This window comes from Diadema antillarum, unplaced genomic scaffold (assembly GCF_040938485.1).
Source record: "Diadema antillarum isolate AM-2024a unplaced genomic scaffold, OU_Dant_1.0 seq00000845_RagTag, whole genome shotgun sequence".
Lineage (NCBI taxonomy): Eukaryota > Metazoa > Echinodermata > Echinoidea > Diadematoida > Diadematidae > Diadema > Diadema antillarum.
The window spans coordinates 83,414-136,180 of NW_027271719.1; the positions used below are offsets into that span (position 1 = coordinate 83,414).

Below are 52,767 nucleotides of genomic sequence, written 5' to 3' on the forward strand. Positions count from 1 at the left end.
TCCTAGTTTAATGCTGTATTAACAAGTCTCCATTTTAGTAGAATGATATACATGTAGGTAAATAACTCAACAGAGCTGTGGTGGTCTACTTCCCTGACAGTTTTAAAGAGAGAAGACAAGCAGAAATGGGTGCTCTCCAACATAATGGGAGTCACCAAGTCTTATCTGACTGTACTTACAGATGTTACAAAATTAGGACCATCAAGTTAAAGGGTGTGTACAGTTCTGGTCGAGGTGAGGATTTAGCTTTTAACGTTTTGTGAGATATTCAGAAACCACTCTATGAGTATGAGATGTCAAAGAGCATAGTGTTCTATCGGGGGTATCAAAAGTTTATTCGATGAAAATCGGTTTTGAAATGGCTGAGATATCCAAAAACAAGGTGAAACAAAGAGATCCTAATAAAGTTGTGGCGTGTCGCCTTTTATTATAAGCACTTTTTTTGGATATCTCAGCCATTTGAAAACCAATTTTCATCAAATAAACAATGAATCCTTCTTAAAATTATATGCTCTTTCATATTTGATAAGAGGCTTTTCATTATCTCACTTAGGAATGTTCAAAACATGAATCCCCACCTCAACCAGAACTGTACAGTCCCTTTAACCCGTTGAGGGCGAGTCCCGAGTATACTCGGGCAGGCGTCTATGGGAAATGCATGTTGTAGCAAAATTAGTCCATCCTCAACGGGTTAAGTGACATTAAAGAGTTCTATAAACATTATAATCTAGTACTATAAGGGTAGATAATTATACAAGTTGAATGTGGCCGTACATCACGAAAGCAAAGGTCACACCATCTGATTTTGTGTGAGGACTGAAAATAGGTGAAATGGATCAACCCAGCCAATCTTGAGATTTTCTTATTTTCTTAAAAGGCAAATCTTCTTTGAACTACAGTATGTTATATGCTAAAGTTTGGGATCATAAAATGAACAGGAAATTGTGTTTTCAGCCATTTTTCCCAAATACTTTTTTGTAGAGTAGTGTGATTAGTGGCCCTTGCATCTTGACGAGTCCCCATTTCATTTCTTAAAAACCCTGTACATACTCTTCACTTTCAACTCTAATAACTGTAAAAAGGATGATGCTACTGCTTTGAAAGTTGGCATTAATCATGGACAGAATGTATTTATAAAGCATGCTCAATTTTAGCTTGATCTGAAAATCCCTTCATTGTTGTTGCTCTGGTGGTTTACATCCTGTTTTCTGTCCCATTCATTGCACAGCTAGCATGGCTTGGTAAAGATTGAGTGCTTGAATAGACCCTTTACTTCAGAGCCTCTTTTCTCAGATTATACTTTTCCGGAGTGTATGCTTTCTTTCCAATATAAGGATAGGTTGGAGAGTCCATTTGAATTGAGTTATACATGATTTTAAAGCTTAAAGTTTGCTCTTCCAGAATCTGCCCTTAACTACAAATCTATATTCTGTCTGGCAACTTTTTGTTGGTTTTGTGATGCAGGGTCGCATATATATAGACATAGACATAATATGCAGACAGATCAAGTTATAATGCCTACAGATCTACATTGTTACGGTGTATTCAATTCTATCAAATTATATTATTGGGGAGGGCATCCACAGCAAATTGAAGTTTTGGTCAAAATGGCAGTGAAGCATCTAGATAGGTTCAAGACTGACCATTTGAAGGGGATTAGGAAATAGAGTAGATAAGTGGGTAGACTGGTAATGGTACAGTATTTGCGAGCCTGATGTTTTATGGCTCGAGATCATAGATAGCAAAGCCATTAGGCATTTGCTTCATAGGCAATAAAGCAATTACATGTTGAATTTTGCAGATTTGTGGTAGGTATCGCAAATATGCCATTTCCGTCAAAAGCAAGATTTTGTTTTATATGTATGTGTTTGTGTTTGTGTGTATATGTGTGTGCATGGAGACAAAAAAGGTAAGATAAAAAAAGGTTGATGCAAAAAGAGAAAAATGAAGGAAGCTTGTTTTACTTTGTCATTTCAATTTTGCATTCTGTCTGTTTTATCTCCATGGTATTTGATATGTTGGTCCTGGAAAAGGGCTAAAAACATTCTCATGAGAGCTGCTATGGTGACCACAAACAAAAAGAAAATTGATCATGTTACATCACTGTTGGTATTTAGGGACTATTGCCATTATCAATATGCAGCTGATAGTCTGCTTGGAAGTGTGCTGAAAAAGCTTGCAAGTATCATTCCTTTTTGTTGTCATTGTTATGGTGATGAAAATTATAATATTTATCAATGTCATTACTGCCATCAATATGCCGGTTTTTGTTGAGCCCACCGGAGGTGAGGGGAGACTATTAGGGTTCGCCTGCGGCATCTGTCCGTCCGTCGTCCGTCCGTCTGTTGTGTGTCCGTATTTTAAACACTACAAAAACTTAAATAACTCATAACTCTGGGCTTCAATTGCAATCAAACTTCGAGGGAAGAGGGGTCATACAAAGTTTCACATTTTATCATATATGAAGGTCACCTCAAGGTCAAAGGTCACAGGCAGGGGTCAATGAACTTTATGGCCCAATTTGAAGTTTTTATGTCCCATTTCTATTATGGGTCATAACTTTGGATCCACAACTCCATTTGTGACCAAACTTGGATGGTAGATGTCCCTTGGGGAATGGATGGTCACCACAAGGTCAATGGTCACAAGCATGGGTCAACGAACTTTTAGAGCCCAATGTTAAGTTTTTATGGCACGTTTCTATGATGGGTCATAACTTTTGATCCATAGGTCCGTTTGTGACTAAACTTGGATGGTAGATGTCCCTTCGGGTGGGAATGATCACCACAAGGTCAAAGGTCACAAGCAGGGGTCAACAAACTTTTAGAACCCAATGTTAAGTTTTTATGGCACATTTCTATTATGGGTCATAACTTTTGATCCATAACTCCATTTGTAACTAAACTTGAATGGAACGTGGATGCCCCTTGGGGAGTGGATGGTCACCACAAGGTCAATGGTCACAAGCATGGGTCAACAAACTGTTAGAGCCCAATGTTAAGTTTTTATGGCGCATTTCTATTATGGGTCATAACTTTTGATTCATAGGTCCGTTTGTGACCAAACTTGGATGGCAGATGTCCCTTGGGGAGTGGATGGTCACCACAAGGTCAAAGGTCACAGGCAGGGGTCAATGAACTTTAAGGGCCAAATGATAAGTTTTTATGGCACTGTTCTTTTGCCATAGATTTTTACCCTTTTATATCTCTTTTTATCTGTTATATCTCTTTTTAAAAATCTGTTATAAATGTCCCATTCGCGTACGATTTCTTGTACGAGAATGGGCGAGACACATTATAGTACTTGCCTTGTGATATCTCTCTAGTAGGTAAAGTAAATAATTTTTGGGAGTGCTTGCAATTGTTATCAGGAGGTTGTCACACAGCAAACACTCTCTTTCAAAATCGAAATTTTAAATGTTCTAAAGTCTTTTATCTATTTTGAATTCTATGACTGCCTAAAATATCTGCAAGTCATCTTAAATTTAAATTGAAAATGTGTTGAAAAATTTGTTTTACTCTCTCTTTAAATGCTGACTGTAGAGATAGTTGCATAATCCCATGTAAGATATGCTTACTTTACCTTCCAATACACTTTGATATGATGGAATCTGCCTGAATAATCATTGATTCACAGTGATATCTGTCATTCATGAAGATTATCAGATTATATCTTATCATTTGCTACTTAAATAGCACTGAATTTATTTAGTAAATTACTTCACCAAGGCCTTGAAATGTTGTTGTGGTGCAGAAATGAAAGTGTTAGCATTGATTTTTATGTGACCATGCATCACAAAACCAACAAAAAGTCGCACCACTTGATTTACAGTGGTGACTCAAAGAAAAAAAAAGGTGAAATGGGTCAAGATTTACTGAAAAAGCTTTTCTTCATCTTCTTCTTCAGTATTTTTAATTTTGGGGTCATAAAATGGAAAGGGAAGTGTGTTTCCAGCAGTTTTTCCAGCCATTTGTTTGTTTGTTTGTAGAATAGTCTGTTTAGGTGTATCTTAGAGGCCCCTTTTCATTTCTTTAAAATCCTTTACACACTGTTAACCTTCAACTCTAACTTTTTGAAAGGATACAGCTCCTGCTTCGAAAGTAGGCATTAATCATGGACAGAAAGTGATTAAGGAGCATGCTCAACTTCAGCTTAATCTGATAATCCCTTTATTGTTGTTGCTATAGTGGTTTACATCCTTTTTTGTCCCATTCATTCCACTGCTAGCACAGCTTGGTAGAGATTAAATGCTTGAATAAACCCTATACTTCAGAGCCTCTTTTCTCAGTTGACACTTTTCAAGAGTCTGTGCTTTCTGTCCAATATTATGTAGTTGATAGGTTAGGGGAGTCCATTTGAATTGACTTATACATTATTTTAAAGCCTACAGTCTGCTCTTTCAGAATTTGTCTTTTCAGCTAAAAATCTATGTCTGGTGACTTTTTGTTGGTTTTGTTATGCAGGCTCACATATTTTGTCTTTTCATCTCTTGTAGGAACTTGTATGGTCCCATGGGCCAAGCCAGCTTCAACACTGGACATCCTCAGAAATCTGCACTCAGGTAAAGGCACTCCTTATTATAAATACAAGATTATTTCATGATTCTCTGTATAGTCAGGATTATCAAGGTCAGTGTACTCTTTAAATGTAGTTTAGGTATGTACCCGATATGGAATGTACATATCTTTGTACCAGACAAAATTGGGTAATAAAGTGCTGGTTAGCATGGCGCAAGAGAAGTTAAAACTCAAAGCGACAAATATAATTGCCACACTATTCAGATACAATTGAATTATGTATCTTGTGCTAAAGGGAAGAAATCTGCTTGAAATAATTATGTGATTGGTCTGTATCTTTCCATATATGTAATGTTGGTGCGTAGTTGGTATACGACAACTGCTTGGAGAGGTATACTTCTTCCAGTGATGTGGTATTAATATATAACAGGAATGTCCTGGTTCAATCCCAAGTAGACTACAGGATTTCCTCTGGAGAATATCCTAGTTGGCAAAGGTTGAGGCTACTTACCACTACTAACAATCCTCTCTTTTAACCTGTTTGAAGATAGAAGACATACATTTACACATAATTTTTTTCTCATGACAAAGTTGTTTCCATTTACATTTTAGTTTTAGTTGTTCCTTTAGATAATTACCAGAAAGAAATATCTTAACGGGGCAGCCCTCAGTCAGAGAACTTGTACTGTATTTTGTGGAATTCAGGTGTATGATCAGTGAAGTGGATTCTGTCCAGCGCTGGCTGCTAGATCTCCAGGGCGCGACGGAGGGCGAATGCATGACCCTCTTGGAAACGAAGCCCATCCACAACTCACCGCTCAATCTGGAGAACGTTGCCGCCACCATCAAAGGTGCAGCATACATGCAGACTCTCTCTTGTACTGATGTTGCCAAGGGTGATGATGGTGGTCATGGTAATGATGGTGATGGTGATGATGATGGTGATGATGATGGTGATGATGGTGATGATGGTAATGATGGTGATGGTGATGATGATGGTGATGATGATGATGATGATGGTGATGGTGATGGTGGTGATGATGGTAATGATGGTGATGGTGATGATAGTGATGATGGTGATGATGGTGGTGATGATGATGGTGGTGATGTTGGTGATGGTGGTGGTGGTGGTGGTGATGTTGGTGATGGTGGTGATGGTGGTGATGGTGGTGATGGTGGTGATGGTGGTGATGGTGGTGATGGTGGTGATGGTGATGATGGTGGTGATGGTGATGATGGTGGTGATGGTGGTGATGGTGATGATGGTGATGATGATGATGATATTGTTGTCGATGTTGTTGGGGCTGTTATGATGGCGGATTTATAGAGCGATGACGGCAGTGGTGATGATGATATCAGAATTGAGATGATGTTGACAATCATGGCAGAGTAGTAGTATATCATTGTGTGCCCAAGAGAAATACATTCTCTCGGGTACACTATGATACATAGGAATGATATATTTGGTGAAGAGTATGCTGGCAATAGTGATGTTGCCCCGAAATTGGTGATGGTAGTCATGGTAATTATGACACCAGTAATGATTGTTATGATAGTGGAGTGGTTTTCACAGTAAAGACACTTTTTAATTACAGGGGTGAAATTATGGCTGTAGTGATAATTATTGTTATGAAGATGAAATTGATTATTGTAATCATGTTCTTGTGAGAAAAAAGTGATAGTTATTGAAAACAGTGATTATGGTTTAAATGCAAAAATGTTGAAAATTAATCAATGTAAGATTAATGTTGTGGAAGTCATAGCTAGTAATAATGATATTAACAATAGAAACATTGGTGATGATACAAATCATAATTGTACAGTGATGGTGCCAGTGTGTTTGAGTACTAGAATAGGGGAAGAACACTAAAGTGAATATAAATATGCTTTATATGTCACATTAATAATTCTTCTCCTTTTTCTTACATACCTGGACAGAAAATATCTACAGGTTGCAGCAGAGGGCTGATTGCCTATCCACTGAAATAACCCAACTCTTCAGGTGAGTGTCAGTTTGAATAATTCGTGGCACAGAATTAAATCAGAACTATTCAGAATATTTTTGTATTAGATGGAATCTCCTCAATGTCTTTGTGAGTGCTGAGTATAGGTTTTAGTATGGAAACAGTTGTATCATCTGGAAGTTTTAATTAGTTTTTTGAATGTAAAGTAAGTAGGTAGTAATCAAAATGTTGATCTTGCCAAGAATTCTGTAAATTTGCTTCAAGACTTCATGGCATTTTGTCTACTTATTTGTAGAAAGTATTGAAGGTGCATATGCGTGCAATAAAAAACTAACTTCTATCTTTTCTTGTTATGCCCAGAAAATTAAAAGCAGGTTCTATGAAGCAGCTGCGGCCAGCCATTTTGTCTCTGTGTGTCCACATACGATCCTGCCTGAAGGAGTGCAATGAGTTCTGCCCAGATATGGACCACATTCAGAGGGTAAAGATTCAACCAACATAATATTTCATTTGCTCGAGAGTCATCTTCTTAGAGAACTAGAAATGATTAAAATGATGCTGATATGCCTGCAAGTGAAATGACAAATCTAGCATCTTCAAATACTTCTAACTTCTGTTGTAGGTCCAACTTCAGAGCACACATACGCTTGTAAGATTTCTGTTAGCATCAGCAAAAATCAGCAGTTGCCTATGAGAGAACTTTTACTGAGCCATGAAGAAGAAATATATTGTCTTTGTTTTATAGTGATATATTTTTATATTCACACATGAAGAAGAAATGTATTGCCGTGAAGGTATATATTTACACATTATATCTGTTTTAATTGGAAGCAAAATACTCAGTAATCTAATCTACAACAGTGAAATGTAGATGTAAAACCAGGGCCTCTATAAAGTTTGGAACTTCAGATATATGACATGAATATTACAGTATATTTCTGACTGTTTTGACATATGTTATTCATAGAGAATATTTTGTTGCTCTTCGAGAATACCCAAGAATTCTCTGCTACTGACAGCACACCTTACACTGCAATAACTTGTGCAAAGGAAATCCTGTTATGTAATTTGTCTGGTCATCCACCTCTGCAACTTTGTATTAGGTATCCATTAATAGCCTCCCTCAAATAGATTGAAATAGATATGCAAGGAGAATATGGTAGTGATAACATGACTATTACTTGGATGGGACTGAACTCTGGAATTTTTTGTTAAAATTTCAGAGCCAGCAGCATGTTACAGATGAGTTAGGAGGGCTCGTTAAGATATTTGAAAGGTGAGACAATTTTGAATTTGTGAAATCACTTTCAATAAGTTCTATATTGTTTCACTATTACATGTAACTTCCAGGAATTTTGACTAATTTCAGTAAATCAATGCATTGCAAGTGCTGTTTGTAATGTAATATTGTGAATGCATGTAGAATATTAGCACCCCTTAAAGTTTTGTTTATCAAACCTTGCATAAATGATATAAATATGTGCCAGCATCTGTCAATGGGCTTGGTTTGTACCCTTTTTGGTGTATGTCTGGATGAAAGTGTTTCAGTTTCAAAGAATGAAGCCTGAGGCAGACAGGCAGACTACCTGTGGTCTAAGACTACTCTTGACAGTACTTGTGGATCAGGTCAGTTTCAATATACTTTGGCTTTTTCAAGTGTTTCCAGTGAATTTCCAAGTAGGCTAGCATTGAGGTTTTAGTTAGTAATAGAAGTGTTGAGACTGATCATACAAAGTCCACTAATGCTATATTGTAAAACCGGATGTACTTGCATGAGCTCTACGAGACAACTTTATTTACAGTATCAGTGGTTATCCTGTAAAACTTGACACCAGATTGTGTAAAAGCACATCAGAAATGTTCACCTTTTAGTTTGCCATTTTGTTACCGGTGTAAAACAAATTACTCTTTTTTTTTTTGCAAATGCGCAGCAATGATATCTATCTATCTATCTATCTATCTATCTATCTATCTATCTATCTATCTATCTATCTATCTATCCGTCAGTCTGTCTGTATATCTGTCTAAGTATTAGAAATCCTAAAGTGTTTTATTATCTTTTGCCTGTTATAGGAGTGAAGGTCTGAATGGTAACACACAGATGCTGGTTATAAAGCCCCTGGCATCCCTGAGCAAGGCATTAAACTCATTGCTTGATGCTGTTCAGACAGAACTGGTGATGGTAAGCAGCAGTGCCATAATATATACTTTGTATTTGTGTCCTTTGGGAAAACATTTTCTTGTGTGATCAAGTGGCAGACATGGGAAGCAGCAAATAGTAAAATCTGGGCACACAAATTTGATATGCTGTGCACATATGAGGGTGCAAAGATGCTTAAGCTGCATAGAGATGTGGATTATAATTATATACACCTTGCTGATTGCAGGCTTGTTGTTTGATAATGATGTGAAAAAAGTGACAGTGGTTTGACACAAAAAAATTGAAGGTATGTAATTCTCATTCATGCACGTTTCCTAACCTTTTTAATGTAACGCATGATGATGTTTGTCATAGGGAATCTACCGAATGTTGTCTCCTCAGGGTCAGAAATGCTACGTTAGCAAGGTTATTAATCCTGAGATGCAGTGTTGTAAATCCTTTCAATGGATCATTCTGTATATCCCCTCCTACATTAGTCATCATCCATATGATGTTCTGTATTATCCAGGATATGTGACTGTGCATCACAAAACTAACAAGTGGTAACGAGCCCCCATTCTATTTGAGGGCCAAAAACAGGTGAATAGGTCCCCCTAGTTAATCTTTACTTTTTAAAATCATCTGAAAGAGCAATCCTTTGTCTACATGATTCTAAAATTTGGGATCATAAGACAAAATTGCAAATTATACTTAAAGCAGTTTTTCTAGAACATGTTTTAGCCGAATAGTGTAATTAGGTAGGCCTATGTCTTAGGGCCCATTATTTCTTTATAAAACCCTTTGCACACTCTCCACTCTCAACTTAAATAACTTCTAAAAAGATAATGCCACGTCTTTGATAGTTGGCAGTAGTCCTGAATAGAATGTACTAAATCACGGTCAAAGATATGTAGCATAATCGGATAATCCCTTAATTGTGGTTGCCCTGGAGGTTTACATCCTGTTTTTGTCCCATTCATTGTGCAAAGCACAAATCACTTGAATAGACCCTAAATTTCAAGGCCTCTTTTTCTCAGTGAACATTTTACCAGAGTGTGGTCTTTCTGTCCATTATTCAAATAGCTTAGGAAAGTCCATTTTCATTGAGTAATACGTCATCTTAAAGCTTAGAGTCTGCTCTTTCAGAATCTGCACTTATGTAAAAGTCCATATTTGGCAACCTTTTGTTGGTTTTGTGATGCAGGGTCACAATTTGATTTGAGATTTATGCTTATGATATATAATGGACATATCTGGTAAACTTGTGCTCTTCAAAATGAGATCAGGCTTGTTATTCAGTGGTGCATCATTCTAATTCAGTGAAATACAACCCCAGTCATTCTGCATTTGGAAGAATTTTGATGTATAGTGGGATGTAGAAGCCATATATATTTACGTAAAGTTTCATGAAATGAGTTCCTCATAAAATTCTACTTTTCAGAGGAAACTCCTAAATCACTATTCACTTTGCGTTGCTCCCCTTCCCTCCACCTTCCAAATTTGCACACTGGACAGAAACTGGTCATGATGGTGCAGGACTCGGCCAGTGAGCTCAACGTAAAATTCGCAGTGCTCACGGTGTACGGCTTGAGCCAGGAGAGCCTCTGGCTGCGCAGGCTGCTGGTCAAGGGGAAAGCTCTGGGGGCGCTCTTGGCTGTCTGCCGCATTGCCACCCTCTCCATACGCAGCATTGTGACGACTGCGCTGCAGGCCATCTCCACCCTGTGCTCGGAGCCAGAAGGCAGGGAGGAGTTCTACAAGGTGGGAGATCTTCCTCTCTCTCTGTGTTCATCAGTCTCCCTATCCTTCTATTCATCCTTCTGTCCATCTTTTCTCTCTTTTTTTCCCCTGTTATTCCATATCCACTTTTTCAAAGTCCTATAATTTGAGACTAAGGGAATATCAATTCAAATAATTCTCTTCTCATTTCCATTTTGATGAGGCCACGAGGTCACTCATAAACAGAAAACCAAGACCTCCTTACACCCAATCTTTTTAATGTGAATCTTCATTGATTGATCTTTGTTGTATATGTATGTTAGAGAGTGCCAAAATTGTAAGAGAAAAATATGGTTAGTCATGTATAGAAATTTACATGCTCTTCATGTCCTACATGGATTGATACTGAGCTTCTTCCTCATCAGTTGTACATCCAGTCAGCCAGACTTCCTTTTAATTTACATGATTGCAACTATTTGTATGACTGTCTTGGTGATGAAAAGCTGTATAGGATGTGATGCAAGTACTTGCATCATAATGAAGTACTGCAGTGAAGGTGTTTTGTTGAGGCCTACTCATGGATGTTTTATTCATAATGATTTTTTTTTTGTGGTCAGATTGGTGGTCTTGGAACCCTGAGTGAAATCTTGGCCTCGCCGACAGCCAGCGAGAGGGTCAAGCAGGAGGCGGCCTCAGTCCTTGCAGAGATCACCTCCCCGGATGTGGACAGCTACCACCGCATGCTCTGCTTCATCGAACACATGGAGGACCTCTTACAAAACCTGACAGGTCTGTGGCACGGCCGGTGCCACGTTTTCAAAAGTGGGGGTCCAGTAACAAGCAAAAAAAGAAAAAGGCCATCAGCGCAACTTTCTGATCTCAACTTTAAGCATTGCCCACAGATATGAGTCATGATCAGTAACTGATCGATATGACCCTTCTGCACTTGCAAAAACCAAGTGGACAAAGTCAGTGTATATTTCAAAACTGTGGTTTGCCTTCTAACAGCCCCATATGAATGCAATGTTGCATCCACAGTGTCATATACACTGTATATATATTATTATTAGACATCATATACACAATGCTTTGTAGCTCATTGTGTTGTCTCTGGGTGAATCTCTCCCCTTTTTGCAGTCCCAAGCAAAACATGATGTTCATCTGAAAATCCAGCATACTGTAAAACCAGATATTTTTGTGTGCACAAAACTTTTTCGAATTTTGCACGGAGCAGACAATCATGAGAGTAGAATGCATGTTGAAAGTTTTGAGTACACAATGCATTGAATACCAGTGGCAATTTGCGAAAGTTGCATCATGCTGTGTATGCTTCGTGTTTGACAGTATCCTCACCATGTGCATATTATGTGGATGAGTGTTATTGTGTTTCATTTCAGCCCTTTGTGAGCAGACCTGCAGCACAGTAGTTTTCCTGGTGGCCACGTCCGCCATCGCCAACATCACCTTCATGGATACCATGTCATCGGACTTCCTGGCAGCATTTAACACCGGCAAAGTCTTGATCGAAGGCTACATGAAGGGAAAGGTTCCCAGCATGTACAGCAAACACCAGGTTGACATTTCCTTCCTCAGTGATGGTCATATTTCTTTCATTCTCTCTGTGCTAGTCTGTCTGTCTGTCTTTCTCTCTACATAGTACGTTGACCCTAGATCATCTCTCTCTCTACCTCTTTTTTCTCCAAAATTCCTTCATCAACCGTTCTTCTTGCAGGCTCTAACTGTACAGTGGTCTTAGAATTATAATCATGAGTCAGAAAATCAAATATATGAAACATATGTCACCGAATACTTGGTTCTGATTACCTGACTTATATTTGATTTTCTGATGTATATTTGATTGCATCGTTTTATGCAACATGGCCCAGGTCTCATATTCTGGCACTGGGTGTGCACGTTTGCTTGATTGTTGTTTTTTTATCTGTGTTTTGTGTTTTCAATTCTCTCTCCTCACCCATCACCAAGTTTGAAGTGCCAGTCTGAGTATACTTCCCAAATATCAGTGGAGTCTTTTTTTGTGATGGGTTCACCATGCACAGCTGCCATCTAGGATATAATCTTTGCCATTTTGAGAACATATTTATACATATATATTTTCAAAATTTGCTAAACTGTTTGCTAGACTGGAGCAACAATATAATTAGGTTTATAGTGTAACATACAAACCAAGCTTTACAAAAGAAATTAACCCGATGAGTGTGGACTAACCTGTCTGAGTATTCTTGGGACTTGTCTTCAATGGGTTACAAATGACATGTATGTAAATGAGGTTTTGGAAAAGACAGGAAAATGTCACTTAATACTTCAACAACAACAACAAAAATTGTATGGTTCAAAAACTGCCCCATGACTGTCATGACTGCAGGATTAAAAAGAATACAGCAATTTTTTTTATTTTTTTTTAAATTTTTGCTCAAATTGTCTGCTAGGTCATGACAATCATCGCCAACATGTCGGGGGCAGAGACCTGTAAACGGCAAATCCTCGAGGCCGGTGGGATGAAACTCCTCGTGGAACTACTCCATCTCGGCTCCGCATCATCCAGGAGAAAGACCTCATCCTCGTCGGTCAAGACCAGCGTATGCGATGGCCCGTTACCCTGTGAGTTGGACGACGATAGTGGGGTAACAGAAACAGTCGATGCGAGTCGGGGTGCTGGAGCAGTGACCGGGACCTCCACTTTCGACCAGGTGTACCACAAGGCTGCTGTTGCACTCGGTAGGCTGTGTCGAGATTATGAGACGGCCATGTTGGCGGTAGAACTTAATGGTGAGTCATGAAAATATCCTATTTTGAATGATTTTATGTAAAAACAAAATGAATTTTATTGACTTTGAGCATGTTGGCTGTGGCTAAAATCACTGATATGTGAAAATGTAGCTGACTTTTAAAGATTGATAACCATCTTTATTGTTAGGTCTGATTTTGGTGAAACCTGTTCCATTGTGTTTATCTCATTTTACATTTCACAAAGTTGCTTTGAACATATTGTGGAATGTTGGATTTTGTGAAGTTGGGCACTGAGGGATTGATATGAGATTCTGTAAAATCAAAACTTAACTAATGGTAAACCTAAAAAGCACAAATATTCAGTTGCTTTTGACTTCGTACCACTTTGTGGTCATGCAAAATGCACCAAAATTTCCAGTTTTACAGTAAGTTGGAGGGGTTATTGTATTGAGTTGATAGAACTGTAATGGAACAGTAGGGGCAGAGAATGTAGCAAATCCATTTTCCTTTCTTTCTTGCTTTTAACTTGCAGTGATTCCAAGGCTTGTGGAGCTGTGTAGACATCGCAGGGAGAGAAATGATAATGAATCGGTCCTTGTTGCCTGCCTAGTAAGTGTGTGTACGCCTGCCACAGATAACAAATGACATACTGGTATATTTTTTATCAAAACATTCAGATTATTATTTTTTTTTTTTGCTTAATCTATATAGCACATAAACTTTTGTGTGTAAAAGTGAATTCAGATGATACCTTGGTATAAATTGAAGTCTTCTCCCCCTCTCAAGTGATACACGTTGGCTGAAAACTTGAGTTTAATTCTTAAGAAAAGTATGATATACAATGTTGATGTTGTGTCATAAGAGTGAGAAATTCTTCATTATTTTTTCTCTGTTTTGATGAGATGGAATGTCTATTCCAATTATAGCTTTCAAAATTGAAAAAAAGAACATGATCATCATTGCGTGTTTACATGTTCAGTTAAACAAGGAATTAATGACAGATAATTTCCATGCAGTTTCGCAGAATAATTATTTGTTCATAACTATGATAATCACTTGATAACGAGTGCACAAATATAATTTGTCTTTGTGTGTCAAGTGTACACTGAAACCATGCCTGCAATGTATACCAATTGTCTCTGTTTTGGCACATGATCATGAAGAGTTTCTGGCTCATTGACTTCTCTGTTTCAGGCGGCGCTCCGCAGACTTCACAGCAATGTGGGCGGGTCACCTTTCAGGGAAGAGGACCTGCAGTCTCTCGTCCAGCCCTGCCTCATGGAGTCATTCCAGGCCTGCTCCTCCTCTGACGAGGGCAGGGAGAGCTTCGTGTAACTTGGGGCCCTGACCTTTGACCTTTGACATTTTCTTTTGGCATGCACACCACTCAATTCACACTCACTGTGTTCCTATTAGCTGGAGATGGCTGCATGGGAAGAAATGTAGAATGACTTTAAAATGACCTATGAATATGATATTCCCTTCTGAATCGAGCCTGACAGTTGTCAATAACCAAGAAATTATGAAAGAATGAAGAGAGCATACAATATATCTATAGTTTATGTGCTTTCAAATGAGAAGGAAGAGCATGAGATTCAAGATTGCTATCTGTATGTTTACATTTGTATGTGTGTGTGTCTGTGTGTTTGTGTATGTGCTTGTTTGTGGTGTGTGTATACACACATGCTCCATTTGTTTTGTTCAAGCAACCTGTGAGGATGCTTGGAGCTCAGACTACCAGTAAATGGACATGTAGTAAAAGTTGTCAAAAGTTGGAGAAATTCAAAATATTATTTAAGTGCCTGTGGTGTGATGAATTGACAGTACTTGCCACTTATTTGTTACAGATACCAGTTGTAATAGTTGTATGCATCTATATCTGGAGGTATGAATATTACTGATAAGTTTCAAAGCCAGAAGTGTGTGAATTTAAGGGCTAAGGGTATCACAACTTTTAACTGTTATTCCATTTGTGTGCATCAGTGATATAATGCACAGTGTACCAAAGATGTCTTATTTTGATGGATCGATCATGAGGAAATGGTGATATATTTTTTTGATAAGAGGCTACAGTATTATACCATAATCTCTACAGTCATGCTCATTTTGTGTGCATTTTTTATGTGTGTTGTTGTATCGTAAACTGACTGGAAGACACACAAGCAGTCTAGGAATTCCAAGGAAAATTGAGTGAATGCTTTTTAGGATGTTGATGGAATGCATAATCAAAGCACACCCCAGAAATATGAGGACAATTTGAGTTGACAATCATCTCTAGTACTTAGTTCCAACAGCACATGCCATCTTGAAAAGATTTAATAGTTTAATTTTTGAGTGCTTGAATATGTGAGTAACAATCTAGTATAGAGTGTATTTGTCACATTCGGTAACTTTAGTAGTTTTAAAAAAATGCTATGACAACTTTCTGATGGCAATCATTTTGCACAGAACTTATATTTAGACTGTTGTACTCCACAAACACATTTGATATGAGCTGATAGTGAAGTTAGCAAACTAGTCTTCCATCAAGGCATCTTGAGCTACACTCCACAACAAAAACTTTACTCCCCCTACTCTTCCATTAAAAAAAAATCTTTACTGAACTTGCAATATACTTAATAAACTCTCCAGCTGACAAGTAGGGTGTGTGTTTGGTGTGCCTGTTTTGGCTTAAGGCTACATTTCACAAGTGTCGTAGCCTCCCAAAAACTTGTAGGAGTGTGTTGTCAACGAGATGCTCTCATAACCCACTCGACCAGTAATCAACGCATGCGCACAAAATAATGTGCTTTAAAGGGATAGTACAGTATTGGTGGAGATGAGAATTGGGCTTTAAAATTTTTGCGAGATACCAAGAAAACACTTATGATATAGCACAGAGCATACCATTTTAAAAGGAATTCAAAGTTTATTTGATGAAAATCAGGTTTGGAATAACTGAAACATCCAAAAACAAAGTAAAACAAAGCGATCGTTACAAAGTGTGAGTCCCACACTTTATCAAAATTGCTCTTTTTTGGATATCTCAGCCATTTCAAAACTAATTTTTATCAAATAAACGTTGAATTCCTCATAGAATTACATGCTCTTTCATATTTCATGAGATTTTTCATTATCTCATCTAAAAATGTTAGAAACCTGAAATAAGGTCTCAACCAGAACTGTACGATCCCTTTAAATGGACATTGTGTTCCTTTGAACTGCATATTTGAGCTTCGATGAAAATACTCTCAAATATATCTCATTCCAGTGCAGGAGGTAGAATGTTTGGTGTGATGTTTGTTTGTTTTGTTGCTTGTAGGTCCAAGTCTGTGTTGTAGTCTGTTGAGCATTTTGTGACACCATTGTTTGCAATATCTCAGGGATTTACTATGAAAAATATTTATTCACATGTACAAAAAATATACAAAAAAAAAAGGAAAAGAAAAAAGTATATGATTTGCCAGATATTTGTGTTGAAAGATTATATGTATAGGTGAAGATGTTTTATTTTGTAGAATTTAATGGGTGAACTTGAGATATCTGAAGGTTAACCAATGTGATCTGATCTGCATTTCTGGTTGCCAGTGACAACTCGGATTGCTCTATTTCATCATGTCGTGCCCCTGTTCAATGGAATGACAACTCTGTGCACTTCTTGCTTAAAAACAAAGCTGGTAATGGTCTACTATTAGTTTTGCACCGATATGTCTGTAAAGAAATTCATTTGTAGACTGCACCCTGTATGAATGCTTTCCAACATCTCTGTTAATTTGAAGCAATTTTGTTTTTAATGTATTTGATGATATCAAAGAACAATAATTTTACAACAACTCTGTCATTTTTGGGGTCAAGGGACCAGAAAATGTCACATTCCCACAGAGAAAGAATACACAAGGAAATAAAAGCGAATCCTGTGATCACTGTTCATGTAGTTTATGTATAACCAATGCATACTTTGTCTGTGTAATCTCACCATGGTCAAATACGGAAATTATACTTTGACACGGTTGCACCGTCAGGTAAAATTAGCATATGAATGAACTGTTTTATCGCAGATATCTCCGAGCACAAAATCAAAATGTAGAGCAGAGAATCAGCTTTAAGTTTGCCAGTTGCTGAATGTCACTTTGATATACTACATTATATATGTTTCAGGTTATCTGTGGTACAATAGTAGTATGTGTTGTTTTGGATACTATAATGCTTTATGTTGGGAAGTAATTACTACCATGAGCAATATATCTGTGAGATACACATGTTTGTGAGTTAAATGTAGATAATCCCCAGAACAACTTAATTTATATCGAATGTGTCAGAGCTGTATTTTGTGCATTTTGTATATTGGTTCACCAGAGAGAAATAAAACGAGTATGCATCAGATAATAGATTTCATGTGTCCTGGAAGCCTTCCGAATTATTCAAAGGACAAGTCCACCGTCATCGACATGTGGATTGAGTGAATGCAGCAATATAAGTAGAACACATCAGTGAAAGTTTGACGGAAATTGGACAATCTGTTCAAAAGTTATGAATTTCTAAAGTTTCTGCGTAGTCACAGCTGGATGAGAAGACTACTACAGTGTATGATGTCACATGCGTAGAACAGTATAATGAAAATATAAAGAGAATTCCACAAAATTTCATATTTTGAAAAAAGTACACATTCCCTTGACTCATTACTGATGTATATACATTGTAATGGGTAATATTATTCCCCCTGCCTTTAGAAAGAGGCAAGTCAAGAGCTATTTTACTATGTGAGAAGACATCACAAGCTGGTAGTCTTCTAATATCCATCAATGGCAGCACAGAAACTTCAAAAATTCATAACTTTTGAACGGACTACCCGATTTTGCACAAACTTTCACTGATGTGTTCTACTGATATTGCTGCATTCACTCAATCCACATGTATATGATGGTGGACTTGTCCTTTACATTTGAATTAAACTAAACAGCAGTCTGCCTTAGGTAGCTTCAGGGGAACCTGATCTACATTATGTTGACTTTGTGTGTGAGTAATCAAATGCTTTCTAGTCTAGATTGACTTGTGCATGTGTGTTCGATTTAAATGAAAACCTTTATATCTCTCTCCATGAAATCAAGAGCTGCAAGTCTCTTTTCTTTTCTTTAGCATTTGCAGGTCAAGCATAACATGGTCTTGAATGTTTGCACATGAAAAACATATCCACTTTGAACTGTGGTTTTGAGGCATGTTTGAATATCGGAAGAACAGCTACTTGAGGATCTGGAGATATACTCAAAAGTGCAGTTCCACGTGATATTCAAAACGAATTGATTCAGTAAAATCAAAACTTACGGCATGGTAGAAGTTTCATAGAAATAGAACAAAAATTAAGAAAGGTACATGTATAGGATTTTGAAGTTTCACATGCCTGTACTGAATAGTGATATTGACCACAAAGACATACCGGTATCCAAATCGGGAGGGGTGATATGTCATTACTTCACAACTATCCCACTGGTTTATACAGTACACAAATATACAATCATGTTCATTGGTCATTAAATTGAGCAATGAACCATTCCTTTACACCAAAAGTTATTTTAGGCATGTCAACATTAGACCTGAATATTCATGCACAATATTTCATAAAGGGATGGTATCGTTTTGGTTGAGATGGGGATCCAATTGTTTCTTTGTGAGAAAATTAGAAACCAATTATGAAATAATACAGAGCATACAATTCAAAGAGGAATTCATACATGTAGTTTATTCGATGAAAATCTGTTTTGAAATGGCTTGGATATCTAAAACAAAGCAAAACAATTGGTCCTTAGTATTAGGACTGAGTTTAATGAAATAAACTTTGAACTCCTCTTAGAAGTGTATGCTCTTTAATATTACATTTTATAAGTAGTTTCTCAATTTCTCGCAAAAAGTTAAAATCTGAATCCCCATCTCAACCAAAACTATACCATCCCGTTAAACTAATTCTTCTGATTTTTTTTTTTAATGTAAAAAAAGAATAAATAAAAAAATTAGTGAACATTTGCCTGTGGGTCAAAATCACATTAGAGAGACATACCTAATTGGCAAATGTGATTAAATCACTCTCCATTTTGTTCAAATTGTGACCCTTAAAATTACATTCTTTTCACAAGTCTTGGACGAAATTTCCACAATTCTATTCAATTTTACTCTCATCAAATGTGAGTAATTGCACTTTGAGAACACTTGCCATGCAGACACAACATTGAGACAATATTACATCTAGGGAAATCAGAAAGCTGTAGGCAATTTCTCTCCTTTTACTGATACACGTTTTTATTACTACTGAATATTTTACAAGTGTACATTGCATGTCGCATCAAATGAGAATCGCAAATGTCTGCCTTGTAAACAACACCCTATACAAACTTAAAGGTACGTTTATTTCATTGATTGTTGAAAATCAGATGAGTTTGTGAACATAATACATCTGTCAAAATGAAACATAAGTTATGGCTAAAGTCTCGAGGTATGAATCCCCTTCCTAGACAATATAAATTAAATTGGAAAAGAAATTTGTTAGTACCAATCTGGTAAAGGGGGGGGGGGAAGGGGAGGGCATAAATCTAGAGTAGAAAATTCTGTTTAAGAATATAAAAAAACAAAATGGTAACGAGTTTATTTCAATATGATATTCATTCAACAAGTCTCAACAATTTGGCTGTTCAAAACTCTTTGACAATCATTCCCCCACCCACTGATGATGTGGGCACATGAAAATTACATTTTAGTACAAGGCATTCCTGTTCCTGTGTGGTTGGTTTTTCTTTCTGGTTGGGGTGTGGGTGGGGGATCCTTTCTTCTTCTTTTTTTTCCTAAAACAATAACAAACAACACTGTCTAGATCTATGTTAAGTTCTAGAAATTTTCTGTTTGTGTCCACAACACTGGCTCCATAAAAGTGTGGCTTCACAATGTACCTGCCAATACGATTTTTGAAAGGAAAAAAAAACCCACCCTATACTTTTGCTATATGTGAAAATGGGGAGGTAATTTTGTTTAATCACTATGTAAATACAGTACATGAATCTATCATTTATCCTGCTCAAAAGACAGCCTTTCTCAGACAAACGTGCATACAAGAATATCTACAACGTACCACACCAAAGAGAGCCTTTTCATATCACTGAGCTTCAAAGTGTGACCTTGTTGAGCACTAAAGCCCATCAGCGTGCAACAATAACACACAGTTATTTGAGCATAGAAGTTGATGCATCATCTGCATATTTGCTCACTGCAACAACCTCTGTACCCAGTCTCTCCCACACAAATTAGAGAACACTTCGTCTCTGCCAATGTCCACATCCTGAAGTTATTCAGAGCATCTGTGTTTTATCTTCATATGGCTGCAAACAGTGATTCACCAACATTGGATAGATTACACAGAGCAATCAAGGAGATCCTACAATTCTTGTAGTGGGTACACTGTTATGTATCTCAGTTGATACAAATAATAATTCCCAAAGCAGAAAGGCTTTCACTTTCTCTTGTCTGGACATGAAACATAGCTCACACTTTTAGGGAGTGTCTGCCAAAATCAGGGAAACTTGGCAGTCTGTCTTCATTTTGGGCACTAAACATTGAAAAACTCAACCAGAACAGTTCTCCTTTATCATAGAAGCATTTGAATTTGAGGGGGCATGAGTCAAAGTGATATGAATGGCTCAATTTGCTATGGCTAGGGTCAAACATGTAACTGATATTAATGTTCCATGGGTTGTTCACTGCCATCACCAGTAGAGGGCGCTTGCTCTCCTTCTGGCTTTGGTTCTGCACCGTCGGTTTCCATGGTAGCTTGCTCTGGTGCCCGTCGCCCCCTTGTTCGCCCCTCTGTTTCGATACCAGAGAGCTGGTGATGGCAGGAGGATCAGTGGTCAAGGAAAATTCTCATGCCATCAATTTAAATGTTAAAGCTTATCTGTATACCTTTCAACTTACCTATAACAATAGGAACCAACAAAACACCATTCACAGGAAGTTCCTATCAAACTTAATGCAATAAGTCAGTAGTTATCAATACGCGTTTTCACATCAGCCCGATAAAAATCCAAGCTCGAGATATTTTTCGCGATCGCAAATTAGCGCGCTATTTCACTTCCTATTCACATCAGCCCGAGCATTATCAAATAGCGCGCTAGTTCGCATTCATTATCCTGCTATTTCAGAAATTTCCCGAGTTGGACTGGAAAAAATTTCTTGATCAATTAGCGCGCTAATTTGTATTCACATTAATCAAATAGCGCGCTATTTTATGATTGGTTTAATTTCTCAAGTCAGAAAATAGCACGCTATTTCGAAACATCGGGCTGACGTGAAAACGCCTAATGGTACCAAGTTAACAACTAAAACTCAATGTAACTTATAATGTAATCAATACAATACTAAAGTGATCTACATGTATAAAACAATAGACATCAAGAACCTCTTCACACTTTACAATCTGATCACAGCCATACAGCTATCATTTTTCTGCATCTCTCTGTCATTCGGACATGGACTGGCAATGATTGTGTGTTAGTAAAGTGTGAAACTTAGTAAGGTGTGAAACTTTACTAAGCATTGAAACAAGGATTCTCTTGCAAATACGAGGAAATAAAAGTCTATTGTGACGATCAATATGATACGATGTATATTTCATACAAATCCGACTACAATCCTTACTGATGCTAGAAGGAACAATGACTAAGGAGGTAAATTTGAATTATGACACATGCAAATATCATCTACAGTATATTGAAGTGAATAGCAAATTAGCAATGCCTTATTAATATGTAAACCCTCAACACAACATGTTCAAATGTGTCACTTTAGAGCATATCTCACTTATTCAGCAATTTCGCATACCCAGTGGCTGTTGGTCCGACAAATAACTGAGGTTAAATGGACAATTTCACCTTCATATACATGTGGATTGAGTGAAGGCAACAATGTTAGTAGAACACATCAGTGAAAGTTTGGAGAAAATCCAACAATCTGTTCAAAAGTTATGAATTTTTAAAATATCTGTGCAATCACTGCTGGGGGAGAAGACTACTACAGTGTATGATGTCACATGCGTACAACGATATAAGGAAAATAAAAATAGAATTTTACAAAACTTGACTTTTTGAGTAAAGTTCACATTTCCTCGACTTGTTACTGACTTATGTTAGGGGTAATATTATTCCCCTGACTTCTGAAAGAGAGAAGTCAAGTGTTCTTTTATTATGTGAGAAAAGTGAGAATATCTTGAATTTTCTTTATGCTTTCTTTCTATAGTTGTACTCATTATACATCACAAGCTATAGTAGTCTTCTCATCCAGCCATGACTGAGCAGAAACTTCAAAAATTCATAACTTTTGAACGGATTGTTCGATTTTCCTCAAACTTTCACTGATGTGTTCTACTAATATTGCTGCATTCACTCAACCCACATGTCTATGACGGTGAACTTGTCCTTTAAATGTTTCTGCTTTTTTTTCCTCTTCCTCTCTTCTATGTGCTTCTAACACAAAACGGCATATAAACTAGAATTTTTTTTTTCCAGAAACGCTTGGAAGTGCACTCTGGCCGTAAAAGACAAGAGGATATTGTATTTGCCAACACCTATGACTACTTCTAAATATATTCTGAGACAATTAAAATCAATATACTGTAGTGCTTTGCCTGCTATGTCTAGTATCACTGCTACTGATATGGAGTGCAACCAAGAAGTTGAGATCTAAATCTGGTCGAGTGTAAAGGATACAAATTTGGCCACCTCCTCATCTTCGTACACGGTGAACTTCTGGTCTTTTCCAACGATGGCAACTGAACAATTCTAGTTGGATACATGGAAAATGAAATGAGTTTATCAATTGCACGCATAAATGGCAGTTTCAACTTTAAAATACTAAATTCCATATCCATGCATTACCATCCCTTCCCTTTGCTAAACTGTTCTCTTTGCAAGACATATGATGTACGTGTGATTGACACAATAACAATGACTATTTACAAGAGATGACTTCTGGGGGCATTTCATGAAGCGTTTTGTCAGATTTTTTTTTCCCCGACATACTGTTAGAAATACTGAAATCCTTGCATCTGATAGGCTGTAAACAAATTTTTTAGAAAAAAAAAATCAGACAAAATGCTTCATGAAACGCCCCTCTGGTGATTACCTGCAAATATATATACAGTATCAGGGTCAGGGTTGAGTCATAAGTGAGAGGAAAACCCTAGCCAAAGAGCTGTTGGAGACTTGTCTAAATTTCAGAGCATACACCTTAGAATTACAAAAATTGACTACCAGTTTGTGGTAGTGACAATCACAATCAATAGCAGTGCTGTATCCAATGATTTATGTGTGTGAAATATATGTGTACTAGATTGTGCAGTAACGGCAGATAGACAAATCTAACAATTTAATTGATCGAAGTGACAAAATGTTTTTTTTTTTTCAATGATTAATCTATCAAGGGAGATGAACCTGTTGAGCCTTCTCCCGGCTCATGAAAACTATCAGCAATCACATTTGCACCTTTCAAAATGCCTTCACACTGACAAGCAAAGTTTCAGCCCTCATCACTTGCGACTGTTCATGCCAACAACAGTGCGAAGGGCCTTGTAAAAAGGCTAGAACCCATGTGAATCACTCATCACAGAATTGTATCAGTGTCAGGTATTAAAGATCATTCTGAGCACATCTACCATTTCTTTTCATCCCAAGCAGGTAGACAATCCTGTGACACACATAGGCAAATTAGAAGTGGGATGTCAAATATGTAGACTGGGACATCTGTGGTCTTTTGTATAGGATATGTCAAGAAAAAGCCTACAAGGCTAGGAAAATGAATCCTCTGTGATATAATCTGTTGGATTTTGTTGTCTTGACTATAAATACACAAACAATCAAAATGCTGCCCCTGTAAAATACATTGTAATAACCATCTTGTACTAATCAGAATTGAATAAAACTTCCTTATCATTTTTATGGACTTTGACACTTCCATGCTACAAACATATTTACGACAACATCACTGAATGTGATGACATTGAGCCTGCATATTCTTACCTTGGTGTTCAGTTCACTCTCATTGGGTAGGGTATCTCGTAGAGCCCTAAGTCCATGTTTCACAAGCTCTTCTAGGGTGGCTGTGCACCGAACAATACACATAAGGACAGCATAATAACAACACACATTCTTTGTGTATTAGGCTGTTTTGTTCAGAGTATTTTTACAGTCATTTCTCTGTTTTCTCTACCTTGTGATCCCACTCTGTCTGCTTGTTCTCTTCTTCTCAAATTTGCATTTTCTTTTTATTGACTGATTAAAGCGATTGATTTAATTTAGGAGGCCAGGGAATAATTTTCCAACTATTTGATTAGCAATTTTAGCTGATGAACAATATTTCAAATGGTATCCTGTACACTTCTATGGAAGAAAACTGCTACACAAGAGTTAGTTTGTGTAGCAGTGTTGTAAAAATGCATAGCAAATTGCGATGCGATACCAGGAATATTATTCCCTGGAGGCCATACAAACCACAACAATTTGGCTTGCACTGTAAACTGTGTCAAACTGAACATATGGCATGACAATTATTTCCACCTCTTACATAAAAGTACATTTGAGTTTGCACAAATGTAAACATTAAATAATTCACTATAAGTGCTCACTGCTGTGCAACACAAATGTATCCTCTGCACCCAAATGAAATCTTTTCTTTACAGTATATTATTCTATTGGAGAGATGGAACATACATATGGGCCATTATTTGTCTAGATTCACAACAATGAGGGTGCTGTCATAAAAAATGCTTGATTTCTCATGATATACTTTCATGACATACTTGAATGAATTCTGGAGAGATATGGGGAGGTACAGTGCACACAAGAAATGTGACTTGGTCTTGGGTGTGGGAGAAGAATACAATAAAGATATATAAAGATATAAATTAACAATTGATGGCAAAACCAGGGGGAAAAAAATACAACAAAGAAACTTACAATTCTGGAAGTCATCAAGTTTCTTCTCCAGGTAGGTACGTGCTGACTGCGAGCGAGCCCCAATGGCCATGCACTTGCAGTCAAAGTAGTTAGCAGACGGACAGGTTTGGAATATGTGTGGGCCCATCTCCTGTAGATTAAATCGAGTAAAATTCATTAAGAATGGTGTATTCCAATACTTTTCAATGACTGCTTGCCACAGTAAGTGCGATTCAAAAGCACATAGCAATTTTTCAACTGCAATCAAATCATTGTTCCAACGTACAAAGAATATTTCATGATAGTTCATGCCATCAAGACTCCAAAACTGTCTTTCATACAGTCTTGTGAATGTAACAACCTATTGCAACTTGTCAGGTTCTTTGGCAATATGCCATTTTTAGAGAGTTAGAGACAGCGAGCATCAAATGTAACTCGAATACATTGTACAACTGACATCTTAAAGTATCAAAAAAGTGGATGCAAAAGCCACACTGAGCTTGTTACCATACATTGTAAATTACAGGGGATAATTCTTGCATGTTTTGATGAAGTTTCCATTCACTCTGTACGTCTTCAAATAAATTCATTCAAAGAGGAGAGACAGTCACTTACATCGTAACCAGCCACCAGCAAGCCAACTCCAAATGGCCTTCGCCCATATCGCTGTGTGTTGATTTGAGATTCTGTGATTTTGCAAGTCAAGGACATTGTAATCTAAATTTGAACTTGAACACTAATAAAAAGTCAGTAACCATCACTATCCCCATGCAATCTGTCCCTCAAAACAAACGAACAAACAAACAAGAACAAAAACTTCTATCACAGACACGACTTTACAGGTCCAATGCATTATGCAACTGATCTGCACATATGTTGTATGTAGTGGCTAACATTCTCCCCTCCCCCTCCAAAAAAGAAAAGAAAAAGAAAAAGAAATCCCCTAGTTTGGTAGAAGTACGAAAAAAAAAATACATAAGATTAACATGTAGACTGATGACAAACACAAACAGGTGAACAACATATGCTTGCCTCTGTTGAGGACAACAAATCAGACTATAAGAAATTGAAAGAATTTTCAAATAGCATTATTTCAGAAATTGCAACAGAGACACACATTATATATTTTTGTATCGGGAAAGAAGTCTCCTCCCATAGTCCTTCAAAAAATGAAAAGAAAACTGCATGTCATCTTATCAACCCCCCCCCCCCAAAAAAAAAGATGAAAACGATTTTGCAGCCTATTAAAAATACAAAAGCTGGCTGAGCACACTCCAAATGATGAAACCATCTGTTTCCAAAGAAAGGATACTGTTTCCAATCTGTGCAACCAATCTTGACACAGGCAGTGGTGTGTCATAGGCGTAGCGGGAATTAAGACATTCTGTCCTCATGAACTTGCTGCATGAAAGGAGTCAAGAAAAGAGGGATCACAAAACAGTGTATGTATGTAGCATCACTTTTTCCCCTTTGCTAAAAAACACAAAAGATAATGTCATATCTTATGAAAAGATGTACCAATCAAAGAACCAGAATGTATTTGCAATTGCAGCACACAGAAGATGTAATTCTGACAAGTTTCTATGCATGATTTTATAAAGTAAAAATTTTACACTAATACATGTACAATATTCTAGATATTGTGACTTTGTGATAATGCTGGACAAAAAGGAAACCTCTTTCTGAATTCACAACCAGTGCTGTGTGAGCTTCCGTGGTGATTTATCACAGTCTGGTAAATGGTTTGTATATTTTGTTTAAAATCAGGCACTGAATGAATTCTGATATAATCATCACATGATCTGTTGTAGTTACTTATTCTTTTTTTCAACCAACATAGATACTATTCCAGAGCCTTTGGCCATATGTTTCCAATGAAAAAGCAAAACTTATACCTATGAAATCTTGGTCAACTCTGATATACCATGACATGTATTTTTAAAGCAAGTCACAAGTCACATACATGTATCTTTAAAACAAGACACAGGTACACGTATCTCTTCACTATTATGTAAAATATGAACCTGTGAAGTATTCACAGTGATGTGCTGCACTCTCTACTCCAAGTAGACAATTAATGTAATTGTCTGCTACAGCTTCACCTCAAAGACACTTGGGTTTCACCTTCAGGGAAAAACCATAGATGTCTACAATGTGAATGGAAACAGCATCTTACAATCAATCACTAGGATTGGAAAAGGATGTTTTTTCAATCACTTTTTTTTTTCTGGAAATGGTAAAATATACTTACTTATTTCATTAAAAAGTAATGATCATAAATTTAGATTTAGATTTTTTCTTTAAAGAAGAAAAAAGAGACAGATAATTCAAAATTACCTGAGAAGCCTGGCATCAGATGTCAAACCTGCAATGGCAATCCCAACGTGATCATCAATTGGGATGATCTTTTTCTGATGTGAAGACAGCTCCGATGATGCTCTCTGCATTGGTAGATCCATGCAAATTTGAAAAACAAATATAAAGTGATTCATGCCATGTGAAGTACTGAATGCAGATTATCAGCTTACGTTTATTTGTTAAAATGACAAAGGTTCTTCAAATGCCTTAGAAGGTAACTCTCTCTATTGCAAAAACTTTTCATGTTATGTGCTTAAGGATGATGTTCACTAAAGTCCTATCCTTGTTATATTTCAATTTGCTGTCATTCTTAATAATTAGCATGGTCTTCAATAGATCAACTCAGTGTTGTGAGTAGCCTTCAACCACATTCAAGGCCCAGAGCCATGTGGTGCACATGACACAGTAGATTTGAAGAGAGAGAGAGAGAAAAAAAAATTACGAGATAATTCTCAAAACTTTTTGCTGAGGCAAATGGACAATGCTTTGTTTCACACTGTCAGGCCAGAGCCAAGAATGGTGTTGTCTAAAGGTTGATTATTCCATGTTGAGATGACATGATTTTAAGAGTGTTCTGCTCAGACTACTTTTTGGGAACTCATCCCAGAAAAATATTCAATATTCTCTGAACTTGAACTACCACATATGACATCCCAAACTTTATGTGCACACTGACACTAGAATCTGAAAGCAAAGTGAAAGGTTCTTTTGGAAAAAGAGATTCATTGCTTGCAGTTAAGTAATTTATTGATGAGTTGTATAAATTTGGCTCCAGAAGATTAAAAGGAATCTGTAAACTAACTGAAAAATTCTACTGCAAGTCATCTCTAGATGAAATACTTTAAAATAAGGATGGCTGCAAAACAGGACTTTCCACTGTTAGTGCCATAAAAATGAACCAGTTCCACCAAAAAAAAAAAATAATAATAAAAAATAATAACTAGAGAAGCACTCTGAGAGCGCAGACCTCCGCCAAGCATGCAGCTCATTTCCACCACTGATCTTATTCTTCCATAGAGATATCAGTGATTTCCATCCGTACGTACTTATAGCATGCTGAAAGTGTTTATAGTGTACTGAAAGTTGCCCGATTTCCCAATATAGAACCCTTTGTTACGTCATAGACCCTCAGCTGCACGGCGCGCCTCGCCCTATACTTAGCAGAAACTACATTGGAGAGCACGCACTTTAGTGCGTGCATGCAAACCTCAAATACGCGCAGCCTGAACTCCCAAGTTCATTGACCCTACCTGCCAAAATATCAAAAATCCTTCATAAATTCCCCCAAAATTCTCAGATCACTACCAAAAGTTATTCGTTTGGTACTTGTGTCATTCTCAACCTTTCCTGCAAGTTTCATCCCAATCCGTTAACTACTTTTTGAGTTATTTGGCACACGGACAAACTAACTAACTAACGAACGAACGAACGAACAAACACACAAACCAACGGTAACAAAAACATAACCTCCTCCCTTGGCAGAGGTAAAAAACATAACCTCCTCCCTTGGCTGAGGTAATAATAAAAATAACTATACCATAGTAACCAGAGTGTCATTTCTGGCATGCGAGGCTTACCTTGAGTGCTACAAGAACAGCATGAGTCTTGGACTTGAGGCCAACAGTTGCTGATCCCTGCTTGACAGCCTCCATGGCATACTCAATCTGGTGGATCCTCCCCTGAGGGCTCCATACGGTCACATCGTTGTCATACTGGTTACGAAACTATTGGTGACATCAAAACAAAACCAAAAGTTTTGTTGTAAATAGTAGAAGCATAGGCATAGCCAAGATCAAGACTCACCAGGGCCCCGTTTTATCAAAAGATACAGTATAATTGATTATAAATTTCCTTACCACACAGGCTGCCATAGACTTATGATAGAAATAAACTATATAATCAATCATAACTCTTCATAAAACAGGGCCCAGAGCATACAAAAGCAGCTCAAGGTGGCACCATTTTGATTTCTGTCTTGCAACGTTTGTGCACATCCATAGCATTGGTGCAAGCTATTAGCCTTCTCGTCAGAGCATGAGCAGAGCGTCTCTCTTTATCAATTAGCCTACAAACCTTTAATTTATTGCCATCTGATTCAATTCAATGTGCCCAAGCCCAAACTTTCAAGATCTTCCCACACCCCAGGCACACTCTCTCGTTCTAGGCACCAGTGACCCCTACTCATGTACTAAGTCGTCCACTCAGTTACCACCTATTTTTAGATCAACCACCCTCATTAATTTAATACATATCGCTTTATGACTATAAAATCAAAAGTATGTGTGGGACGGGGCGCAATATGCTGGAACATTCAAATATGAATACAAATCAAGAGAAATGAGGGGGTTACAGGTAAATAACCTGAGGAAACAGGAGGAAAAAGAATTAAAGAAGATCCTCATTAGTCACTACACATAATTGATGTTTACATGTCTTTGCCATTCACTAGATTTACGCACTTTATCAATGGAGAACAGGTGGTCGGTCAAAATGATGAGCTTGCACTGGCGCACAGTATAAAAAGTCACATGCATTTGTTGCAGAGAATTCCATGTGTACGATACTAGTCAACAATCTCAGCCTGTAGTATTAATCTGCAGTATTTCCTGCCTTGAGTGAAATGAAAATTAAGGTGAAACTGAGGAATATTTTCTAAGATACAAGCTATTTAATCAAAAAGCGGTCGATGAGTAGGCCTAGTAGCAGGTCCAACCATACGTGTCAGGTTACTAGTTACAGTGCCCGTCCGGGGTTAATATTCTCGCTTTTATTATCAAACTAGATTTCTAGGTGTTGAAATCTTTACTGAAGACGTGAAGTACAACCTATGCACCAGTCTGCACCATCTAAAATGCAAAACTGTCAAAGCTCCCTACAGTGGAAAGGGGGGGGGGGGGGTGGGAGAGACACTCGCCCTCAACAACACCATCCCCAACCAAGCCCCACCACCACAGCACAGCATCCCTTTGAGTTTGATCCTTCGGCCAATTTCGGGTTTGGTTGCTTGCTCCCTCACAGTCACATTAGGGACTTGACTTTTCAAATGTGTGGATGTGGACGCCTTTCTCGTACAAGAGCAGTTTCATATTGCTGCAGTCCACTCGTTATGTTCGCGTCCATGGTGTTTATCAGCTCTCCTCTGTATGTAGGAGGGGATTCCGTGAAGGCAGACAGTCTCCACAGAACATAGATCTACAACCTATCCCCGACTACCAGATACAGACTGATCTGATCTTTTGGTCAACGCCAAGCGATGACGTCACTCACATCCTGAATCTATACTAGGGGGAATCGAAATCTTTGGAAGATGCTTTCACTATTCTGGCATTGTTGGACATGCTGGAAAACCTGGAGCATGCCCAGCGCAGACCGCAGTTCCTAAAAATGACGTCATTCGCATTTAGGCCCTACTAATAATTTACTGAGTTAGTGTCAGGTTTATGTTCCTACACGTGTGTGTAATCACTGAATTTATGCGAATGATTGTGGAATAAATTGAAATTGAAGTGAAACTTAGAATATGGGCCCTATGTTGGCAATTGTGCACTTTACGGCCCTATATTATCGGTACCTCATTCGCCGTGTGCTAAGGTGATATCCCATAAACCATTCCGCACTGAGCAGCTGGCGAACTTGTCTTGCTGTATGGAACGCCGTTTCACAAGTGATAAGGTCACTAAAAGCCCGCCTCACTCACGGCGCTTCTGCGGAGCTACATGTAGCTCATCGCGTAAACCAACCACGCCGGTGAGGCTTGCGCTTGTGTGTGTGTGTCCATGTAGTGGCTGCCCGTAAATCGGTAGCTATACACACTTCGCATGGCGTCTGGTAGACTGTGTAGACGAAATGAACACTAACAGACTGACGAATTGAGATAAGATTGTTTTTTTTTATTATTATTTTACAGAATAATTCCGCCAAGGCCGCAGCGGACATATGCCCTCCGCAATAGGTTTAATTAGTGATACCCTGCTTAATATATCACGTAAAATTCATTCATTTAAAATCATGATTGAAGCATGGAAGTTTACCACTCGTTGCGTTCCAGTTGTGTGTAAATTAATGCACAACTCGCGCTCGATCACGCCGCGCCGCACAGGCAGGGAAGGGCGTTAGAGCAACCATGTGGCGTACCCTAAGACTAATCAAAGAGCTTTCATCACGCACACACACGTTGACACATTCACACACACTGCATACATCCCAACACGAAATCTTACACACATGTACACAGTACAGACACAGTGCCGGAAGACCCGCTGTTGAACCGCGGTGCCTGATAGGAACTCGAATTCGCACGCACTGCTCGATTAGGGTAAAATCTCGCACCGATAATATTATAGGGCCGTAAAGTGCACAATTGCCCCTTTGTTCTACTTCTAGACACTAATGATACTAATGATAAAGACAATGTCTGAGACTGAGGCATAGCCTGACTAGGCAGTGAGCTGTGTTTTTAGACTGTGAGTGAGAGATGTGTTGACTGTCACATTCAAGGCATCAAGCCACTCACTGCTCACACACACAGAGACGACCGCGACCTTTGTTGCACTCTTTGCAGTGTATAATGAAGACAATTTCAATGAATTTATGTAACAGAAAGTCAAAGCGAAAACACAAACTACAATTGGCAATTAAGTATATCTCACCATTTCGGCTAAGTTTCTGGATTTCTGCTATTTGCAACGCTGCGTGAAGGCCTAGCGATAGCGCAAACTTGGTGCAGCACAGTAAAGCAGTAGCTAGATACATGCATCACATAAACGTGCGTGATCTAGCAAAACGATCGCACTGTTACGCTGGCTCTCTCGATAAAATGTTTTTTGAAGAACTAATATTTTACGTTATTTGTCAATTGACAGCAAATTATCAAAGAAAAATAAAAAATATATAGTTTATTAGTAATTATGGAATGGATAATTTACTATTAGATTTATGATAGTATTTCATTAAAAATAAACTTATATTTATTAGTCTTCTTGGCAGAAGAAACATGGCGACGTCCTGTCTTTTTATTCGAAATGTTCGTATTTCGTCCTCTACATCGTGGATCGTATCTTCAAGATACCAGTCAAGTACAGTAAATAAGTCAAAAGAACATTATGGTTCGTTAGTTTCAACATCTTTGCCTGATGTCGACTCGGAAATTGAAAGTAAGTGAATGTAATATATGCACATGTTGCTTATGTGTAGTCCCATGTATTTGTTTCCTTGTCCGGCTTGTGATTTATGTTTGTAGATATCCCAATTTTCGGATACTTAACATTTAAGCTCTTTTGCAATATTTGTTCAACTCAAATAATGCTCTACAAAATCATATCTATGCTACTGTCTGTTAGGCAATTGTGCATTTTACGGCCCTATATTATCGGTGCAAGATTTTACCCTAATGCTAATCGAGCAGTGCGTGCGAATTCGAGTTCCTATCACTAGGGTGTCTGGTAGATTTTTGCAACTGGAGAAATACAACTCATTTCACACTAAAACATACATATCCATGATGTCCATAGTTAACATAATACATGTACAAAATTTCTCACCATAATCATGAATAATGGTGAAGTTATGAGCAAATAAAAACAGGGTATTTTTCATCCTCACGCTGTTAAAACCTTGGCGAAAAAGTGGGTCGCGAGCGTAATGAAATTCACTGTCGAGCGCACTCCAGTGGGCGGTGCTATTCACTGCGTTTATCACATTCAAAGCGCGCGTGTTTCTAAGGCTAAGCGCGCATCCTTGTCAGCTAGCACACACCTACCCAGCCAGCTGTGCGAGGCCCGCTTCGATCCCTCGGCACGCACTTGTACTTGCACTCGTGATCGCACGCACTGGTTGTGATATGTCAGCAATGTGGCAATACATGCATGGTACCGGTGCCGCGCTAATCGCGCTACCTACCGTACTGCACTTAATACGGTTAGCTGGGAAAATACAACATGGAAAGTGAGCACACGAGGTCGTAACAGAGAAATATCTTGGTCCGGAGGAATTTTTATTCATATATTTTTTTACATTCACAGTTCTCTTCCATGAGAAAGGATTCCGTGAAGCTTGTCATACAGTGTAGTCTCCGCGGAACATAACGCCGGCCACAGACCGATTTGTACACGGGTTTACGAGACCGAACGTATCAAACGTACAAAGGTACAGCGCGGCGGAGTAAAAGCGCACACAGTAGTGGTGCATGTGCGATTACTAGTACTAGTACATGGAGACGCGCACATGAACCGGTACTCACATTACGTATCGGCGGTGCGCTATGCTGTCAGTGCGGAGGCTGAACATCGTACCTATGCATGCAAAATCGACTCGATACTGGAGCTTCGCGTAAGTGCGCGCCGTAACCACGAGTCATGGCGTGTAACTACGTGTCTAGACTTGTAGGCCCCGCCTCGCCTAGTTCGCTGATGCTGTTACTATGCTGACAAGGGTATCTTAATCGCTATTTCGCGGGTTTATCCTGGGGAATAAGCGAAAAACCAATGCTATTTTTGGATTCAGCACCATTGAATCCCCCTACACCGGCATGGCCAGTTTCACAGTCGGTCGGAACAGCCGAGTTATAGCGATGTTTAGGCTTTAATCTGAATTTAGGTAGCAATACGTCTTGATATCTGAACTCGGCGTAGGACGAGAAGAATGAGACCACCACAAGCTTTCATATGATACCAAATTTATGGAGATTTGTTCCCAGGATAAACCCGTGAAAATGCCTGAAAGGTGATTTTAAGCCAAAATTGTGGGTCCACTTTTTGACCGAATGCGCGCCCTACGTTTGCCCATTGCCCAACACGCACTGAACGCATCTGGTAGTCGTAAGTTTATTTGAAAATGCTAGCGCTTTTGCATTCAAAATGTGACTTTCGTGATATCATTTAGTATCGAAGATAATATGATAGATTTCTCTTACTGTTAAAATTTGTTTTTAAGTAGTTTTATGTTCTGTAAATGCACAAAAGAGCGTCTAGACCTAGGTCAAAGATGACTTGTGAACTCGCGACTTTTGCGTGAATTTCGAAGGGGATGAAAAAGCGCATCGCGCTACCGACGCCCTACATCACTCAGGCACCGCGGTTCGATAGCCGGTCTTCCGGCACTGTACTGTGTACATGTGTGTGAGATTTCGTGTTGGGATGCATGCAGTGTGTGTGAATGTGTCAACGTGCGTGTGCGTGATGAAAGTCCCGATGAAAGCTCTTACGGTACGCCACATGGTTGCTTCAACGTCCTTCCCTGCCTGTGCGGCGCGGCGTCATCGAGCGCGAGTTGTGCATTGATTGGCACACAACTGGAAGGCAACGAGTGGTTAACTTCCATGCTTCAATCATGATTTTAAATGAGTGAATTTTGCGTGATATATTAAGCAGGGTATCACTAATTAAACCTATTGCGGAGGGCATATGTCCACTGCGGCCTTGGCGGAATTATTCTGTAAAGTAAAAACACAAAATCTTATCTCGATTCGTCAGTCTGTTAGTGTTTATTTCGTCTACACAGTCTACCAGACGCCGTGCGAAGTGTGTATAGCTACCGATTTACGGGCAGCCACTACATGGACACACACACACACACACACACACAAGCGGCAGCCTCGCCCGCGTGGATGGTTTGGGCGATCAGCTAGCAGGCGGGCTTTTAGTGACCTTATCACTTGTCAAACGGCGTTCCATACAGCAAGAGAAGCTCGCCAGCTGCTCAGTGCGGAATGGTTTATGGGATATCACCTTAGCACACGGCGAATGAGGTACTGATAATATAGGGCCGTAAAGTGCACAATTGCCATATGTTAAATATATCAACCTACTTTCTCCCAATGTTGATCTTGTTAAATACATTGGAGAGTAAAAGCCCCAATTTTCGGACACTTAAGCTTTTTTGCAATATTTATTCAACTCAAATAATACTCCACAAAATTATATCTATAATAATGTATGTTAAATATATCAACCTAATTTTTTCCAATATTTATTTTGTCAATCAGATCATAAAATTTCACAAAATCCCCAAATATTATGACCTTGTCAATTCCCCAAAATTCGGACACGTGCGCAATGTCAATACGCATACAAGGCTGCTGAAAAATCCGCGCGCGCCATACCTTGCGTTGGCTCAAGGTTGCATTGGGGATATTGCGGCGCCCGTTCGTGTCCGAATTTTGGATACTCTGCACTTGCATTCAGCCCCTGTACATTTATTCACTGCATTGGCACGTGCGGAGATTTTGTTTTTCTTTTGTGTTTTTGAGGATACCATCACACTCTGAGCTTGCGATAAACGAAAAATCTCGTGACAGAACAACGTAATTTTTCAATTTTCAGCGCTTTTTCGGCAACCCTGATTCTTTACACGGGACCTAATTCGCGCGCGCTTTGGAAAAGTTGTGGCGATTCCGCGTTTTTAACGGCAAAATTTGGGATTTTAGATGGATTTTTGGAGGTGACTCAGGCACTTTCCTGTCGTGAACGAGTGTGTTAGTATGTGAAACGATGTGATATGCTTGTGTTGTGACAGTCCACTTTGCTGCCTTGTGATAAGTGGTAAGTGTCCGGATATTGGCGGCCGGCCGAAAATTGGGGTTCTTACTCTACATCATAAAATTTCACAGAATCCCGAAATATTATCACCTTTTAATATAAATTCCCCAAAATTCGGACAGTCTCTCCAAAATTCGGACACGTGCGCAATGTCAATATGCATACAAGGCCACTGAAAAATGAGCGCACGCCATACCTTGTTGGCACAAGGTTGCATCGGGGACGTTGCGGCGCCCATCAGCATTTGTGTCCGAATTCTGGTGACTGCACTTGCATTCGGCCCCTGGCCTGGGCCCTGTACATCTAGTCACTGCATCGGCACGTACAGAGATTTTCGTTTTCTTTTGTGTTTTTGAGGATAGCATCACAGTCTAAGCTTACGATTTAAAAAAGCAAAAAAATCTCGCAACAGAACCGCGTAATTTTTCAAGTTTTAGCGCTTTTTCAGCGATCCCGATTCTTTACACAGGACCTAATTCTCATGCGCTCTGGAAAAGTTGTGGCGATTCTGCGTTTTTGATGGCAAAATTTTGGATTTAGATGGATTTTTGGAGGTGATTCAGGCACTTTCCTGTGGTGAACGAGTGTGCCAGTATGTGAAACGATGTGATATGTGTGTGTTGTGACAGTAGAATTTGATGGCTTGTGATAAGTGATAAGTGTCTGGATTTTGGAGGCCGGCCAAAAATTGGGGCTTTTACTCTAGATCCTATTAAAAAGCTAATCTAAGAGTAGGACATTTGTGTACAGTATCTCTTTTAGTCCTAGGGTCCTTTTTTTTAAGGGCAGTGTAGACAACAACACCAGTGTGGTGTCTTGACTTTACCATCCACGATCCAGTTGTCCAGCCACATGCATGTACGTAAGTTTACCGTTGTGGCCACGGCCCGAGGGAGTCGCTGGATACAGCCACACGAGTCATACATACTAGTACTAGTAGGTCCTACTAAATAATACTAGCTAGATTAGATCCCCTACATGCGCACTACATGCAATGCGGTGTTATTGCTCTGTTCTGTTAGGTGCTCTGTGCTATCTCAACCAGTATTACCTGTACAGTCCCTGTAGCAACACAAAAAAATATTGCAATGCTCTAGTGAGGATAATTGATTAACAGTAATACTAGTTGCCTGCAAAAGTCTAGTGCACGTGCATTTACGACAGCTTTCGTGTCAATTCGCAAAAACAACATCTCGCGAAAGTGTGTGTGAGCTCCTCATTTGTGAAAATATCTGTACGCAAATATGACAACTTATACAATATATTATTATGTGATTGATTACCTCTAAATTTCTTTTCCTTCTCTACATTTATCCTTCTTTTTCAGAGGTTTCGCCTCACTCCGTGAGGGGCAAAGCAATGAGGGCAATGGAGCAAAGACTGAAGCGATTTTCACCAGTAAGTGATGATAAGACCAGCTGTACAGAGAAGTTTTCAACATGTTGTACATATTTTTTCCATCATTACAAATCTTAGTTGTGATATAAAATGTAGCTTGACATACGTGTGAGAGGAAAAAAAATATTCTCAGGATGTAAACGTTGTGAATTCAACACTCTTTGTTTTATTACAATGGTCAATATCGAAATGACGTTTACTTGTATAAGTAATTGAATACTTGACTATTTCTTGAAGAAGGTTCATGAAGTTTAGTGTTGTAGCAACTACAAATATAGGTAACAGGAGAAAGAAATAGTGATGAAGTTTAGCAGGTAAATTTTGCAATAATTCTTTCGTTCAAAATGTTCTAAAACAAAGAAAGATACCAAAAAGGTAGAAAGATTTGTGTAATCTTAGAAACTTGTCAAACTTATTAACATTTCACATGGCAAGAATGACAATGATGTTGTTGGATATAGTAAAAGCAAGGAAAACTTGCAAAGAGATGATCTCATCCTTCTTTAATGCATAATTTGTGAAAGGACGTGTTGATTTTGTTTGTTCCAGCTGCCGGTGCCAAGAGAATCTAAGATGGAGGAGGACCAGGACTGGACTGCAGTCTACCCAACAGCAGCGAGCTTCAAATGGTCTGCTGTTCCTCTGCCTATTAGGATGGGTTACCCAGTGGGCAGGGGCATTCCACCACACAAGTTTGGCAACTTGGAACTCATTAAGGTAGACTAACTACATCAAACCTGCCGTTGATCCCCAGTACTTGGGCTTTCCATTATACACATATTTGCAAATGTATTGTTCATAGAAACTTTTATGTAAATATGAGTCAACTACTGAGCACGGAATCAAGATAATTCTGAAGTATAAGATATTAACTTTGTAGAGTCTGCTCTATACTATCTTACCTCTTGTTCTTTGTTTTTTTAATCTTATCTTACCTTTGTTGATTAAAACCAAAATAAGTGAAATGATAATAAAGGTGCTATCCATATGATATGTTAAAGGGGATGGCTAGTAATGGATCAGTGGGAATCAGTGGGAATGCTGAGGGATGATTGTTCCAATCCTTGTGGGATTCATTTAAGAGTACATTATATATCTACTGTTGTGTGAAAATTATTTGCTTCAGAACGGTCTCATATTCAAGTAATGTGCAGATTAATGCCCCGTCACTGACCAGGCACGCTAACCTGGAAACATTAAACTGCACATTACTTGAATATGAGACCATTCTGAAGCAAATAATTTTCACACAACAATAGATATACAATGAACTCTTGAATGAATCCCATAAGGATTGGAACAATCATCCTCCAGCATTCCCACTGATTCCCACTGATCAGTTACTAGCCATTCCCTTTAAATGTCATTGGCAAATGCGGAAATATTTTCCTCTGTTCCCTCCATACAGATTCCAAACTTTCTACATCTCACACCACCTGCCATCAAGAAGCACTGTGCTGCCCTGAAAGGTAACAGAGCTTACAAACAATACTGTATCATGTTATTTTAATTATTTTGTGAGAAATCTAAATGCATTCCATCACAGTGTTAGGAGTAAGCATTGAAAACAGAATGAAGTAAAAACACAAACAAACATTAACATACATAAAGACACATTTCATGCAAAATCTCCCTGTATCATTACAAAGGCTTTTGGCATTGTAATGTGTTGTGAAAAGTTTACCAGTGGCTTTCCATATGCAGAGCATCAACATAGAAATCATCACTATTATGTTTCTTGTATGTGTGTGTCTTCGAACATCAAATGACTGAAATGGTTGAGTTTGAGTTCACTGTGTTTCAATGTGTAATAATATTGGTTACCGTAATTATTTGCATTAATGTGCATACAACAACCTATTGAAGACTATTTTCTTGAGCTTGAAATAGCAGAAAAGAAATGTTGGCAGTACAAGTGAAGGGGGTAAAAGAGAATACATTGTACTACTTGAGCAGTGGTTACTATTATACTTTGTGGGATCAGGGCATCCCTTTCCCTAGATGACTTGCCTGCCTACAATATTGGAGGCTAAGAAACCCCATCCACCTGAGTTTGGATATAAGAATAAACAGAGCATAAAAGCATACACCATCATAAAAGACTTTTTTATCGGCAGAAGATCTTGACATACCACAGTGCCATCATGTCACTTCCAGTTGTAAAGATTAATTAAAAACAGCAATGAAACCCCCCCCCCCCACTAATTCCATTCAACCAATTTGTTGTATATTACCTCAGATTTATGTACCGACTGGCCAAAAGGCCTTGAGACTGATGCAGACTGTGAGAGGCACTTCCCTTTGGAGACTGAGTCATCAGATTATGTATTTGCAAGCCCCTCACTTAGACATCCAAAGTCAAGAGAGGTCACCATTAGGGTAGGTCAAAGGTTAAAACTGTGTCATAGCATGTATGTATTAATGTTGGTTCTTATAATTTGGTTTTCTTTTATTGAGTGTCAGTTGTGATATTTCAAGTAAAAATATCACTTAACAATGAGATCCTTAGAAAAAAAAGAGTTAATTCTGAGCTTGTTAGAGAGACATGTAAAGATATGTGATGCTACTGTAGTGATGGTTATTATAGGAAGTCTCCATTGTTGTGAGCTCCAGGTTGAAAAAATGAAGTTTTTGTTTGTTTGTTTGTTTTTTGCATCTGGTATAATGAATGGTAATATGATCCATTCTTCAACACAGTTTTTTTTTTTTTTTTTTTTTTTTTGCAATGAGTCCCTCAAGTGTATCACTTTCAATCTAGTCACTGGTAGTAAAGTGTTCTAGGCTAGGAAACTGGTACTGTGCTTTGGAACTGCATGATGAATGGAATTATCACCTATTGCATGAAGATCAATAATGTTCTTTGAATATTATTAATTACCTTTGAATATTTATTAATTACCTTTCTCCTCTGAGATGGCTACTGATAGTTCCATTACACTGAATGATGAATGTGAATACTGTTACTAAAAACATATATCTGTCTAAATCATTTTTTTTTAATTTTTTTTTTTTTAACAGCTGAAACTCAGTGACCTGTCTTTTGACAAGCACGCCAGGTGGAAATTCATCCAGCTCATAGGGGACAGGTACAACAAGGAGACTGACATGGTTACCATCTCGGCAGACAGGTGTGTAAACTAGTGTAAAATACATAGAGTAGCTACATTAATTTCTGCGTTAATGTGGGTTTCTGTGGTACAGATATCCCTTCCAGATTTGACTGATTTATCAAAGCGAAAGATTCCTTTCAATGGAAATGATGAGTAATATGTTTGACTTGTTACAAATGTTTCTTGTTATGGTCATAGTGGAATATTCATCATAGATACATGAGTCATAATATTTTCAAAGGTGGTTATGGGATATAAATTATGTTTGAAGAGCATAAACATATAAAAGAAATAATGATATTTCTTGACGTTTAGGCTATTTTTTTTCTCAAATTATGCATTTATAATCGATATGTTGATTGACACAAACAAGTAATCAGCGATTTGTGCTAACTAGCAAGCATTCATTCGGTATGATGGAAATAAAAATGGAAAGTGTCTGCATTCCCGTGCATATTTGTCACTCGTTTTTGTTACATGTCCAGGTGTCCACTCAGAAAGCAGAATTATGACTACTGCATCTACCTCCTTAGTGTGCTGTATCATGAAGCATGGGTGAGTTATGATAGCATTACACACTGCATAGGATTATGATGGATTTCTTACGTGAATGTATGCATGTGTGTGTGTCAGTATGTGTGATTATGTATGTGTGAATTCCTGTAAGCATTACTCAGTTACAAACCACCTCTCACTATATGCTTTGCACTATTATTGATTTGGGTGTGCACACTTATTTTCAGGGAATCGTGTCTATTTGCTCAACCAAAGATGTACAGTCTGAATATAAACTTGTACGAACACTATGTACCTCATTTGTCATGTATCAAATGAGATCAGTTTATGCTTGTAGAATAGAACTGCTCGAATCATCAATTTCAAACAATTCTGAGGACATGACTGGAGATGCTAGCCCATCTGTTTGTTTTCATATATGGTACACCATTATCCTTGTAACAACATCAACAAATGAAAACATTATGTATTCATTTCTGCTAGTTGTGCTAGAGTCGTATATTATAGAAAACAGCTCAAACTTTTACAGTGTGCAGATTGTATGTGCCCGAAGAAGTTAAGTATGCTCTTTTGTCATCACTTTAAGATCAACGAACCGTGGGAGTCTGAGATCACCGATGAGGACATGGAGAAGTATGTGTGGGACATCAGTCCTTCCAAGCAGGCCATCATCAGCACGCTGGCAAGGATGAGAAATAAAGTGAGTTTGATAGAGGCCATCTATGGGGGGACATGTTCAGTGATGTGCAAAATTGGCCAGTATTGCCTACACAAACCTGAGTTTTGTGAGTGAAATGTTGGAAAGCAAAATGTAAAATGTATACTTTGTGTACGAATATTTGAAGGCTAGAAATAGACCATTCTAGATCAAGCACAATGAGCACCCTTCAAAGGTGGATACCAGTACTGGATGAGAAATCGTCGTCGTCGTCGTCGTCGTCATCATCGTCGCTGTCATCATCATCATCATCATCAACATCATCATCAACATCAACATCACACCGTCATCATCATCATCATCATCATCATCATCATCATCATCATCATCATCATCATCATCATCATCATCATCATCATCATCATCATCATCATCATCTTCATATTTTGAAAGCTCACATGTAGAAGAGAATAACCCAAACAAATTTCCCTTTTCCTTCCATTTAAGCATTTGGGCAAGAACCTAGCATTTATAAGAAGTAAGAGCCCATTCAGTCTACCGTGTCATCAGCGAGTTTTAGTTGCTCTGGGAAAGTGCAAGAGGGTTTGTAGCTTCCTGCATGGAGGATAAGGGTAGACTATCCTCTGATATGTCTTTGACTCAAAACTGATATAGTGGGTGGTGCGAAACTCAGATGCCAGTCGATTGTCTAGTGGTATAATGTGGAATGTCTCGGGCTATTACATTTCAGTGATACCATTGGGTCTTAGGAGTGTCAAAAAAGGTGCATTATAGAGATGTAATGATATTGACAAGTACTCACACAAATAGTTCTGTTATTTTCAGCATCAATTTATCATCTTCTCAAATTCTCTCTTCTCTCGCTCTCTCTTTTTTAATCCAATAGGATGCCACTGTGGCTGAAGTAGATGAAGAAACAGAGAGTCAGATTTTGAACAGTGAAGATGTCCAGACTTACAAGGACTGTGTATCAGACATTAGGAATGCCGGGGAGTCTGTGGAATTACTGGAGAGGTACAAGGATGCAGTGCTCAAACTGGTGCATGGAAAAACGCCCTCTGGAGAGAGCTGAAATGCAATGGATTGTCGATTCTGAACTCTCCCTGGGCAGTGATTTCATTCTGCTTGCTGCTGCTGGGTATACAAGGTTTATCATTGAATGACAGATGAATATTTATGTGCCAGAATCCGTGTGCTTCTTCCCGTCAACAGCACCCAGAAAAGGAGTGAAAAATGACCAACTTTGGTAGACAGTATTCCTTTGTGTAGTTACAACAGAGCTTGAATGCGATGTATGAAAAGTTTTCTCACTTGAAATCTCTGGATCATGATACTTCTACATTCACCCATACTGACTCGGACAAGGCCATAGAGAAAGAATGATATTGTAGTGATATTCATGTAATTTATTATATACAGAATGTATTATCAGTCACTTATTGGTTGTCAAGATGTCTTTAACTGTGTGTGCCATGGTGTAAACCCCCTGTGTGCCACATTATTCTGAGACGGCAGCACTAATACCTGCTGGGTCCTTTATTTTCCTTAGAAGTGATGGCTTTTGGAAATCAAAGCAGATAACTAATCTTGTTATCTTACTGAATGATTAAATGACCCAATTGACCTTTTTGAATAATGTAAACATATAAGATATAGATGCAATCATTGGGTGTACCTTGCAGAGCTAAGGTTGAATTCAAAGTTCTGCAGCTGACTGTACAACCTTAGAATCTGACTGAAGTCTCTCTAATGTCTCTCAAAGGACAAATCATGGATAGGTGATGTTTGGGTAAGTTTGACAAACTCTCACTGTATGAGGTGTGAATAACTGACAGATAAGGGGCACCATTTGAATCCCATTGTAAACTGAGATAATTTGCTGTTTAGCAAGTTTTCATTCGATTTCTGTTACAGTACCCAAATGTCATACTTGGGGAAACTCTGTAGAGCCGAAAACTGTAGAAAAATGGGCTACACTGTCACACATGATAGCAACGGTAAGAGTGACAAAATGGCTGAGACGGATATCTTGCAAGTAAACACGAAATCTGCTGTACTGCACACATTCTTATGATGTTGCAGCGGTCAGCATTCCACTTTTGTCATGTCGCTTGTAGCAGTAGTACATCTCTCGTGAAAACGATGCCGAAACGAATCCACAATTTGTTGAACGAACTGGAACTGATGTCTCAAATTTTTTGTTGCCTGGAAAGGTCTTTGTGCTACATTCCCATTTGCCCGTCCTGGCAGTAGGCCATTTGGGCTCAGATAGCAACCATCATTTGGGTCGGCTGGGATTCTTCCGATTGGCTTTTGATTTACCAATTTTACAGTTTCCAGGAGGCAGGTATATAGTTCAAATGGTGTTAATACCTGATCACTATTAAATTGCCTTTCATAGTTCGTACTTACAGCTCTTCACTAAGGCTTCTGCACATCTGTGTTGATGATGTGTCCCTCGTGTAATTAGTATAATGAACTTCAAATTTGTGGGGTTTTTTGCACAAAATTCCTTTAGCTCCTCCGCCGACGATCCTTTGATCATGTTCCTGAGTTCCCGCTTTGCCCTTACAAGCTGCGTACCATTGTCACCGAGTATCATTTTAGGTTGACCCCTCAATGAGAAGAAGTGACGCAAGACTTGTGGGAACTCCCGTAATGAGCAGTTAACCACAAGCTCTTGGTGTAATGCCCTCATGCTCAAACATGTAAATAGAACTCCATAATATTTGTGGGTTTTGTTTCATCCTGCTTTTATCCCGAAGGATCCAGTATAATCACATGCAGTGAAGTGGAAAGTCGGTGTGTTAACGGCTAGTCTCTCTTCAGGCAATTCCGCCATTTCATGTGTTTCCCTTTTATGCTCGCACTTCCCACGCCTTCAATCAGTTCTGGTTGTTTACCCTGCAGACTTGTGCGCAGAATGGTAACACAGTCCCTTTTCTCATATCTTGACTCAACAAGATGCTTGAAGTTCGATTTGAAGGTTTGATACTCTCTGACATCTCCCCCCCGAAAAAACATGACAGCTTAGGTTTCTCTATTTGCACTATACAGGCTGTCATTCCTCTCAAATATGCCCTGGAGCTATCGGCTACGTCGTCATCATCGGCATTCTCTGTGTAGTCGACAGCCTTCATCTTCATTTTCCTGAAGGTGTTCATGCAGTCATCCATCTATGCCTGCTCAGCTTCAAAATGTCATCATGTAAAACCTTGCATTAGGCATCATGCTTGGCTTGCATGCCTTTGTAAACTGTCATAAAAAGTTCACTGCAATTTTTTTCTTTTTGCCTCTTTATGTGATCTTCTATTGTCCAGCAACTTCTGGAGTGCATTTGCACACCTCGTAAACTTCCCCTTTGCCCTTTTCTTCAGCTTCAGCTCTGCTGCTGAGGTTTCAGGCATCTTGTCCCTTTGTCATTGAACTAGTCCTGTTGAAGCAGAAATCGAATGCGATGAACAGCCGACAGATAAGGGGCACCATTTGACGATGTGATTTCATGTGGACATAGAGTAAATTATAATCTTGAAGCCTGCAGTACGATATTGTTATCACCAGGAAATGCCTCAAGCTGTCGCTGATGTATTTCTCTGTGAGATCTGGGGGGCATTTCATGAAGCAATTTGTCAGATATTTTGTCTGACAAACTGTTAAAAGCTACTGAAATTCTTGCTTCTGATTGGCTGAAAGCAAATTTTTGTCCGACAAGTTGTCGGACAAAATGCTTCATGAAATGCCCCCCAGTCATGTCAACATTGCAAAAGAGGTCAGCAATATTAATACTTGAGCATTCACGCCTAGCGGCCTGGTCCTGTGAATGGGAAAGGTGTAGGAGGTTTCGAGCTTGTCTAATCGTGAATTGACGTTACCAGAGCTTGAAGCACGATCCTCAGAAGGAGCTTCAAAGAGTTTAACTAATATTTTCTTTGGGATTTTGGTCTTCCCTGATTCTGAAGATGTGATAGAGCCATGTTGGTTGGGCCTCTCCTTAACCAATTACCAGTAGTACTAGCTGTACTCTTCTTTGTTACCATACCGGCATCGCAGGAGGGAGGCAGCTCTTATGTCATAGCACATTCATCTGACCCATGTGTTGTGCGTATAGAGGGGTCACGCTGGTCTTTCAAGAAATTCATCTCGTCAAATAAAGCAAATGTAACTTGAAACTTGATAAAACCTTGTCAGATCAGTCCCAAGTAGTCAAAGTGACCGTAGATGGGAAAGATTTTGCGAGGAAAGTACATATCTGCACAACTAAAACTAATCCAGAAAAAGAACCCGGGAGCTTGCATGAGTTACTCCAGCCAAACCCAAATGCATTGCTGAATCGTGCGTATGGGATCTGCTATTATTACACATATGCATCATAGTCTCTTCCTTTGCCTCCCTCATAAAATGATTTTTTAAGTTTCAAACGGGTAAGTTTTCATTTAAATTTTCTGTTAATAGACCTGATGAAAAATGATGGTTAAGGCTAAAGTGATGGGTAACAGATGTAAAACTTCACTGTCCACATTGTTAATGGTAATCATCTTAAGGTCATGCATTGTTGATAATGATGCAAAAATACATGTGTCACATAAAGGTTTCTTTGTTTCATATAAGTATATTCACTGTATCAAAGTGCCTCATATTCTGTCATGAAACAAAGATCTAGCACTAAAAGTATGTTGACATGAATTTGAATGTGACTTTATCAGCTCTTTGTGCCATGCAGTATATGAGTGCATGCCTCCTTACTACTCAGTTTGTTGAACTCAGTCGAGTTGATTGCCCCTGTTGGTGAGATACCTTCATGTGTCATTCTGTGATGTGTGCAAGGTGGATTTTGAACTGTTGGCAAATATAAACAATGTTGGAGAGTATGACAATGGAACTGTGAAATGGGATAGAAAATATTCCTGTGTAATGCAGAAATATCATGGAATATACTCACTTTTCCCCTACCCAAAGTAAGGTTTTAACGTTCTATTACTCCTTATACCCGGTAGGTATAATCATGATGCATAAATGTACTATATGTACACTGTAAGTGCAATGTACATTGTAAACACATGCATTGTAATAACTTCCATTGATGTTTAATCTTTGATACTGGTGTCTGATTGATTGGTATCCTTGACAAATATGATTTGCCAAAGATCAAATATCATTTGTTTTCGAAGAGTCAACCAACAGTATGAAAGTTGACAGTTTTATGTAGATCATTAAAACAGAAGAAGGAAACTGTTGACATCATCAGATCAGGTGTATTGTTGGCCTGCCTTTTTGGTATCATGTGCTAGATTCTGTGAGATACTCTTTTTATAGTTTGGGTAATATATTACCTTCCCCCCCCCCCCTCCTCCCTTCCCCTGCTACTTGAAAGAGTCATTCTTATAGAGTGTTGTATGGCTTGTGAGTCAAAACATCATAATGACATTATGACAGTTATATCATAAATTATTATTATTATCATAAGTTATCATAAATATTGTAATGTATAGTTGTGTATTATTTCCAGAGAGGTACTCGCAGTAAAAGATGAGCTCGTACACATCAAAGTTCTTCGTTCTGAAGAGAGCTATTGCTCCTTTATTGAAACGCCAAAGGGGCAAATAAGTTAAGTCTAACTTTACGCCCACATCCAAGGTATGTTAACGACGAACAGGCAAAAGGTACAATGTACATAGCCGGTGTATAGAGAAGGGAGCAACTCAAAAGAGCGGTCTTTTCTCAATGACCGTCTGACAAGCTCTCCTTACATGAATGTCCAGTCTGCATGGTCAGCGTGCTTCTTGACACATCAGCAATTTGGGAAGAGGAGTGGGTGTGGTGTTGTTGTCGCTGTTGTTGATGCTGTTGTGATTGGTTGGTTGGGTAGTGGTGGGGTGGTTGTCCCAGTGTTGGCTGTGGTCTATACTGTTGCGATTGCCTGTCATAATCTCGTCTCATGTCCCTAAGTCTTTTCCTACAGTCTTTTCCTACATTCTTGCCACCTGTGACCAGGAATGTGACAGTAGTCACACTTGCCAGCGAATCGAGGTCGAGACCGTTGGTCGCGTCCTCGGCTTTGTGACCGATAACGATCACGAGAAGGAGAGCGCCGTCCAGGATGTCTGTCTCTACTATCATGTCGTCTGTCTCTACTTAAACTACGTCTGTAGTCAGAATGATGTCGGTCCCTACTTAAACTACGTTCATGTCTGCTGTGGTCATCCCTATGTCGAGTCCTACTAGCACTGCGGCTGGTACTGCGGTCAGAGTCATTGTGTTGGGAATGTTGATTTCGTCTCCGTCCTCGGGAGTCTATCTGTTCGGTTTTAAATCTAAGGGAGGAAATTTCCTCACTTAGGAGGTCGACATCGTCTTGGGTTGCGAATGTCACCTCTTTTGTCGGGGTAGTGTCAGTCCTAAGATCTATGAAAAGCTGCGCTTTCGCGGCTATCTCGTCAGGGGTGGTCGTTGATGTCGGCGATGCCATAAGAATGGCGGCGCGACAGTCGGGGGTCAGTGCAGCAAGTAAACGGTCCTTTATTTACTTCTCCCCATAGTCTATGTAGGAGGCAGTCTGTCTGAGTCATTGGAGAAAAGTTTCGACACTCTCTCCATCAGTCATAGTCATGGTGTTAAAGTCAGTAACCCTAGCAAAAGTCGATTTGGCGGGGCTAAATCGCCTAGTGAAAGCCGTCTTGAGGTCGTCATAAGTAGTGAAAGTCAATTTGTCTATCCAGAGTCTGGCCTGTCCCTCCAATGTCCGCTTGAAAGTCTTAAGTATAGTCGTCAAGTTGCCGGCTTTGTCCGAGTCAATGTCATGGGCGTCTAAATAGTCTTCAAAGGTCAAAACATGGGCAGTACAGTCATTGTAATCTAGTCGGCCGCCAGAAAATTTAGTCGGTAAAAAGTCAGTTTGTCGGAGGGTCCTACTGGTGGTCATGGTGGTATTGGTACTGTGATTGGTCATGGTGTAATATTGAGTAACACAAAGCCTATCTAATCAAATATCAAAGTCAAAGATCAGTAATAACAGTCAAACAAATATGAGTATGAAAAATTCATAAGGAAACACATGAGGATTGAATACAAATAACCAGTCAAAATAAAATAATGCAAACTCAGTAAGCACTAATCAAAATCAACATACTCTGGAATATCTCTCACACTGGGACAGTAATAACAATCAAAGTTCCACTTACCCAATGTGAAAGGGTTCAACCAAGTCTCCAATTCCCAAAATGATTGCATAGTATAGTATTCCAAAAACAAGAAAATAATCATAATAAGCAATCAAACTATCAGTCCTCCAAGTTAAGAGTCAATTATCCTTGAAAATGTTATTAGTGTTTACACTGTAAGTGTCTGGTCCTAAATCCGTCTGGTAGTCCTATCGTTGTCGAAATGTGTCAGTCATTATTCAGCAAAGCGTCCATTTTTGAAGAATTTTCCCTGGAGCTGCATCCGCGTCAACACCAGTCATGGGTCCTCCTCGTACGTCCCTCAGGTTGTGGTCGTCGTAGTCCTCGTTGCGTCGTCATCCAAGTCAGGCATGATGTCGCCATCGTTAATAGGTGGAGGTTCAAGTTGTCGGTCGTCAATCAGTCGTCATTTGCAAAGGCCATGTCACCACAAAGTTTGTTGTCTAAATAATTGTTGAAGTCCATCGCCTGATTCGTCAGCACTGCAGTTTCGAAGTCGACGAAAAATCTGTTATAGTCACATTTCAACAATTTTCAGGTCGCATGCTGCCACTGTCCTATTAATGCTCGACCTGCATGGTCTGGTGAAAGTCTCCTTCCAAAAGCGATGTCGAGTTGTAATGATGAGGTATTCCGATATAGGATCGATATAAGGTTCTCCACCATGTAATGTATAGTTGTGTATTATTTCCAAAAAGTTAGACTTAACTTATTTGCCCCTTTGGCGTTTCAATAAAGGAGCAATAGCTCTCTTCAGAAAGAAGAACTTTGATGTGTACGAGCTCATCTTTTACTGCGAGTACCTCTCTGGAAATAATACACAACTATACATTACAATATGTAATGGAGATTTTCTTGTGCAAAATAACATCTACAGCATGCCAGTTTTATCAAATGGCTGTTGGAAGATGCCAAAAGTCATCAAGGAGAAAATAAAACCATATTCTCGGAGAACTCTTTCTTCTGTGCGCTGAGTCTTCAAGAAGTTTAACACTTATGCTTAGAAAAACTCTCTTGTCAGCGTCCACAAATGTCTCCCCAGAAAGTGAAATGCCAACCTACAGATTCATGTTTGAATCAAAATTGATGAATACAGTACAATTGAATGTACAGAAAGGTAGGATTTTCATTAATATGTATGGCCTAGGTTAAAGAAAGTGACAAAATTGTAGAGATTTCACACAGTTTCACAAAATGGTTTATGTTAGTTGTCACAACCACATGAACAAGTCAGATGAGGTGATGATATCATCTTGTTGATCTGCACACAATTCTCCACTGCATTTCTTCTTTTTCTATTAAGGGAGATGAAACCTGGATTAAGTGAAGGCAGCAATATTAGAAGAATGCATCAGTGAAGTTTGAGGAAAATTACACAATCTGTTCAATAGGTGGGAATTTTAAAGTTTTTGTGCAACCATCATAGGATGAGAAGACTGCTACAGTTCGTGACATCATGTATGTGCAGCAATATAAAGAAATTGGCGCGCCCATAGAGGGCGACAAAACAGACTGGTGCATGATATTCCGACTGCAGTTATCAGGAAAGGTTTACTATTACTGTTCATCTCTCGGATGGGCACTCTGTACTTCTGTGTTTGAAGACTTTCCTCTTCTCCACCAATCTTGGTTATCGTGATTGTAGTTGGCACCCCACTAAGCTGCATTTCTGAAGCCAGGTCTTGCCGAATCAAGCTGATCTGAGACCCTGAATCCAAGAGCAGATTTCCCTTCCGTTTCGTTCCCTGGTTTCCATGCAGTTCCACTGTCACAAGCAGAAGTAAAGCACTAGTTGAGCTCACTGATGCTACTCCAACTCTGTTGTCATTGGTATTGCCTTGATTACCTGTACCCTCATCTTCTGTGTGCAGGAGCGGATGATGGTAGAATTTGCATCTCTCCCCATTCTTGACTTCAGGACGTTGTTTCCTGTGTTTACAAGTAGACATATTGTGGTCTTTACTTGCCCTTTTCAAACAGCTGAAGCAAGCATGGTTATCTTTCATGTACTTCCATCGTTCTCGTGGCGTCTTCTCCAACAATTTCCTGCACTGGTCAACCCAGTGAGTTGAAGTCTTGCAGATCCAACATCTGTGAGACTGTGGACGACTGTTCATCTGAGTTGATGTTTGGTATGGCTGTTTCCTGTCTAGAGAGCGTGCGACATGACCCACTGTTGACTGCGTACGATGATCACTTCGAAGGGGGTCTGTATACATCTGATCCTGGTCTTCATTTCCACACTCATCCAATTTAGTAGCATTTGTAGTGGTGCAGGATCCTTTTGGCTTTCTTGATACCGGAACCAGACTTTCCTGTCATCAATCCACATCTTGCTCTCGACTAAGGATAACATGTGGCTATTGTTCATGTTGTACTCTTGTCCAGTCTCCTTTAAAGTGTCTTAGCTCCTTCTAAGTAGATGGACTAGTTCACAAAAGTGGCCATCTTCATTTCCTTTCAGCGGTCTGAAGCTATTGATGTCATTTATTATGGCATCTGATACGAATCTTGGATCCCTGTAGATTGCGTCCAACTGCTTCCAGGCGGCGTCATAGTCCGATCTAATCCCTCGAATGATGTCTAACGGCTGACCCTGTAGGCATGTACGAAGAATTGCGATGGCATCCCTCTTACTGTATCTTGATTCGACTAAGTGGACAAAGTCTGACCTAAAAACTCTGTAGTCTCTCACGTTGCCCGAAAACTTGGGTAGCTTGGGTTTCTCTACGGCGCATGCTGAGGGACCAGGTGTGACCGGGGCTGGTGATACCTCTGGCGTAGACTCTACTGTCTCGTCAGCACTACTTCTAGTCGAGTCGGTCACAGTGTAGTCGTTGACCGAAAGCTTGATCTTCAAGAAACTCTCTTGACATTCGATGATCCACTGCTCTTCTTTCTCGAACTCGTTATCATCTTCGACAGTTATGCTGTAAGCCTCATGAGCTTCTAGCAAGTCAGTATAAGCCTTCTCATATTTGTTGAATGCTGCTTCCAATTCTTTACGTGGTCTTTCCATGTCCATTATCGTCTTGACCTCTTGACCGAATCTGGTGAACCTGGCCTTGGCACCTTGGCGGCGTTTCAACTTCAGTGCATTACTGTCAGCCATGGTAGTTACTCAGCAAGGTGCCCCTCAGAAAGTGATGATGGTTACTCAGCAAAGCACCCCTCAGACCCTGAGTGGTGATTACTCAGCATAGCTCCCCGTAGAACTTGAATGATGGCGCGTCCATAGAGGGCGACAAAACAGACTGATGCACCCGGGCTTGAACTGGATAATTACCGCTCTCATATTTATTCATTTATGCAGAAAATACTGTAATAACGTATAAACATGTCGAACAAGGTTAAAGTGACAAAAGTTATGTTTATAAGTGCAAGCATGCACCATGCATTAAGTACAGGCTCCCTATGAAGTGTGTATTAAGATAAACATGCAGTATACTATATGTGTATGTAATGTGGTTGCAGTTACATTCATTTGTGATCTGAATGTTGAATTGCATTACTAAGGATGCTTTCATTTATATTTTCCAGCTTTAAAAAACACCGTTGAGAGCGGTAATTATCCAGTTCAAGCCCGGGTGCACCAGTCTGTTTTGTCGCCCTCTATGGGCGCGCCAGAAATGATAAAAAGAATTCAAACAAATTTCACTTTTTATAAAAAGTACACATTCCCTTGACTTATTACTAATATAGTAAAGGTTCCCTCTGCTTTCTGAAAGGGGTAAGTGCTCTTTCATTGTGCTAGAAAAGTTAAAATGTGTTGAATTTTCTTTGTATATTTTCTTTATATTGTGTTCATACATAACATCACAGAGTGCTGGAGTCTTCTCATCCACCAATGGCCACACCAAATTCATAACTTTTTTTTTTAATAACAGATTTCGATTTTCCTCAAATTTTTGCTGATGTGTTCTTCTAATATTGCTGTATTCCCTCAATTCACACATTTATT

At 38.9% G+C, this 52,767-nt stretch overlaps 3 protein-coding genes and 2 pseudogenes across 3 annotated transcripts; 2 read left to right on the forward strand and 3 right to left on the reverse strand.

Annotated features, from left to right (window-relative positions):
* Nucleotides 1-4,499: 4,499 nt before the first annotated feature.
* LOC139740251 (protein inscuteable homolog) lies at nt 4,500-14,881 on the forward strand. The gene is made up of 13 exons (XM_071650833.1): nt 4,500-4,561; nt 5,223-5,368; nt 6,456-6,519; nt 6,842-6,962; nt 7,705-7,757; nt 8,555-8,663; nt 10,137-10,382; nt 10,958-11,129; nt 11,738-11,913; nt 12,788-12,935; nt 12,996-13,127; nt 13,621-13,697; nt 14,283-14,881. Exons 1-13 carry the CDS (start codon nt 4,512-4,514, stop codon nt 14,421-14,423), a joined length of 1,635 nt encoding a protein of 544 aa, XP_071506934.1. The 5' UTR covers nt 4,500-4,511; the 3' UTR covers nt 14,424-14,881.
* A 5,693-nt stretch (nt 14,882-20,574) lies between these two features.
* LOC139740252 (proteasome subunit alpha type-1-like) lies at nt 20,575-32,116 on the reverse strand. The gene is made up of 9 exons (XM_071650834.1): nt 32,041-32,116; nt 28,969-29,115; nt 27,371-27,474; nt 26,346-26,434; nt 25,649-25,719; nt 25,055-25,184; nt 24,119-24,198; nt 22,811-22,882; nt 20,575-20,931 (listed from the first exon to the last, which is right to left on the reverse strand). Exons 1-9 carry the CDS (start codon nt 32,041-32,043, stop codon nt 20,785-20,787), a joined length of 843 nt encoding a protein of 280 aa, XP_071506935.1. The 5' UTR covers nt 32,044-32,116; the 3' UTR covers nt 20,575-20,784.
* Nucleotides 32,117-32,366: 250 nt separating this feature from the next.
* LOC139740253 (small ribosomal subunit protein mS35-like) lies at nt 32,367-42,988 on the forward strand. Its single transcript, XM_071650835.1, has 9 exons — nt 32,367-32,544; nt 37,253-37,323; nt 37,873-38,040; nt 38,732-38,792; nt 39,563-39,702; nt 40,342-40,451; nt 40,919-40,988; nt 41,536-41,649; nt 42,515-42,988. The coding sequence occupies exons 1-9, from the start codon at nt 32,385-32,387 to the stop codon at nt 42,698-42,700; spliced, it is 1,080 nt and encodes a 359-aa protein (XP_071506936.1). The 5' UTR covers nt 32,367-32,384; the 3' UTR covers nt 42,701-42,988.
* A 4,358-nt stretch (nt 42,989-47,346) lies between these two features.
* On the reverse strand, nt 47,347-48,574 carry LOC139740236 (uncharacterized; annotated as a pseudogene).
* A 631-nt stretch (nt 48,575-49,205) lies between these two features.
* On the reverse strand, nt 49,206-51,918 carry LOC139740237 (uncharacterized; annotated as a pseudogene).
* Between the last annotated feature and the right edge of the window lie 849 nt (nt 51,919-52,767).

What these genes read in the sequence shown, in the direction of transcription:
- LOC139740252 (XM_071650834.1), bottom strand. An exon ending in GGTTGCACAGATTGGAAACA is followed by an intron (nt 25,720 to 26,345) that starts GTATCCTTTCTT and finishes GCAAAATCACAG; the next exon opens with AATCTCAAATCAACACACAG. An exon ending in ATGAGGAGGTGGCCAAATTT is followed by an intron (nt 20,932 to 22,810) that starts GTATCCTTTACA and finishes TGCCATCACCAG; the next exon opens with CTCTCTGGTATCGAAACAGA.
- LOC139740251 (XM_071650833.1), top strand. Translation starts at nt 4,512, where the DNA reads ATGGGCCAAGCCAGCTTCAACACTGGACATCCTCAGAAATCTGCACTC. An exon ending in CCTCTTACAAAACCTGACAG is followed by an intron (nt 11,130 to 11,737) that starts GTCTGTGGCACG and finishes GTTTCATTTCAG; the next exon opens with CCCTTTGTGAGCAGACCTGC. An exon ending in CGGTCCTTGTTGCCTGCCTA is followed by an intron (nt 13,698 to 14,282) that starts GTAAGTGTGTGT and finishes TCTCTGTTTCAG; the next exon opens with GCGGCGCTCCGCAGACTTCA.
- LOC139740253 (XM_071650835.1), top strand. Translation starts at nt 32,385, where the DNA reads ATGGCGACGTCCTGTCTTTTTATTCGAAATGTTCGTATTTCGTCCTCT. An exon ending in GCACTGTGCTGCCCTGAAAG is followed by an intron (nt 38,793 to 39,562) that starts GTAACAGAGCTT and finishes ATATTACCTCAG; the next exon opens with ATTTATGTACCGACTGGCCA. An exon ending in CAAGAGAGGTCACCATTAGG is followed by an intron (nt 39,703 to 40,341) that starts GTAGGTCAAAGG and finishes TTTTTTTAACAG; the next exon opens with CTGAAACTCAGTGACCTGTC.